Source organism: Hyperolius riggenbachi, chromosome 1, assembly GCF_040937935.1.
Source record: "Hyperolius riggenbachi isolate aHypRig1 chromosome 1, aHypRig1.pri, whole genome shotgun sequence".
NCBI classification, from domain to species: Eukaryota; Metazoa; Chordata; class Amphibia; order Anura; family Hyperoliidae; genus Hyperolius; species Hyperolius riggenbachi.
In genome coordinates, this window is record NC_090646.1 from 674,006,880 (window position 1) to 674,078,968 (window position 72,089).

The 72,089-nt window shown below is 43.2% G+C and overlaps 2 protein-coding genes across 2 annotated transcripts; both read left to right on the forward strand.

The window, feature by feature from the left end:
- The first annotated feature begins 18,974 nt into the window (after window positions 1–18,974).
- LOC137544355 (serine/threonine-protein kinase SBK1-like) lies at window positions 18,975–34,365 on the forward strand. Its single transcript, XM_068265427.1, has 5 exons — window positions 18,975–19,146; window positions 19,674–19,876; window positions 20,755–21,264; window positions 33,582–33,638; window positions 34,294–34,365. Exons 1-5 carry the CDS (start codon window positions 18,975–18,977, stop codon window positions 34,363–34,365), a joined length of 1,014 nt encoding a protein of 337 aa, XP_068121528.1.
- A 13-nt stretch (window positions 34,366–34,378) lies between these two features.
- LOC137544366 (serine/threonine-protein kinase SBK1-like) lies at window positions 34,379–36,640 on the forward strand. The gene is made up of 3 exons (XM_068265434.1): window positions 34,379–34,466; window positions 35,011–35,213; window positions 36,101–36,640. Exons 1-3 carry the CDS (start codon window positions 34,379–34,381, stop codon window positions 36,638–36,640), a joined length of 831 nt encoding a protein of 276 aa, XP_068121535.1.
- Window positions 36,641–72,089: the final 35,449 nt, after the last annotated feature.

Genomic DNA, 72,089 nt, shown 5'->3' on the forward strand with positions numbered 1-72,089 from the left:
ACTATGGACATATAATTCGCAGATATGGCATGTTCACTAAAAGTAACTGACATAAGTGGAGAACTTTTGTGGTATATGGACTCAAAATATGAGTACAGATATGGCTTGCTTGTAATATGGCAGTATAAAAGAAGCTGGCTTACAGTGCGATATGTATATATCAGGCCGCACCGCACACACCTGACATAGTGAGAAGGAATGGTGAGCATGACAACGGAGATGCGGTGGGCGGAGCCTGAAACCACTACATAGGAGGTGACATTCGCTAGCTAAACCACACCCTGATGAAACGTCCAATTGGGACGTGAAACGCGTCGGTGGGCGGAGCTGACGCGGCTGCGTGCACCGCAGCATCATCCACACACGTGAAGTACGGAAGTCCGAGCTGGCGTCCTCCGTGCAGGGGAACTGCGGCATGGTGGAGCTAACAGTCTCATGCTCCCAGGCCAATCAATAGAACCCTGTTACAAAAAGGACTAGTGGGCCAGCGGAAAACTCCGGGATGAAATACCTACAACCGACATGGGTGAGATCTACCCCTATTTACATTGATCAAATGGCTGCATTCAAGTTCTGGGAAACATCATGATGAACTGAACTATTGGGAAGAATTCATGTTGATACAAAGGGGGGCCCCCATGTCTATTATCTAGGCACATGTATGTGTGGTGAATGAATGCGCGGACGTGATTGAGTACAGCGGGATTAATGTCTTTTGGCCAGACATGTTTTGCTCTTATGCTCAATACAGTATACTATCAATATTGGAACGCAGCTAGCGTCATATTTGTTATCCGCAGTATTTGTTTTTATGGGGATTGTTTTGGGGAATATAGTGACCTATGGCTATGATGTCTGAGGATTGGTGTCTTTTTAACATATTGTTATAATAAACGTGACTTGGTAAACTTTATGAGGCTGTGCAACCATTTCAATTGCTTTATATATGTCCATGATTCAGGTTGGCCTCATCTCCATATCAGGAGTAATAAGTCCCAAGCAATTAATGACACTGCTTTTGCTCTAATATATTAGAAGGTCTCCTTTCCAGAGTCCTGCAGCATGCAAACCTAAACAATGGTCAAAAGGCTGCCTGCCTGCGCAGGCAGCTAAGCGGATTCTCACACCAAGCCTATAGGAGCATCAGAGGTGCTGCACAGAAGAATGGGCAAAATTTGACAACGATAGGTCTGCCAAGCTTGTGGCATCATATGCAAAAAGACTTAAGGCTGTAATTGCAGCCAAAGGTACATCAACAAAGTTTTGAGCAAAGGCTGATAATACATAAGTACAAGTTATGTCTTATTTTTTTTTCAAAGTAATTTTTTTTAATAACTTTTTAAAAAGCTCAAGTAAACTTTATCAATATTGTCCTTATGGCGCGTTGTGTGTAGAATTCAGAGGGAAAAAAATAGTCATTTTGGAAATACGTGCGTAACAAGATGCACTGTATTATATACACACACTTCTATTATAATAATCACAGCCAATGGCATTTTGCATAGGATCAATAGATACAGTGCATAACACCCAAAATAGACCTACATATAGTAATACTATGATGACTTACATTGCATTTCAGCGATTACTCTCGCCACAAAATCGTGGTCCCTCCTCTTGAGGTCGGACCACAGAATCTGGACCTTCTGGGCGCTAAGGACACGGTTATATTGTGTCCGCATGATTTGCTGCACACTCTGAATCAGAGCGTGCTTTGCCTGCCTGGTGCAGAGATCGTAATGACCTCTGTGGAAGGTCTGTAAAAGAAATATAACAGTATTAATACCAACTATATGTATTATACAATAGTTCATTAATATTTTTCTTACTCACAACTTAATGAACCACACATGTAAAATATATTATTGCTAATTACAGGGTTTACAAATTGTGTCCAATTGGAACTACATTCAATTCGATTTGCCATAGTTTTGCAATGGCAAATTGAATTGAATTGAATCCCAATCGGACATGTCGGATTAAATCGGATCTTAAATAGAACCGTAATCGAATTTCACAAAGAATCGTATCATGTAGATTGGGGTTAGGGGACTGAGCCCACTAACGCAGTTGTGCGCAGTTTTGTCCACTTTTCAGAAACACATCAATGTTACAGATGCTGAAAAGCGGACACAACTGTGTACAACTGCGTTAGTGGGCTCAGGCCCTAAGTAAGCAGCCTGTCCCCCCTTCCTTTCCCGTCCACCTCTCCTTTACTATCTGGAGTCAGGCAGCCCCTCCTCCACCACCACTGTCCCCTGATAGCTGATTGCCCTGATCGCAGTTAAAGGGACCATGAGCAGTTTCCTTCACCCCCTATAGCCTGCGAGGTCCCCCTGCACCCTCCTGGTACCTTCTGTGGTCCTGTTCCCGGCAACTTCAGCTGAAGTCTCCCGCGTGTTTCATCATACTGTGCAGCGTAAGAGTCCCACACATGCATGCTTCAGTCTTACAGAACCGCGCATGCGCAACATAGAGAACTGCACTTGCATGGGCGAACTTGCCAGGGACAGGACCACGGAAGGGACCAAGGAGGATACTGGGGAACCTTGCAGGCTATGGGGGGTGGGGGGGGGGGGAAGCAGGAGGAAACACCAAGTTAGTCCAAATTTCATTTTCATGCAAAGCTCATAGTCAATAATGACAAAATCTATGGAAATTACTTACAATTTTTTTTTTTTATATTGTACGCATGCTGATGGACAGTTTGCAGGGCTGCAACTTGCAAGTGGTCTACAAAAATGCTTACAATATAAAGAAACACTTGAAGAAATATTGTAAGGGGGTCGGGGGGAAATGAGTTGAACTTACCCGGGGCTTCCAGCCACTCACCGATGCTCCGGCCCCACCTCCGGTTCACTTCTGCAATTTCAGACTGAAAACCACTGCGCCTGCGTTGCCATGTCCTCGCTCCAGCTGATGTCACCAGGAGCGTACTGCACAGGACCTGTATGGTCTGTGCCTGCGCAGTACGCTCCTGGTGACATCAGCGGGAGAGAGGACACGGCAACGCAGGCGCAGTGGTTTTCAGTCTAAAATTACGGAGCATCGGTGAGTGGTTGTGCTGGCACAGGATGTCTGCGTGGGACCATTAGAAGACCCGGGTAAGTTCAACTCATTTTCCCCCGACCCCCTGAAGTATTCCGTTAGAAGGAAAAAAAAAACTTTTGGTGAAAAAAAAAAAAAAGTGGCACAATATTAAATGCCAGGGAGGTTAACAATACTGTATATCAATCAAGGTAACCAGTGGCGTAGCTAAGCCTAATGCTACGTACACACATGCGACTACGATCGTTCGTTGTTAACGACGAACGATCTTTTAATTGACGAAAGAACGACCGGAGTAAAGTTAGTTCTAAAAAGTGTGTAACGATCACATCGTTAGAACGAACGTTACACCACGTAAAAGCACTTAATGCGCCTACGCATAAAATTGTAAAGTTCCCTGGAGAAAAAGTGAAATGCGCATGTCCAGCCTGGTACAAACGATCGTTTCCAACGATGTACTACTTTTGCAAACGATCGTCGTTGGTTAAAATCCGCCGAGACAGAACTTTTTTTTGTAGCGATTTGGCTCGTTCGTCGTTAGACTTAATAGTCGGTTCGTTTTTTGTAACGATCGTCGTTGGTAAAGATCGGGGAACGATCGTTACAAACGACTATAGTCGCATGTGTGTACGCACCTTAAGGAGCTATGGGCTCCGGGGCAAATTTTATATGCCCCCCCCCCCCAAGCACTATATACATAACAATTGATGTGGCGCACCATAACATGCCAAAGATAACCGCAGTGTCAAAGGAGCAAGTAGGGGATGGTTTGTTAATAATTACTACTATAAAGCATCTATAGAAGTGATTATTAACAGCACAGGACTAAAAGAGAGCTAATATTGTGCTTGATGGAGGGCCGCTTGGGCCTCATCTGGACCAAGGACCGCGATGCGGTCGGCCAGTTGCAACCTCTGCCCCCCTATTGCTACGCCACTGAGGCCGGGTGCACACATGGCAAAAACGCTTGCAGGAAAAAACGCATGTAAACGCATATGCGTTTTCAATGCGTATTTACAGTGAGCATTCTGCAAAGTGCAGTGTTGCCTAATATGGTACAGCATATGCGTTGCGCTTTTCATGCTTTTTATGCAGCATTTTCAAATAATTAAAGATCTCTGATGTGTTTCCGCTTTCTGCTGTCTTCCAAACGATTTGCATAAAGGAAAAAAAAACGCAAACACATACGCGAACCGCAAACGAATACAAGCACATGCAGTAAGCATGAAAAACGCACCTGCGTATAAAAAAAAACGCTAAACCAAAAACACACCAAAAACACATTAAAAACGCATTACTCTAACGCAAACGCACCTGCGGAAAACCCCAAAAGAAAACGCTATGTTGAAGCTAGCCTGAAGGTAACAATGCTACAACAAATACAACCCTCTGCAAAACCTGTTAGATGGTAAAGACATTCACAAAAACAGTTAAAAAATGATATACAATGTGATTGCTTACCTCAATCAGCATCCGCTTCATTGCTGGAGGGATCCTGGGAGGCATCTCTGTCAGTTGTCTGTGTCACTCACCACACCAGCCTAACTGTCTTCAATGCTGCTGGGCCACGTGGAGCCTCTTCCCTTTGAGATTGCTCAACTTCCTGTTGTTCGCATTAGCCAATCAGAAGCTAGATTCGCGTTAGGCAGACGAACGCTAACGATTTTTCGCATACGAACGGTTTTTGCGATAATGTAAGAAACTAAGCATGCGCAGTTTAATGGTGTATTAACAAGAATATTTCTACGCATAGAGCAAGCTCTTTCGCAATAATTAAACTTCAGGGGCAACTATCGCGATATTACGTACGTGACTACGCGTACAAACGTTTGCGTGCAAGGCGAACGTAAATTCGCGATCCTCCTCGTAATGCGAAAATTAACGCTAAAATATTCGCCGAACTTTTCGCTTCACGAAGTCTCAAAAAACAACTCGGCATTCCGTAATGCGAAAAACGACGCGAAAATTAACGCTTACAGTAATATGAACCATCGCGAAATTACGTTATGTAACTACGCTTACAAACGGTTGCATGCAAGGCAAACGTAATTTCGCGATACCCACTGTAATGCAAAAATTACGCGATAATTACGCTTACGCGGAATTTCGCGAAATCCTTCTTCATTACGATTATGTACTTACGGCCATAATTGTAATTACACTAATTACGCAAAATTTCGCGAAATCGTAATTAAGTCATTACGCTCACCTCTAGCTGTTGGTTATATATCAGCAGCTGGCAGTTACAACTGAATGTGCAAGGTAATGTCCATGTTTCCCTTTCTCTTTAACCCTCCTGGCGGTATGAAAAATTCCGCCAGGAGGCAGCGCGGCAGTTTTTTTTTTTTTTTTTGTTAAATCATGTAGCGAGCCCAGGGCTCGGTAGCCGCTGCTCAGCGGCATGCCCCCGCCCGCTTCGATCGCCTTCGGCGATCTCCGATCAGGAAATCCCATTCAAAGAACGGGATTTCCTGGAGGGCTTCCCCCGTCGCCATGGCGATGGGGCGGGATGACGTCAGCGACGTCATTGGGAGTCCCGATCCACCCCTCGGCGCTGCCTGGCACTGATTGGCCAGGCAGCGATCGGGGTCTGGGGGGGAGCTGCGCGCCACAACGGATGGTGGCGATCGGTGTGCTGGCGCAGCTAGCAAAGTGCTAGCTGCGTCCAGCAAAAAAAAAATTATGAAAATCCGCCGAGCAGGGCCGGAGAAAACCTCCTGCGCGGCTTACCCCGAACGTTACCGCCAGGAAGGTTAAGGCACTAGACAATAGCAGCACATGTCTCTGGTATAATCATACCCAGTGCCAGGAGAAATATTCCTACAGAGAATTTACGGTCCTGCAATGCTCTCCCAGTAGCTAAGTATCGAAATGTTGCCACAAGACGCTGCTCCGCTGTTATAGCTTTCCGCATGCACAAATCTTGTTTTTGGATAAAGGGTGTTACCAAACCCAGGAGACACTGGAAAGAGGTGTCAGACATTCTTAAATAGTTCCGATAATCCTCAGGCGCAGAGATGCATAACTCCCATAAAAAGACCATCATGAGAAATGGAATGTCGGCCTTGAAGCCAGTCTTTGACCCAGAGGTGGCGTTTAGCTGGTAGCTGATCTGCAGACTTTAGGTTTGTCCACCTTCTTTGTTAAAGGCTTCATCTCGTCATCCAGTAATAGGAGACAGGAAGCTGCTTGATCACATGAAACTATTTTCAAGAGTACACACAGAAACAAAACCACGTTGAACTACATGCAAGAAAAAGCTAGAAACAGTCAGGACAATACCTTTTATATATGCCTAAGCATGCATATGTCTTTAATACGTCAACACGCATAAATACGCCCTGGATATAAATCAGCACGCAGGTTGTACACTATGCAGTTACGAACTACAAAAGTCTTTTGGTTGTTCCATATGTACAGAAATCATAAGAACAATACAGAACAAAAATCAAGCCTGATGAAGCACCACAGCACTTTGGCGTGAAACAGCTGTTGACAACCCTCCCCACGACTTGTCTCTCTCATAACGGTACTTTAGCCTGTATGTTTTACTACTAAGATGATAAATCGAATTGCATTGGATGTGCATGTCCAGCTTTTTCATGAATGTACAGAACAGAAATCATGAGCCAACATACGGATCATTCCACTGCTGACTGACTATTAAAATTAGCAATCATTCGTTTCAATGTTCCGTGTAGATGTTTGCACGTCAAGAAGTCATTTTAGAGTTTTGTTTTTTTTTCTCCCCGTCAAATCATTAGTCTTTTTCTAGTTGCTTGTACAAAAAGGCTTCTGTTGAGCACGTGTATGCACCTTTAGAATGGCCAGCAATTCAGTGTCTCTGTGGTATCCATGCTTCAGGCAATTCACAAATCCTTTCCTGCAGGAAGTAAAGGCAACACATGCAAATTCACCAAATAGTCACCTTACAGGTAGCCACTAAAAGGAAAATTGGAATTTGGCTTTTTACTGACTGTAGATGATGATTTTGTTCAAATTACCATATTGCCATTACCAAATTGCCAATTCCTAAAAGTAAATTGGGATTCTCTTCATACATTATCACATAAATAAGACTAAACCTATAGCTGAGATCTCGGTCTCAAAAGAAACTGAAAACCATTATTAACCTCTTGCAAAATCCCTGTGTGAGAATCCTCATTTTTCTACATTCCAGTATCTCCTGCTTTTAATTTTGTAAGGACCCAGTCCCTATCCTGGCTCATTTGCCTATTCCCTAACCTGGGGAAATAAACCTTGGTGTCACTCTACTTAAAGGGAAGGTCCAGGATGATTAAAAAATAAAAATCTACTTACCTGGGGCTTCCTCCAACCCGGCAGTCATCCTGTGCCCTCAATGCAGCTCCGGTGGCTCCCAGTCCCCTCCGGTGCAGGTTTCGACCTCAGCAGGTTGGCATCTTCTTGCGCTTCAGCATGCAGCTCATGGATATACAGATAAGGTGAGATCTTTATTCTTACTCATCTGTATATGGGCTCAACAAACATGAACTGTATACTTTAGTAAAGTAGAGACCAAGAAATTAAACTTGAGCCACAATTTAACTTCAATTTAACTGCTTCAGATATGATTGAAGTTGAATTGTTTTTTGAGTTTTATAGATCAATAGGAAAATGTTTTATTAACTTAAAGGATGCCCGAAGTGACATGACATGTATATGTACAGTGCCTAGCACACAAATAACTATGCTGTGTTCCTTTTTTTTCTTTCTCTGTCTGAAAGAGTTAAATATCAGGTGTGTAAGTGGCTGACTCAGTCCTGACTCAGATAGGAAGTGACTTGTAACGATTGGTGTCAGCGAGAACAGACTTCTCTGATTATTGGTGATCTGCAGTATCGCCAATAATACAGATGCTATACCTGATTATGTGTGATCTGCAGAATCACCAATAATGCTGGTATAGCCAGAAACAGGACAACCAATGTAAGGGTAGGTGTTTGGTGCAACAGTAACGTTAGAGATACTTGCTGTCCCAGAGGAGCTGGGAGAGAGGAATATCTCTATATAACACAGGAGTACCAACTCCAGCAAGCTGGAGATGCAGATAATAGTGAGTTCACCCGAGGAGTGGGTAGTAATATGTTTAAACAAGTGTACTGATCACCTGTGGAGCGGGTGATTCAGACTGTAGTGTATCCACTATCACCTGAGGAGCAGGTAGAGAGGATAGTACTGTAGTGACTATTCACCTAAGGAGCAGGTGACAAAGACTGTACTGCAGCTACTGACCACCTGAGGAGCAGGTGATTCAGACTGTACTGCAGCTACTGGCCACCTGAGGAGCAGGTGATTCAGATAGTACTGCAGCTAGTAATCACCCGTGAAGCAGGCGATGCTAGCAGAGGATCCCTCACCAGTGACTAGGCTCACTGGTGAGGACAGGAGAGTCAGACAAGCAGATTTGGCAACGAGCAGACAGATACGGTACAGAGACAGAAGGCTAGATCAGAGTAGAGTTTCAGGCAGAGTCAGCAACTATATCAGATAGGCAAAGGTACAGGATCAGTAAACAGAAGAGTAGTCAAGCTAGCAGAAGGTCATAACAAATAATACAATTCAATTAGTACTTTAAGCTATCAACAGATTCTGGCTAAGTGTGGATCCCCAGCTCCTGCTGGTTCTAGCACACTTTGGGATCTGACTAAGGTCTGAGTGCTAACACGTAGCATTTGCAACAGCAGACGCGGAGCAACTGAACAACCTGTCCTATATATACTGCAAGCACTCCACAGCGCCGCCCCAGTCACTCAGCCAATCCGGAGCATAGCTGGAGTCAGCTGACCGACTGATCAGCTGACTCCCCTTCTAGTTGCATAAAGGTCCTGTCGCCTGGCGTGCGTGCGTGTAGCCCTTAGTCTATGAGCAATCGAAGGACCAGGCAATGCACCAGCATGTAACTGTGTGGCGGGGACCGCCGGCTTAGACGCGGAGATAGCCGCCATGCCGCTTGCTGTTGCGGCAGTATCTCCGCTATCCATTACATGACTACAGTGTGACCCTCACTGATATGAAAATTCCAACTACAAAACACTTTCCTAGCAGAAAATGGCTTCTGAGAGCAAGAAAGAGATGAAAAGGGAATTTCTCATCAGTGAGGGTCACACTGTAGTCACTTCCTGTCTGAGTCAGGACTGAGTCAGCCACTTACATACCTGATATTTAACTTTCAGAGAGAGAAAAAAGAACACAGCATAGTTATTTGTTAGGCACTGTACATATACATGTCTATCTCATCATGTCACATGTCACTTCGGGTATCCTTTAATAAAATCAAAAAGATTGTTCTCTAAAAATTTAACCATTACTGGGCACTGTTAGTCACATGGACCGATCATGCCAAACCTTTATGGGCAGAATTTAATTTAACTACTGTTAGTTGTGATACTGATTAACACGTATCAGTAAATGCAATGTATGTAATGCTCTCAATTAATAAGACGGCTTTTAAAGACACTTTTATGACATGAAAAGAGAGAGAAGGAAAACCGAGGAATGCACCCTGTGTGTTTATAAAGAACAGCCTGTCTAATTATCCCTTAGCTCTTATTACACTGGCTAATAAATTGCAGATGTCAGCTCTCTGCCGATTCTGCCCAGTTATAAGCTGATATGGAAACGCAGGAGGTTAACCCTTTCTGTACCAGGGAGTAACACTATAGCACCTCTTTAGAAGCTGTATAAGATGTAATAAGGCTTTTGTTTTTTTTAAGGTTTTTTTTAAGTTCTTAAGGTCTGTTTATTTATTTATTTTTAGGTTCACAGTGGGATGTTAAGGTCCCACATCATAAAATCCTATAACGCTATTTAACGCACTGCAATGTTAAGGAAGCTATGCAATGTTGGCGTTTGTAAATGTTGCGTTATGACAATGCAGTGTGTTCCCTCTAAATGCAGATATTAACAGATAAGGGGAAGCATACGTTTTTCTATTGCCTGTATGCTTACCTGTACCTACTGAATGTAGCATTAACACAGCGTTAATGTGCGTTTTGACTTTTTTGTTGCGTTGTCATTTTGCATTGCAACTTTAATGTCATTTAACGCAACGTTCCACTGTGAACTTGGCTTCAAGGGTATTATGCTGCTGTTTGTCTTTTACAGCAGGGACAAAGTTCTGAGTTTAAGGTCCACTTTAAGAAGACAAGCTATTCCTATCCCAGTTTATAAAAACAAACAAAAAAAACAGGTTTATCGATAGCTGTCCTTAATTGACACTTTTTTGCCAATACCTATTTTGCTTTTTAGTGTTACTACAGTTTAGTGGAGAGCAACATTTTTTTTTCTGCATTACTGCAGGTCTCCCCATAGCTTGTATCAAATTCCCACCTAAATTTGAAAGTGTCTGGATCATAGTATTAAAATGTTTCTTTTCAGTGTTAAATTTGGGGTACAAATGGGGTAGTGATGTGTAATATATGATGCTGCATCCAGCCGGTGTCACTTAACCTCTCCTACCCAATTCCGACTCTCACCTCCAAGTGGTGTACCCCGGTAACCTGACTAACCTTGTGACCCCCAGAGGGAAACTGGGTCAGGGCTGACGAGAGCGGGAGAAATAGACCTCCAAAACGGGAGTTTGAACCAGGCCCAACAATCCAGCTTCTATAAAAGAACTGTTATACCTACACCCACTACTTATGGATCAACCAACAGAAGAGAACTTAAGCAATGGAATGTCATGAAGTGAAGTGTTTTGTTTTACAGTAACGCTGTGGATGAAGAGCTACACATTATAGGAGGGATCAAACTACTATACAAGAGGTAAATTGGAAGGGTCAAAGTGCTATCTTGAAAAATAATTTTAACCTTTTATTTTTTATTCCTCAGAGGAAGAGTGAGAAGCCTTAAGACTACAGTCGTGGGAAAAAGAGTTGAACTTACCTGGGGCTTCTAATGGTATCCCGCAGATGTTCTGTGCCCACGCAGCTGCTCACTGATGCTCTGGACCCGCCTCTGGTTCACGTCTGGAATTTCCGACTAAAGTTGGAAAACCACTGCATCTGCACGGCTGTGCCCTCCCTCCCGCTGACATCACCAGGAGCATACTGCGCAGGTGCAGACCGTACTGAGCCTGCACTTCTGGTGACATCAGTGGTAGTGAGGGCGCGGCTGCACAGGTGCAGTGGTTTTCCGACTGTAAAGTCGGAAATTCCTGAAGGTAACCAGAGGCGATGACCGGAGCATCGGAATGGCTGCGCGGGCACAAGACGTCTGCTGGGGGACATTAGAATCCCCCAGTAAGTTCAACTCTTTCTCCCTACCCCCCCTACCTTTAAATGTTACAATGCCTTTAGTTTCCCAAGATACTTGAGGACAATGGTAATATAAAAAAAAAAATAGCAAAAAGTGTTAACAATTAAACAGGTTTATCAAATAGAAGCTAAGAAAGTCTTAAAAAAATAGACAACATGATAGAAGATGTAAAAAAAATCTCTTTAAATAGAAAATTTCAAAAACCATTATACAAGTAGTCCCAGACTGACGCCCGACTTACTTACAACCTGAAAATGGGAAATTTGATTGTGGGAACAAGTTGATTTTATTTTTCACAAAAGACTTTGGAGAAAATCGATTTAAAAAAAAAAGTCAAAGAATGTTTTTTTTAAACTTGGTAAAATTTATTTTGCTGCAGTACACTATACTACATAGCGAGTTCTGAGTTCTGCAAAATTAGCAGTTTACAAACATCACTGGGAAAGGAGGGCAGATGTGGTACAGAGAGGACACTGAACAGGACGACCGAGGTGGCCCAGAGGATGGCACTGAATGCACAGGGACAGGGAAAGCAACTCAGAGGGGGATACTAGAGACACAGGGAAGCACATGAAAGGTACATTGGACAGAGATGGCAAAGTGATCAGAGTTCAGCATGGATTCAGTGTTAAGAATGAACCTACAGTCCAGTGGCATAACAATAGGCCCTGCAGTCCATGCTACCGTGGCGGAGCCTGGGCCCCCCCTGGGGCCCGCCCGGGTCCATTTTGTGGGGGCTGGAGGGGTGGCAGCATGAGGGGAAAGCCTTGGCCACAGTCGGCGGGGAGAGGGGAAGTCCCCCCCCTCTCCCTCACCTCAGGGCTCTCCCCTCTGCGCTCCCCTCCAGCTAGATACAGAGTGGGCAGCGGCGGGCAGATACATACCTTCTTCTGTGCGATCCACCGCAGACTCCTCGCTCTAGCGGCTGACGTCACTTCTGGAAGTGACGTCACTTCCGGAAGTGACGTCAGCCGCTAGAGTGAGGAGTCTGCGGTGGAACGCACGGAAGAAGGTATGTATCTGCCCGCTGCTCACACTGTAACTAGCAGGAGGGGAGCGCAGAGGGGAGAGCCCCGAGGTGAGGGAGAGGGGGGAAACTTCCCCTCTCCCCGCCGACTGTGGCCAAGGCTTTACCCTCATGCTGCCACCCCTCCAGCCCCCACAAAACGGCCACGAGCGGGCCCCAGGGAGGGGGGGGCGCTCTGAAATTCTGCAGGGGGGCCCAGTTAGGCCCCTGCTACAGTCCCTATCTTGTACATTAACCAGGTATTAACCAAGCATGAATGGCATGTAAAGATACCACCAGAAAGTTTTCCTACTTGAAGTTACAAAAGGCTTGCAAAAATGTTCTGCACAAATTAGGAAATATCAGTGTATATAGACCAAATCATTCCACAGCGGAACATGTTCATTGTTTTAGAAACACCCATAACAATGTTCTGCGGGCCAATGACCGGGGCATTTCATCCCTGCAATACTAGGAATTGTATTAATATTATTATTATTATTATTATTACTATTATATTTGTATAGCTCTTTTCACCTGTCAGACTCAGTGCTTGAGCTTCAGCCACTCAGGAGGCCACCCTGCAGTGTTAGAGAGTCTTGCCTTGAACTCCTTACTGAACAGGTACTGACCCTAGCCAGGATTCAAACCCTGGTCTCCCATTTCAAAGGCGGTGCCCTTAACCAGTACACTATCCAGTGAAAGGACAGTGGCAGACAGTGAATGCTGTGAAAAGAAAGGGATTAGACTGACAAAACACTAACTGTCATATTTACCCCCTAACCACCGCACCGCAGCTTAACTATTTAAAGAGACACTGAAGCGAGAAAAATATGATGTAATGATTTGTATGTGTAGTACAGCTAAGAAATAAAACATTAGAAGCAGAGACATAAGTCTGTTTCCAGTACAGGAAGAGTTAAGAGAAACTCCAGTTATCTGTGCAAAACAGCCATTGAGCTCCACGACTTTCAAATTCGCAGAGAGCTCTGTCTTCTGAAGCCTGTCATCTCAACTGTTAGTCAATCTATTTTCTTTTTCTCTGCCAGAGGACAGGTCAAAAGTTCACTGGGCTGCTATGTAAAAACATTTAGAGTAGTGTATAAACTGCAAATATTAGAGAATTATGCCATGTTATAAAAAAACACCATATAGCTGAAAATAAAAATAAGATTATTTTCTTTGCTTCTAATATTCTAGTAATCCGTACTACACAACCAATTAAATCATAATTTTTTTTCACTTCAGTGTCTCTTTAAAATGATTTGAAACAGTCTGGGAGTGTTTGTATTAGAGAACCTTAATATAGCTATGAAGGGTCAATTAAGTGACAGAGCTGGATCTGTTAGAAAATAACTTCCTAAGTTTTTTTGTATAATATCAATAATCTTTACTACTGCAAAAAGAGCTGCAAGTAAACACAATCATAAAAGTTTGATGGATCACCATTAATCGGCATAATGCTGATCTGCCCACTTGCAGTAGCATTCATAGATTCCCGGTGGTTAGTAAATCACTAACAATTTCTAAATCATGACGTACTGCATTTCTTCCTGCAATTCTGGAAATGTTTCCCTTATTAGATTGAGTGCAATTACTCCTGCTCAAAAGCAAAAATGCTGCAGGCCTAAGATTTTTCCTAGGAGATTTTTTATCTTTAGTTTAAAATAACTTTTTAGGACTCACGAAATAACGTAAGACAACCTAGGTGAAGCGGTATGGTCAATGTTGTTCTGAGTGTTTTCTTGTTTGCTGATGCCTTTCATGGCATTTTATTGATAAAATATCACCTAGGAGGAACTTAGGACAAAAAGTGAATTGAATAAGAGTGTTGTCTTTTAAGATTGCTAATGTAATTGAAAGGAAGATTTTGCTGATGAACGAAGTATTGCTAATTTTTTTGCCTTCTTAGAACTGGTGTTTGCTTAAAGAGGATCTGTAACATCAAAACATCCCCTGGGGGGGTACTCACCTCGAGTGGGGGAAGCCTCCGGATCCTAATGAGGCTTCCCACGCTGTCCTCCGTCCCTCAGGGGTCTCGCTGCAGCCCTCCGTGAAAGATGACGTCAATATTTACCTTCCCGGCTCCTGCGCAGGCGCTCTGACGGCTGTCGGCTCCGAAGTAGGAGGAAATACCCGATCGCCGTTGGGTCTGCTCTACTGCGCAGGCGCAAGTTTCTGGCGCCTGCGCAGTAGAGCGGACCCGACTGAGATCGGGTATTTCCGTGTAGTTCGGAGCCAAAAGCAGCCACAGCGCCCCCGCTGGAGCCAGCAAAGGTAAATATTGAACTGACAGTCGGGTCTGTCTCCGGCTGTTCGGAGGGCTGCAGCGAGACCCCTGTGGGACAGAGGACGGCGTGGGAAGCCTCATTAGGATCCAGAGGCTTCCCCCACCCGAGGTGAGTACCCCCCAGGGGATGTTTTTGATGTTAGAGTCTCTTTAAGTATTTTCATTAAAATGTTGCTTAGGGATGTCTGCTGGTATTTGTTCAGGACATCAGCCTTGCTGACCATCATCTGTACAATACTATTTACATGCTATTGTCATGCACAGTCTGTAATAGAACTTCCTAGGACAAGTATGGCCAGACTGCCCCTGCCCCCCTGCTGGGCAGTTCCATTGAGAAAGTTACTGACTCCGCCCTCCTACTGGGCAGCTCTATGGAGAGGGCTCAGCCTATTTATATGGTAATGGGGTGATACCAGAGTAACTGCACAACCCCCACTATCACCGCTTCCTGCCTATTGTCTGTAAACACCTTATTGTAGGACTGTGAATAGAAGAGTAAGAAATCCCATCCTTTATACTTCAGATAACCTTTATTCTTAGTTTTCTCCTAGGTGATACTTTATACACAATAAATTGCAATTAAAGCCACCAGCAAGCAAGAAAATACTTAGATTGTTTTTGACAGTACTTTATCACCTACTTTTTTTTTTCCCAGTAGCAGATTGCTGAAAAGTTGAATGAAAAAGATGAAAAATTATCTCCTAGGAGAGAGAATTTAATAAGGGTCAGCATCTCCTACACATACTCTGCATTGTAAACAATGCATTATCCGGTAAACCATGACAGTATTGCCCAATATTCTATACTAGAAGAGAACAATCCAATTGAACATGGCAGAACCCAGCATGGTTGCCCTGCCATGTTGCACATCTAATTATTTTGTATACAACATGTACCATGCCAGTGACTATTGTTTTGTAGGTGAGAGCATTTGGAAAAAAAATCAGCTCAAGCGAGGAAAAGGGGTACAAACATTTTGCCGTCACTTTCTTGAAAATCGCCCTCTTGGAAATTGATAAAAGGGTTTTTGAGGAAGTTCTCAATTAGCAAAAATGTATCCCTTTTGAACAATCATTATATAATTTTAGTAGATTTGATCAAGGAGAAAATAATTTTTTTTACATGAAATTTACATTTGCAAAACTTCTCCCAGCAAAGGCAACCACACACCAGAACATGAGTCGGACAGGTACTTTTTGAGATAAAAATGTTTGATTTTAATTACCATTTTGTAACTTTTATAGTACTTACCGGTAACTCTTAATACAAGGTATCATTTTTATGCAAAACATTAGAAATAATTTTATCATAAAATTTGTTTTAGATTCCTTATGAATGAGATAGTAAAGGCAAAAGACAAATCTGCATAAAGTATTATATAAAATCATCTCTAGGAATAAAAACAAACTAGATTTCTATACATTGTGACCCAGAACCGCTAGGATTTTGTAAGAGACTAAAACCTTAAAGACCCCCTCCTAAAAAGCTATGCTATAAATAAAAGTTACCATCTTAAATCAGGAGGTATTTGCAGTTTTATGTGAGCAAAAAGGAACTCCATGGATGTTCACATAAGCTGTGCGGCGGGTTCCACTGCTGTGCGGTTACAGTGGCAGAAAGGCATACGTTCATGGTACATGGTCACATTGTGCCTCTAATGTGATGCAACTTTTTGGAACCACTGCATTGCGAAGGAATCAGTGTGCATAGGGTGCTTTCAATCTACTACTAAGAATAAACCCATTACTAGAAAGCCTCTCTTGCTGCATATGCAATCTCAGACTTGACCTCCCTGGTGGTACGCAGTTTCAGAGGCTGCGTCCGCGGGAGGATTTTTTTAATAAAATGTAATTTAAATGCTCTAGCTAGCAGTTCACTTAGCTAACTATGTCTCTCAAGCCCTGCCGCACCTCTCTGATCCCCTTGATCACTGCCGGCAATATTTACCTCTCCGTGATCCTGCGAGAGCAGCAGCTTCACCAATCAGCTTCACTCGTCACTATGGAGACGATCGGACATGACATCATGCGCAGTCCCGATCTTCCCCATAGCAAAGCCTGGTGCTGATTGGGAGGCTGCGCCATCGCGGGATTCCTGGGGGGGTACGTATAATGGGGGGATCGGGGGAGAGCGGAGGGACTTGGAGGGCATGGTTAGCTAGCGAAGTGCTAGCTTAACCATATTTTATTTTAAAAAAATCCTCCGGGGGCCATGTGATCCATTCCGAAGGCTAGCCCGAACATAGGTCGGGCTTACCACCAGGGAGGTTAAAAACTAATAACCCAGAAATTCCTTGTAGACACAGGATAGTCATTAGCTAAACCTGAAGAGGCTATAGCTAATGCCAGACAGCCCCAGCTATAGAAGTATACTTTACCAAGTCATAATAAAACCTCAACTTATAATATTCAGCACTACAAGCACTCCTCAGCCTTCTCTGGGTTTCCCTTCATATTTTCTCTCCTAAGTTCAAATCTCAGAAAAATCAAAATGAGGATCGCACACCACCATGGAGGTGCTGGACCATTGTGAACTGCAAGGAAAAAATTGTGAAGGTCCGCACACTCAATCGATCCAAGAACAAGATTTATTCAACCAATCGTGACATATGTCCACTCCATAAACCCATGGAGTTTATGGAGTGGACATGTGTCACGATTGGTTGAATAAACCTTGATCTTGGATCGATTGAGTGTGCGGACCTTCACGATTTTTTTCCTTAAGTTCAAATCTCGGCATGACCAATTTCTTTTAATAGACATGTGTCCTCCGTAAACAGGAGATGACTGGGAAATGCTGTGTTCATTTCATTCATAATGTGGAGAATACCGTATATGTATCTCTAAATACAGAGTGCTTACAATGACAGGCTAGTAGAGAATATATAATCTATATATCTGTATATAGATATACTGTATATAGACAGAGACATAGACCTATAGACATATAAAGGTGTGGGTGTGTGTATAGAGATATAGATAAGATAGAGGTAGAGGATGGATTGAGATAAGGGAACAAGATAGCTAAATAGAGATATCTATAAAGTGACAGAGGCCCATATGCAATTCACTTTTTCTCCTAACTTTTCTCCTAGGAGATAAATTTTCTCCAATTTATAACAACTTTTTAGCACTTTGAAATGGGAAAAGTACTAAAAAGTAGGTGAAAAAGTACGATCGACAACATTTTGAGTATTTGTTTGCTGGTGGTTTAAATGGCATTTTACTGACAAGTTTGAAAATGTCACCTAGGAGAAAACTCAGATGAAAAAGTTAATTGCATAAGGGCCATAGATATAGAGATGGAGAAGGGAATCTATCTATCTCTATCTATCTCTATCTATCTATAATTTTTTTAAAAATTTTTTTTGAGAGGGTGAGAATTGAGGTTTCAGGTTATGCTCTCCACCATAAGCAGAGGTAGACTGTAAACAACCCCTATTTATATGTAACTACTGCCAACACCCTTTCTGGTGTCATTGTCCAAACTCCAATTTGCACCTCTAGTCATATGCAAATTTGGAGCTCCTATGTACCAGCCAATCAGGATCCTCTATAAATGAACAAAAGCTACTTCTCCCCTACATAAACCTTCCGCCTAGACATTTAATTGCCTACATTTCTTTCCACTGGTAGAGAGGTGAGGACTTCTACAGGATTATCTACAGACCATCCCTGAACTTGATATCTAAGGTAAGTAATCTATAACCATGCTCTAGATTGGGCCTTCTTTCTGCTTTTCCTATTAGGAAATATAGATGTAAAACCAAAAGATGATTTCATATACAACTTCAATAACTTGTTCATAAAGACCTTCACTTTTCCAAAAGTTATTTTGGAATTGTTTTCTTAGTTTGTCAACACTCTGCATATTACAATAAATGTTAGAAGATTTTGTAAACTGTTACTTCTGTCTCAATTTGTCTGGGATCTACACTTTGCATTACTTAAGCAATCTGTATCTTGGTATTTTTTTTATTCATTATTTGATCATATACTGTATATGCTGCTGTTTGAATTTATCTGTAGCCCTGTTTAATGGTTGCCTATCTGCTTTTATTTCTTTATTTGGTTTTGTCTGCCACTCTTGATTTGGTTTTGGATGTGCAAGTTTTTTTTCTGAGACTTCACTCCTGCTTGCTAACTCCTCGTTGGTTTATCACTAAATTCTGCAACAAGGATAAATCTTGCACCACTTAATTTATCATAAAAATAAGCCTTCTCATTGGATAGCTATACTTCCTGCAGACCCCATATGAGGCGGCAGTTCCGCGAGGTAGAGGTTTTTTGGTGTAAGTTAAAGAACCCTTTGCCAATACCATCTTTCCAATCTCTAGTGTGTTGTCTTTGCAGCATGGCTGGCATCCAGGAGGTCAAAAAGAGCACAGCATCACACCTCCTTCAACTCATCTCTCAGGTATCTGAGAAACTGCCGACAATGGAGATGGCAGAGTGCTTTGACCCCATCAAAGAACTTGGAACCGGGTCCTATGGGAAGGTTCTCTTGGCCAAGCACCGCCATTCAGGTAAATAGGATTTTCTACTTTAATTAAACTTGATGGCTGCCTGTTTAGTAAAGTTTATTTCTGAATACTCCATACTCCAGGAACACATATGCAAATCATACTTTTATTTTACACATTACTCTCCATATTAGTATCCATGTTGCCAATGTATCCCTATAATTAGACACTGAGTTATACGGGTCTTGAGGCTAGGCAGATGCAATTTTTATTTACCGATTATGTGTAAGTAGCCCCAGAGTCTGTATTTAACGGGATGATATGGAAACTCTTATTAGTATGCATTAATTTATTTAAAGTCTTAGAGCTAAAATATTACAAGCAGTAAAGTAGGAATTTTGGTAAATTTGGTCAGGCCTCCATACTTGTCTTACAGCAGATTAACTTTAGATAATAGCCAGGCAGTGGTTTAAAATGGTTAACTTCTTAGACGTGGTAAAGAAATTTGAAATACTGTAAATACTTTGCATCTTAAACCCATTTCTCTAAGTTTATAAAATTATACATTCATCTATTCTTCCATTTAAAAGGTGAAATGGCTGCTGTAAAATTTCTGAGAAAGGAGAAGACTCTAAGGGACAACTTCCTGGTGGAGTACGGCATCTCCCTCAGCCTAAGCCACCATCCACACATTATCACAACATACGACGTAGCGTTTCAAACCAGCAATGAGTATGTGTTTGCCCAGGAAGTGGCACAAGCTGGGACTATGCTGTCCATGGTAAAGCCCAAGGTGAGTGTGCATACAATTTTGAATAGGTCCTCCAAAAATGTATATTTATAGTGTTAAAACCTTTACCGTTAAATCAATTAACTTTTCTTCTAAGTTTTTTTCTCTCTGGCAAAGTTTTAAATTCTACTTATACAATTACTTTCGTAGCACCAAACAATTGAAAAAGTAATCTCTGACAACTCTAAGTACTTTTGCTGATAAACTGAAAAGAAAAGGAACCTACATCGGGGACAAGTTCTGACCAGCCTTTCTGTGACTCAGAACTTGATTAAATATAGTAGTTGTGCCGTGGAACCTGAATTATCTCCCTATTCCCAGAGTGGGCTTGTCTATAGGATGCTTAATATCATTACTGCAATATCACTATAAATTGTCAATATAATAACACTGAACTTCTGTCATTATAGTAAATTGCTTTGTGGAGCAGAACCTAAAGGTTCAAGTACACTTAATTATAGGTCTGCTTTAATTTAAAAGAATGCATGAGGTGAACTCTGCATATAAAGCTTTACTTACCTGAGGCTTCTTCCAGCCCCTAGTGTCCCTCGCCACAGTTCTGCTGTGGTTCACTCTTCTGATGTTCCCTCTGTAATGACTGCTGACCCGGTGGATTCTGTGAATGCACGGAAGAGCATAGGTGCTGTTGCGAATGCATAAATGATCATTACAGAGAGGGCAGCAGAAGACTGAAGCACAGCAGGTCTGCTTTAAGGGGCCCACACATCTAGGGGCTGGAAGACGACTCAGGTAAGGAAAGCTTTAGGTGCGGATTTCACATCATATGCCCTATTTAAAAATTACGGAAAGGTTAATAAACTGATAAAATGTTTAATTTCGTTATGAGCTCTTATTGATCATTCTCTCATAATTTCCCACAGGTTGGTATGAATGAAGAACTGCTGAAGCGATGTGTACCTCAGATATGCACCGCTTTGGATTACATGCATAGCCATGGGCTGATCCACCACGATGTCAAGTTGGACAACATTTTACTGATGGATCCAGAGTGTCATCTGGTTAAATTATCAGATTTTGGTCTCACAAGGCTGCAAGGAACATTCACCCCTGCGATGTCCTGGTACATCCCCTACATGGCTCCAGAGCTATGTAGTCTGGGTAAGGGAGAAAACCTTCTGCTGCACTACAGTCTGGATGTGTGGGCATTTGGTGTCCTGCTGTACATTGCCCTCATAGGTTCCTTCCCTTGGCAATCCGCTCTGCATGAAGATGACAAGTACAGGGACTTTGCTAGTTGGCAAGGGAATAAAGACCTCACTGCAGCACCAGGAAACTGGGAGAACATCTCACTTACAGCCAGAGAGATGTTCTGGAGCATGTTGGCCCTCGATGCCAATGAGAGGTGCTCAGCCATGGACTGTGTGCAATATGTATGTTTGCCATGGAAAGGAGGCACATAAGTTCCTACAAGTGTATGGACTGGATGTGACGTTAAAGCCTAATGACCTGTTCTGTGAATATGTAAGTGAAATCCTTTGTACAATTTTCTTAATTTGGCTAAACATTTTTTTTAGCGCTGTATTTCAGTGGCCACCATTTAAAAAAATGTATTTAGATACCCCATTATGTAGAGTAAATTAAGTGCACTTATAGTAGACGATAAGGTCACTCATGGCTGCACAGGAGCTGAGATCGCACACTGTGGTTAGCACACGCTGTTGATCAGGGAGCGAGGAGGAGATAGAGGACTGGGAGCGTGCCAGCTGGATCAGGTGAGGGCTTCTGCTGCTGTTAGTGTAGTGTAGCTGGTGGACTGGGAGCGTGCCAGCTGGATCAGGTGAGAGCTTCTGCTTCTGTTAGTGTAGTGTAGCTGGTGGACTGGGAGTGTGCCAGCTGGACCAGGTGAGAACCTCTGCTTCTGTTAGTGTAGTGTAGCTGGTGGAATGGGAGCGTGCCAGCTGGATCAGGTGAGAGCTTCTGCTTCTGTTAGTGTAGTGTAGCTGGTGGATTGGGAGCATGCCAGCTGGATCAGGTGAGAGCTTCTGCTTCTGTTAGTGAAGTGTAGCTGATGGACTGGGAGTGTGCCAGCTGGATCAGGTGAGAGTTTCTGCTGCTGTTAGTGTAGTGTAGCTGGTGGTGGGGCAGCAGGGGGCCAGTATAGATGGGCAGTGTAGCTTAGAAACAGCTTGTGGGGAGAAGGTCCACAAAACACACCGACACCATGGACACATTAGGTTTAGTATATTTAGTATGTTTTTTTTTTCCTGATTCTTGTCCTCTAAACCAGTGTTCCCCAACCCTGTCCTCAAGGCCCACCAACAGTGCATGTTTTGTGGAAATCCACAGAAGTAGTTGATCAGCTCTGCTGAGATGCTAATTACACCACCTGTGAATGTTTGTGGTTTTCTGGAAAACATGTTCTGCTGGAGGGCCTTGAGGACAGGGTTGGGGAACTGTGCTCTAAACCTTTGTGCATCTTACGGGTAGGAGTGTTTTATAGTCTAAAACTACTGTAATTCATCTACCTTTTTACCACATATTAACCCATTTTATTCAATTGCATTTTTTAATATATACGAAGTGTTATTTTATTAGGTAAATTATTTTTCAAATAAAGTAGAAATAGGTGCACACTGTTTATTTGGGCTAAATTACTGCATCATGTAGTTCAGCCACAAGAGCCTGTCACATGACCACTGTGTTGCAGGATGATGGAAGGCAATATGAAAGCTTCACCTCTAGATAAGCTCCGATTGGCTGTTTGCTAAAGTTCTGAAACTCACTTTTAATATCCTCCAGGCACAAGGACCTGCCTGGTAGCCCATTATTCTATAAAATGGCCATCTTAACTGTATTACACAAAGGAGGGAGAGAAGGTATATCTTTTTGTATAAAATATGTTGAGCTAGAGCTTGTGAAATGAACACATTCTAAACCTCTTATTTTATAGGATTGATCAATGAGCCATGTGTTTTATTTGGAATGTCATCAGATATGTACTGCCCATAGTATGGTAATCATTATGACCCTAACATTTTTCCTTATCTTTGAATTTCTAGCCATGCCTGCCTGGATCGAATACATAATGAGCAAGGCCCCACCCTGTGCATAAGGTTGTAACTTGTGGAGTTATCGGCAGTTACTCCTCCAATGCATAGGGTGGTGCTCTTGTAAGTCAACGGTGTGTTTCTTGAAGTCTCCAACTATTAGATGGCCCTGAGAACATCCTCTGTAACAGGTAACTGTACTAAATGGTGACTGTACACTAAAACAGTTTTTCACCCTAAAATGCCAGGGCAGTATAGGAACCCCACAAGTGACCCCATTTTAGAAAGAAGACACCCCAAGGTATTCCGTTAGGGGTATGGTGAGTTCATAGAAGATTTTATTTTTTGTCACAAGTTAGTGAAAAATGACACTTTGTAAAAAAAAAAAAACAATAAAAATCCAATTTCCGCTAACTTTTGACAAAAAATAAAATCTTCTATGAACTCATCATACACCTAACAGAATACCTTGGGGTGTCTTCTTTCTAAAATGGGGTCAGTTGTGGGGTTCCTATACTGCCCTGGCATTTTACGGGCCCAAAACTGTGAGTGGTCTGGAAACCAAATTTCTCAAAATGACTGTTCAGGGGTATAAGCATCTGCAAATTTTGATGACAGGTGGTCTATGAGGGGGCAAATTTTGTGGAACCGGTCATAAACAGGGTGGCCTCTTAGATGACAGGATGTTTGGGGCCTGATCTGATGGATAGGAGTGCTAGGGGGGTGACAGGAGGTGATTGATGGGTGTCTCAGGGGGCGGTTAGAGGGGAAAATAGATGCAATCAATGCACTGGGGAGGTGATCGGAAGGGGGTCTGAGGGGGATCTGAGGGTTTGGCCGAGTGATCAGGAGCCCACACGGGGCAAATTAGGGCCTGATCTGATGGGTAGGTGTGCTAGGGGGTGACAGGAGGTGATTGATGGGTGTCTCAAGGTGTGATTAGAGGGGGGAAATAGATGCAAGCAATGCACTAGCGAGGTGATCAGGGCTGGGGTCTGAGGGCGTTGTGAGGTGTGGGCGGGTGATTGAGTGCCCGCAAGGGGCAGATTAGGGTCTAATCTGATGAGTAACAGTGACAGGTGGTGATAGGGGGTGATTGATGGGTAATTAGTGGGTGTTTAGAGGAGAGAAGAGATGTAAACACTGCACTTGGGAGGTGATCTGATGTCGGATCTGCGGGCGATCTATTGGTGTGGGTGGGTGATCAGATTGCCCGCAAGGGGCAGGTTAGGGGCTGATTGATGGGTGGCAGTGACAGGGGGTGATTGATGGGTGGCAGTGACAGGGGGGTGATTGATAGGTGATTGACAGGTGATCAGTGGGTTATTACAGGGAATAACAGATGTAAATATTGCACTGGCGAATTGATAAGGGGGGGTCTGAGGGCAATCTGAGCGTGTGGGCGGGTGATTGGGTGCCCGCAAGGGGCAGATTAGGGTCTAATCTGATGGGTAACAGTGACAGGTGGTGATAGGGGGTGATTGATGGGTAATTAGTGGGTGTTTAGAGGAGAGAAGAGATGTAAACACTGCACTTGGGAGGTGATCGGATGTCGGATCTGCGGGCGATCTATTGGTGTGGGTGATCAGATTGCCCGCAAGGGGCAGGTTGGGGGCTGATTGATGGGTAGCAGTGACAGGGGGTGATTGACGGGTGATCAGGGGGGATAGATGCATACAGTACACAGGGGGGGGGGGGGGGTCTGGGGAGAATCTGAGGGGTGGGGGGGGTGATCAGGAGGGAGTAGGGGGCAGATTAGGGACTAAAAAAAAAATAGCGTTGACAGATAGTGACAGGGAGTGATTGGGTGATTAGGGGGGTGACTGGGTGCAAACAGTGGTCTGGGGGGTGGGCAGGGGGGGGGGGGGTCTGAGGGGTGCTGTGGGCGATCAGGGGGCAGGGGGGGGGAAATCAGTGTGCTTGGGTGCAGACTAGGGTGGCTGCAGCCTGCCCTGGTGGTCCCTCGGACACTGGGACCACCAGGGCAGGAGGCAGCCAGTATAATAGGCTTTGTATACAATACAAAGCCTATTATACATACGTGCAGCGGCGATCCGGGTGCTAGTAACCCGCCGGCGCTTCCGAACGGCCGGCGGGTTACAGCGAACGGTGGGCGGAGCCAGTCCCCAGCGGCTGATCGCGTCACGAATGACGTGATCGCCGCATAGCCACTCCCGCAGCCGCCCCCGCCGATGGGCGTATTGCGGTCGTTTGGGCCTGGACTTTGCCGCCGCCCATCGGCTGGGGGCGGTCCTTAAGTGGTTAAACTTGGTAAATTTATTTTGCTGCAGTACACTACACTACATAGCGAGTTCTGTAAAATTAGCAGTTTACAAACCTCACTGGGAAAGTAGGGCAGATGTGACACAGGGAAGCACATAATAGGTACAGGGGACAAGGATGGCAAAGTGATCAGAGTTAAAGAGACACTGAAGCGAAAAAAAATTATGATATTATGATTTGTATGTGTAGTACAGCTAAAAAATAAAACATTAAGATCAGATACATCAGTCTAATTGTTTCCAGTACAGGAAGAGTTAAGAAACTCCAGTTGTTATCTCTATGCAAAAAAGCAATTAAGCTCTGCGACTTTCAAAGTCGTGGAGAGGGCTGTTATCTGACTTTTATTATCTCAAGTGTTATTGAACTATTTACTTTTTCTCTGCCAGAGGAGAGGTCATTAGTTCACAGACTGCTCTGAAAGAATCATTTTGAATGCTGAGTGTTGTGTAATCTGCACATATTATGGAATGATGCAATGTTAGAAAAAAACACTATATACCTGAAAATAAAAATATGAGAATATTTTCTTTGCTGCTAAACTTCTAGTAATTATTCATAGTACACAACCAATTCATTATATCATATATTTTTTTTTCGCTTCAGTGTCTCTTTAAGCATGGATTCAGTGTTAAGAATGAACCTACAGTCCCGATCTTATGTATTAACCAAGCATGATAGCATGTAAAGATACCATCAGAAAGAAGCGCAAAATTAAATTTATAGGAATACTCTAATATAAAATACGGAGAAAATAGCAGATTGCAAGTCATTGGAAAGTTTGATCTTAAACTACCTGGAATGTAGTTACTGGCAATATATTATTGATCATGTTTCATATAAAAGTTTTGCTACTTTAAGTTACAAAAGACTTGCAAAAATGTTCTGCACAAATTAGCAAATATCAAAGTGGATATAGACCAAATCATTCCGCAGCGGAACATATTCATTGTTTTAGAAACACCCATAACAATGTTCTGCGGGCCAATGACTGGGGCGTCTCATCCTTGCAATACTAGGAATTGTAGTAATAATATTAATAGTATATTTGTATAGCTCTTTTTACCTGTCAGACTCAGTGCTCGAGCTGCAGCCACTCAGGCCACCCTGAACTCCTTACTGAACAGGTACTGACCCTAGCCAGAATTCAAACCCTCGTCTCCCATGTCAAAGGTGGTGCCCTTAACCAGTACACTATCCAGTGAAAGGACAGTGGCAGACAGTGAATGCTGTGAAAGGAAGGGGATTAGACTGACAAAACACCAACTGGCATATTTACCCCCTAACTGCCAGACCACAGCTTAACTATTTAAAGAGACACTGAAGCGAGAAAAAAAATTATGATCTGATTTGTATGCGTAGTACAGCTAAGAAATAAAACATTAGAAGTACTCTTCCTGTACTGGAAATATTAGACTTATGTCTCATTAAGTCTAATATTTCCAGTACAGGAAGAGTTAAGAGAAACTCCAGTTATCTGTGCAAAACAGCCATTGAGCTCCACGACTTTTAAAGTCGCAAAGAACTCGGTCTTCTGAAGCCTGTTATCTCAACTGTCAATCACACTATTTTCTTTTTCTCTGCCAGAGGACAGGTCAAAAATTCACTGGGCTGCTCTGTAAAAAAAATGTAGTATTCTGAGTAGTGTATAAACTGCAAATATTAGAGAATTATGCCATGTTATAAAAAAAACACCATATAGCTGAAAATAAAAATGAGAATATTTTATTTGCTTCTAATATTCTAGTAATCCGTACTACACAACCAAATTATCATAATTTGTTTTCACTTCAGTGTCTCTTTCAAATGATTTGAAACAGTCTGGGAGTGTTTGTATTAGAGAACCTTAAAGCTATGAAGGGTCAATTAAGTGACAGAGCTGAATTTGTTAGAAAATAACTTCCTAAGTTTTGTATATGATCAGTATTCTTTACTACTCCAATAAAGAGTTGCAAGTAAACACAATCATAAAAGTTTGATGGAGCGCCATTAATCGGCATAATGCTGATCTGCCCACTTGCAGCAGCATTCGTAGATTCCCGGTGGTTAGTAAATAACTAGCAATTTCTAAATCATGAAGTACTGCACTTCTTCCTGCAATTGTGGAGCGACTGAATTTTTTCCCTTATTAGATTAAGTGCAATTACTCCTGCTCAAAAGCAAAAATGCTGCAGGCCTAAGATTTTTCCTAGGAAATAATTTTTTTATCTTCAGTTTAAAATAACTTTTTAGGACTCATGGAATAACGTAAGACAACCTAGGTGAAGTGGTACGGTCAATGTTCTGAGTTTTCTTGCTTGCTGGTGCCTTTAATGGCATTTTATTGACAAGATGATAAAATATCACCTCGGAGGAACTTAGGACAAAAAGTGAATTGAATAAGAGTGTTGTCTTTTAGGATTGCTATTGTAATTGAAAGGAAGATTGTGCTGATAAACAAGTATAGCTAAATTTTGCCTTCTTAAAACTGGTGTTTGCGTAGCCACCCTGGCGTTCTATTTCCCCAGGATTTCCGTGCAAAAAGTGGCTCAAGTAATTTTCAATAATTTTCAACCTTTTTTTTTTTTTGCAATCATTTTTTTTAATATTGAATTCAATACAGGTTATTGTATGGAGTTCAACAAAAAAAAGTTTATTGCGAGATGTTGAGACGCTGTGTGACCCTGGTGTCAACACCGATCGCCGGGGGACATGTCATCGCTGAGGGAGAAGCAAAATCCGCACAGGGACATGGAAGAAGGCACTGGGGAAGCTATCAGAGGTACGCGACGAAGGATCAGCAGGCCAATGGTGAGTATAATACCCAGATGTGTAGCCAGGTGTATAGGGAGCCACATGTAGCCAGATGTCAGGGTAGCCAGGTGTGTAGGCAGATGTATAGGTAGCCAGGTGTGTAGCCAGGTATAGGGTGCCAGGTGTAGTGTAGCCAGTTATGGGGTGCCAGGTGTAGCCAGTTATGGGGTGCCAGGTGTAGTGTAGCCACCTTCCCCCAGGCTGTGGGTGGCCGGTGGGGGTCCCTGACTGTTTGCAGGCTGTGGGTGGCTGGTGGGGACCCTCCTTCTGGGCGGGGGGTGTCCCCGTCCTTTGCGGGCAGTGGGTGGGCTTTCCCTCCCCCTCCCATCCCCCGTGCAAGCCCCCCCTTCCCTCGGTGTGAGTCCTGTTCTACTCACCCAGGCTGTCTCCAGCGGCGCGGCAGAATCCCTTCTTCCTCCATCCCAGAAGTCTCATGCTCTGTGTAATTACCGCTACGAGGCTTGATGACGTCACCGAGCCTCATAGCGGTAACGTCACAGGCCTGGACTTCGGCATTAGAGGAAGAAGGGATTCTGCTGGCGCCGCTGGAGACAGCCTGGGTGAGTAGAACAGGACTCACACCGAGGGAAGGGGTTCAGGGGGAAGGGGAGGGCTTGCACGGGGGATGGGAGGGGGGAGGGAAAGGCCACCCACAGCTCGCAAAGGACGGGGACACCCCCCCACCCAGAAGGGGGGTCCCCGCTGGCCACTGCCAGCATAGAACGGGGACACCCCCCTTCCTGCACAGAGGCAATCCCTGCCGGCCACTACCAGCCCGCATAAGGAATCCCCCCTGCACAGAACGGACACCCGACCGCACACAAAGGGGGAATCCCTGCACGCAGCACATTCTCTGCCCCACCAGCTGCACAGGAATTCCCCAGGGTGGCTGGATGCTTGTTCTGTATGCTGTGGGTTGCACAGATCACTATCCACAGTGTGCAGTCAGGCATCCAGCCATCCTGGGGAATCCCTCTGATGAGGGAAAATTGCAGCGGTCGGTGCAGAGAAACAGGAAATCTCCCTGGCGGGATTGACGAGCTCAGCTCGTCCAAAACACTTTCAGCAAGTTTTTGATGGACGAGCTGAGCTCGTCCAGAACGTTAGGGAGGTTAAAGGGAAGATCTGCGCTGAACATAAAAAAAAAAACTGCACTTACCTTGGGCTTCTTCCAGCTCCTGGCAGTCAATCTGTGCCCTCGCCGCTACTCCTCTCCCGGCATCCAGCGGTGAAGAAGCCAACCTCACCAGGTGGGCTTCCAAGTCGGCTTCTGTGTGCTCCACGGAGGGACCCCCTCCGTGGAGCGCACAGAAGCTAACCTGGTGAGGTCGGCTTCTTCAGCGCAGGACACCGGGAGTGAGAGGAGCTGCGGTGAGGGCACAGATAGACTGCAAGGAGCTGGAAGAAGCCCCAGGTAAGTGCAGTTTTTTTTTTTTTTTTTAGGTTCAGCGCAGACCTTCCCTTTAAGTATTTTCATTAAAATATTTATTAGGGATGTCTGCTGGTATGTGTTCAGGATATCAGCCTTGCTGACCATCATCTGTACAATACTATTTACAGGCTATTGTCATGCACAGTCTGCAGTAGGACTCCCTAGCACAGGTGTGGCCAGACTGACTCCGCCCTCCTGCTGGGCAGTTCCATTGAGATGGCTCAGCATATTCATATGGTAATGTGGGGTGATACCAGAGTAACTGCACAACTCCCATTATGACCACTTCCTGTGTATTGACTGTAAACACCTTATTGTATGAGTGTGAATAGAAAAGTAAGAAATCCCATCCTTTATACTTCAGATAACCTTTACTTAGTTTTCTCCTAGGTGATATTTTATACACAACAAATTGTAATTAAAGCCACCAGCAAGCAAGAAAACACTTATTGTTTTTGACAGTACCTTGTCACCTACTTTTTGGTATTTTTTCCAGTAGCAAAGTGCTGAAAAATTGAATGAAACAGAAGATAAAAACTGATCTCCTAAGAGAAGTGAATAAGGGTCAGCATCTCCTACACATACTCTGCATTGTAAACAATGCATTATCCAGTAAACCATGACAGTATTGCCCAATATTCTATACTAGAAGAGAACAATCCAATTGAACATGTCAGAGCCCAGCATGGTTGCCCTGCCATGTTGCACATCTAATTATTCTGTATACAACATGTACCATGCCAGTGACTATTGTTTTGTAGGTGCAGGGCAGCCATTAGGGGGGGGGGGGGACAATTGACAATGCAGTGGGGGGCCCGCCTACCCCCCCCCCCCCCCCCGAAGTGCTGGAAGGGCCACATGTGCTAGCTTGCAGGCCTGTGGCTCACTAACCAGCACACCATTTTCCAGCACTGAGAGAAGAGTGACATCAGCGCTTGAACATGGGGAGCAGATGAGTGAGCCCACTACAGCGGACTTTCAATAGTCGGTTACCACCTATATCTGGCTACAGGCTACCTATACTGGGCCACCACCTATATCTGGCTACAGGCTACCTATACTGGGCCGCTACCTATACTGGGGCTGGAACCATCACTACCTGGCTACCTATACTGGGCCACCACCTATACCTGGCTACCTATACTGGGGCACCACCTATACCTGGCTACCTATACTGGGGCACCCACAACATGCCATGGCCACACACAGTTTTTGCCGCATCACACGGTGCATGCCGTTTTCTTCAGTGTCGGAGCCATGCACATTTTTCGCCGCAGTGCACTTCGCACACGGACGCGGGGTTGGGGTGGCTAGTGGGCGGGCACAGCAACCAGTGGGTGGGCCCAGGTATGGGGTGGCCCAGGCTTGATGTGTGAGGGGCCCCAAAATTTCTGATGGCGGCTCTGTGTAGGTAAGAACATTTGGAAAAGAATCAGCTCAAGCGAGGAAAAGGGGTGCAAACATTTTTCCGTAACTTTCATGAAAATCACCCTCTTGGAAATTGATAAAGAAAAGGGTTTTTGAGGAAGTTCTCAATTAGCAAAAATGTATCGCTTTTGAACACTCATTACATAATTTTAGTAGATTTGATGGAGGAGAATTTTTTTTTTTTTTTTACTTGAAATTTACTTTTGCAAAACTTCTCCCAGCAGAGGCAACCACACACCAGAAAATGAGTCGGACAGGTATTTTTGAGATAAAAATGTTTGTTTTGAATTACCATTTTGTAATTTTTATAGTACTCACTGGTAATACAACTTAATACAAGGTATCATTTTATGCAAAACATTAGAAATAATTTTATCAAAAAAATTTGTTTTAGATTCCTTATGAATGAGATAGTAAAGGCAAAAGAAAAATCTGTGCCTAAAGTATAATATAAAATCATCTCTAGGAATAAAAACAAAGTAGATTTCTATACATTGTGACCCAGAACCGCTAGGATTTTGTAAGATTAAAACCTTAAAGACCCCTTCCTAAAAAGCTACGCTATAAATAAAAGTTGCCATCTTAAATCAGGAGGTATTTGCAGTTATTCAGCTTTATGTGAGCAAAAGAACTCCATGGCCTCGATTCACAAAGCGGTGATAACCCAGTTATCACGCCTAAAAGACTTTAGGCGTGATGACCTTTTCACCACTGAGTTATCACCGATTTTTCCTGCTCTTCGCGCGAAAAGTCCCATAGGGCTTAATGGGAGCTTCGCGCGAAGCGTCGGGTGTTGCGCGCGCACTTACGCGCGTACGCGCGGCAACTTCGCGCGAGTTTCTTCTTATCATGCCTAAAGTGACTTTAGGCGTGATAAGGGCCTTTTCACCACGGTGCTAACACTTTGCACCGCTTGGTGAATCGAGCCCCATGGATGTTAACATAAGCTGTGCGGCGGGTTCCACTGCTGTGTGGTTACAGTGGCAGTAAGGCATATATTCATGGTACATGGTCACATTGCGCCTCTAATGTGATGCAACTTTTTGGAACCACTACATTGCGAAGAAATCAGTGTGCATAGGGTGGAAAGACCCTGCTTTCAATCTACTACTAAGAATAAACCCATTACTAGAAAGTCTCTTGTTGCATATGCAATCTCAGACTTGACCTCCCTGGTGGTACGCAGTTTCAGAGGCTGCGTCCGCAGGAGGATTTTTTAAATAAAATTTAATTTAAATGCTCTAGCTAGCAGTTCGCTAGCTAACTATGCTTCCCAAGCCCTGCCGCACTTCTCTGCTACCCCCCCCCCCCCGATCGCTGCCGGCAATATTTACCCCTCCGCGATCCCGCGAGAGCCGCAGCTTCACTCGTCACTATGGCGACGATCGGACATGACGTCATGCGCAGTCCCGATCCTCCCCATAGCGAAGCCTGGAGCTGATTGGGAGGCTGAACCATCGCGGAATTCCTGGGGGGTACGTATAACGGGGGCATCGGGGGAGAGCGGAGGGACTTGGAGGGCATGGTTAGATAGCGAAGTGCTAGCTTAACCATATAATACACATTTTATTAAAAAAATAAATCCTCCAGGGGTCATGTGATCCTCTCCGGCGGCTAGCCCGAACATAGGTCGGGCTTACCACCAGGGATGTTAAAAAACCCAGAAATTTCCTGAAGACACAGGATAGTCATTAGCCAAACCTGAAGAGGTTATAGATGATGCCAGACAGCCCCTGCTATAGAAGTATACTTTAACAAGTCATAATAAAACCTCAACTTAAAACATTAATATTCAGCACTACAAGCACTCCTCAGCCTTCTCTGGGTTTCCACTTATATTTTCTGTCCTAAGTTCAAATCTCGACATTACAAATTTCTATTAATACAAACTTGTGTCCTCCGTAAACAGGAGATGACTGGGAAATGCTGTGTTTATTTCATTAACAATGTGGAGAATACTGTATATTTATCTTTAAATACTGAGTGCGTACAATGACAGGCTAGTAGATTGTGTGTTTGTGTATGTATAGATATACTGTATATAGACAGACATAGACCTATAGATATATAAAGGTGTGTGTGTGTGTGTGTGTGTGTGTGTGTGTGTGTGTGTGTGTGTGTGTGTGTGTGTGTGTGTGTGTGTGTGTGTGTGTGTGTGTGTGTGTGTAGAGAGAGAAAGAAATAGATGGATAGAGATAAGGGATCAAGATAGCTAGAGATATAAAGCGATAGAGGCCCATATGCAATTCACTTTTTCTCCTGACTTTTCTCCTGACTTTTCTCCTAGGAGATAATTTTCCTCCAATTTATAATAACTTTTTGCCACTTTGAAATGGGAAAAGTACCAAAAAGTAGGTGAAAAAGTACTATCGACAACATTTTGAGTATTTGTTTGCTAGTGGTTTTAATGGCATTTTACTGACAAGTTTGAAAATGTCACCTAGGAGAAAACTCACATGAAAAAGTTAATTGCATATGAGAGAGAGAGAGAGAGAGAGAGAGAGAGAGAGAGAATTTTCAGGTTATGCTCTCCACCATAAGCAGAGGTAGACTGTAAACAACCCCTATTCATATGTAACTACTGCCTACACCCTTCCTGGAGTCATTGTCCAAACTCCAGTTTGTACCTCTAGTCATATGCAAATTAAGAGCTCCTATGTACCAGCCAATCAGGATCCTCTATGAATGAACAAAAGCTACCTTTCCTGTATATAAACTTCCCATCTAGCCTAGACTTTTAATTGCCTACATTTCTTTCCCCTGTTAGAGACGTGAGGACTTCTACAGGATTACCTACAGACCTTCCCTGAACTTGATATCTAAGGTAAGTAATCTATAACCATGCCCTAGATTGGGCCTTCTTTCTGCTATTCCTATTAGGAAATATATATGTAAAACCAAAAGATGATTTTATATACAACTTTAATAACTTGTTCATAAAGATCTTCACTTTTCCAAAAGTTATTTTGGAATTGTTTTCTTAGTTTAACACTCTGCATATTACAATAAATGTTAGATTTTGTAAACTGTTACTTCTGTCTCAATTTGTCTGGGATCTACACTTTGCATTACTTAAGCAATCTGTATCTTGGTATTTTTTTCATTAATTATTTGATCATATGCTGTATATTCTGCTGTTTGAATTGATCTGTAGCCCTGTTTAATGGTTGCCTATCTGCTTTTATTTCTTTATTTGGTTTTGTCTGCCATTCTTGATTTTGGTTTTGAATGTACAAGTTTTTTTCTGAGACTTCACTCCTGCATGCTAACTCCTCGTTAGTTTCTCACTAAATTCTGCAACAAGGATAAATCTTCACCACTTAATTTATCATAGAAATAAGCCTCCTCATTAGATATCTATACTTCTTGCAGACCCCATATGAGGCAGTTGTTCCGTGAGGTAGAGGTTATTTGGTGTATCAGTTAAAGAACCCTTTGCCAATACTATCTTTCCAATCCCTACTGTATTGTCTTTGCAGCATGGCTGCCATCCAGGAGGTCAGAAAGAGCACAGCATCACACCTCCTTCAACTAATATCTCTGGTATCTGAGAAGCTGCCGACAATGGAGATGGCAGAGTGCTTTGACCCCATCAAAGAACTTGGAACCGGGTCCTATGGGAAGGTTCTCTTGGCCAAGCACCGCCATTCAGGTAAATAGGATTTTCTACTTTAATTAAACTTGATGGCTGCCTGTTTAGTAAAGTTTATTTCTGAATACTCCATACTCCAGGAACACATATGCAAATCATACTTTTATTTTACACATGACTCTACATATTAGTATCCATGTTGCCAACATATCCCTATAATTAGACACTGAGTTATACGGGTCTTGAGGCTAGACAGATGCAGTTTTTATTTACCGATTATGTGTAAGTAGCCCCAGAATGTGCATAAAACATTGTCTGTATTTAACAGGATGATATGGAAACTCTTATTAGTATGCATTAATTCATTCAAAGTCCTAGAGCTAACATATTACAAGCAGTAAAGTAGGAATTTCAGTAAGTTTGGTCAGGCCTCCATACTTGTCTTACAACAGATTAACTAGATAATAGGCAGGCAGTGGTTTAAAATGGTTAACCTCTTAGACGTGGTAAAGAAATTTGAAATACTGTAATTAAATACTTTGTATCTTAAACATATTTCTCTAAGTTAATAAGGAATAATTTTAATCTTTATTCCATTTAACAGGAGAAATGGCTGCAGTAAAATTCCTGAGAAAGGAGAAGACTCTAAGGGACAACTTCCTGGTGGAGTACGGCATCTCCCTCAGCCTAAGCCACCATCCACACATTATCACAACATACGACGTAGCGTTTCAAACCAGCAATGAGTATGTGTTTGCCCAGGAAGTGGCAGCAGCTGGGACTATGCTGTCCATGGTAAAGCCCAAGGTGAGTGTGCATGTAATTATTATGAATAGGTCTTCAAAAAATGTATATTTATAATGTTAAAACCTTTACCGTTAAATCAATTAACTTTTCTTCTAAGTTTTCTCTCTGGCAAAGTTTTAAATTCTACTTATACAATTACTTTCTCAGCACCAAACAATTGAAAAAGTAATTTGACAACTATAAGTATTTTTGCTGATAAACTTAAAAGAAAAGGAACCTACGTCAAGGACAAGGTCTGACCAGCCTTTCTGTGACTTAGAACTTGGTTAAATATAGTATAGCTGTGCTGGTGAACCTTAATTATCTCCCTATTCCCAGAGTGGCCTTGTCTGCAATATCACTATAAATTGTTAATGTAATAACACTGAACGTCTGTATTTATAGTAAATTGCTTTTTAAAGCAGAACCTAAAGGTTCAAGTACACTTTATTATAGGCATGCTTTAATTTAAAAGAATGCATGAGGAGAACTCTGCATATAAAGCTTTATTTACCCAAGGTTTTTTCCAGCCCCTAGATGTGTCCCTCGCTGCAGTTCTGCTGTGGTTCACTCTTCTGCTGTTCCCTCTAACGATTGCTGACCCGGTGGATTCTGTGAATGTGTGGAAGAGCATAGGTGCTGTTGCGAATGCATAAATGATCATTATAGAGGGGGCAGCAGAAGACTGAAGCACAGCAGGTCTGCTTTGAGGGACACACACATCCTAGGGGCTGGAAGACTCAGGTAAGAAACTTTAGATGCAGATTTCCCATTGTGTCCTTTCTAAAACATTACAGAAAGGTTTGGTAACAGTTAACAAGGGCTGCATTTCTATTAATAGTATAAACTAATGTATGTTTAATTTCACTGTGAACTCTTACTGATCATTTGCTCATAATTTTCCACAGGTTGGTATGAACGAAGAACTGCTGAAGCGATGTGTACCTCAGATATGCACCGCTTTGGATTACATGCATAGCCACGGGCTGATCCACCATGATGTCAAGTTGGACAACATTTTACTGATGGATCCGGAGTGTCATCGGGTTAAATTATCTGATTTTGGTCTAACAAGGCTGCAAGGAACATTCACCCCTGCGATGTCCTGGTACATCCCCTACATGGCTCCTGAGCTATGTAGTCTGGGTAAGGGAGAAAGCCTTCTGCTGCACTACAGTCTGGATGTGTGGGCATTTGGTGTCCTGCTATACATTGCCCTCATAGGTTCCTTCCCTTGGCAATCAGCTCTGCATGAAGATGGCAAGTACAGGGACTTTGCTAGTTGGCAAGAGAAGAAAGACCTCACTGCAGCACCAGGAAACTGGGAGAACATCTCACTTACAGCCAGAGAGATGTTCTGGAGCATGTTGGCCCTCGATGCCAATGAGAGATGCTCAGCCATGGACAGTGTGCAATATGTTCATTTGCCATGGAAAGGAGGCATATAAGTTCCTACAAGAAGTGTATGGACTGGATGTGACGTTAATGCCTAATGACCTGCTCTGCGAATATGTAAGTGAAATCCTTTGTACAATTTTCTTAATTTGGCTAAACATTTTTTTTAGCGCTGTATTTAAGTGGCACCATTTAAAAAAATAAATGTATTTAGATACCCCATTATGTAGGGTAAATTAAGTGCACTTATAGTAGACGATAAGGTCACTCATGGCAGTGCACAGGAGCTGAGATTGCACACTGTGGTTAGCACACGCTGTTGATCAGGGAGCGAGGAGGAGATGGAGGACTGGGAGCGTGCCAGCTCGATCAGGTGAGGGCTTCTGCTGCTGTTAGTGTAGTGTAGCTGGTGGACTGGGAGCGTGCCAGCTGGATCAAGTGAGAGCTTCTGCTGCTGTTAGTGTAGTGTAGCTGGTGGACTGGGAGCGTGCCAGCTGGATCAAGTGAGAGCTTCTGCTGCTGCTGTTAGTGTAGTGTAGCTGGTGGACTGGGAGCATGCCAGCTGGACCAGGTGAGGGCTTCGGCTTCTGTTAGTGTAGTGTAGCTGGTGGACTGGGAGCGTGCCAGCTGGATCAGGTGAGAGCTTCTGCTTCTGTTAGTGTAGTGTAGCTGGTGGACTGGGAGTGTGCCAGCTGGACCAGGTGAGAGCTTCTGCTGCTGTTAGTGTAGTGTAGCTGGTGGTGGCAGGGGGCCAGTATAGCTGGGCAGTGTAGCTTAGAAACAGCTTGTGGGGAGAAGGTCCACAAAACGCACCGGCACCATGGACACACTAGGTTTAGTATATTTAGTATGGTTTTTTTTTTCCTGATTCTTGTCCTGTAAACCAGTGTTCCCCAACCCCGTCCTCAAGGCCCACCAACAGTGCATGTTTTGTGGAAATCCACAGAAGTAGTTGATCAGCTCTGCAGAATGTTTGTGGTTTTCTGCAAAACCTGTACTGCTGGTGGGCCTTGAGGACAGGGTTGGGGAACTGTGCTCTAAACCTTTGTGCATCTTACGGCTAGGAGTGTTTTATAGTCTAACACTACTGTAATTCATCTACCTTTTTACCACATATTAACCCATTTTATTCAGTTGTATTTTTTAATATATGCTATTAAGTGTTATTTTATTAGGTACATTATTTTTCAAATAAAGTAGAATTAGGTGCACACTGTTTATTTGGGCTAAATTACTGCATCATGTAGTCCAGCCACATGAGCCTGTCACATGACTAGTGTTGGGCGAACAGTGTTCGCCACTGTTCGGGTTCTGCAGAACATCACCCTGTTCGGGTGATGTTCGAGTTCGGCCGAACACCTGACGGTGCTCGGCCAAACCGTTCGGCCACATGGCCGAACTAAGAGCGCATGGCCGAACGTTCCCCGAACGTTCGGCTAGCGCTGTGATTGGCCGAACGGGTCACGTGGTTCGGGCCCGAACGCGCTCTGATTGGCCGAACGGTCACGTGGTTCGGGTAAATAAATACCCGAACCACGTCATATCTCCGCCATTTGTCTGTGGGTTTAGCTTTGGGTAGGCAGGCAGGGTAGTTCGCTCTCCAGCCATGCTAGCCAGGGTCCCCCCCAGTCATTGTGTGTCGCTGCTGGGAACAGTAGTACACCGCTCGCTCAGCCACACTATATATAGCATTGTTTACTGCCACTGTGTACCTCGCTCAGCCACGCTATATATATAACATTGTGTTTTCTGACACTCTGTGTACACGGCTTAGGCTAGCCTGACTAATATAGCATTGTGTGTACTGCCACTGTGCACCTCGCTCAGCCACGCTATATATAGCATTGTGTGTACTGCCACTGTGCACCTCGCTCAGCCACGCTATATATAGCATTGTGTGTACTGCCACTGTGCACCTCGCTCAGCCACGCTATATATAGCATTGTGTGTACTGCCACTGTGCACCTCGCTCAGTCACGCTATATATATAGCATTGTGTTTTCTGACACTCTGTGTACACGGCTTAGGCTAGCCTGACTAATATAGCATTGTGTGTACTGCCACTGTGCACCTCGCTCAGCCACGCTATATATAGCATTGTGTGTACTGCCACTGTGCACCTCGCTCAGCCACGCTATATATAGCATTGTGTGTACTGCCACTGTGCACCTCGCTCAGCCACGCTATATATAGCATTGTGTTTTCTGACACTCTGTGTACACGGCTTAGCCTGGCTATATAGCATTGTGTGTACTGCCACTGTGCACCTCGCTCAGCCACGCTATATATAGCATTGTGTTTTCTGACACTCTGTGTACACGGCTTAGCCTGACTATATAGCATTGTGTGTACTGCCACTGTGCACCTCGCTCAGCCACGCTATATATAGCATTGTGTTTTCTGACACTCTGTGTACACTGCTTAGCCTGACTATATAGCATTGTGTGTACTGCCACTGTGCACCTCGCTCAGCCACGCTATATATAGCATTGTGTTTACTGCCACTCTGTGTACACCGCTCAGCCAGACTATATACCATTGTTTACTGACACTCTGTGTACACCGCTCAGCCAGACTATATACCATTGTTTACTGACACTCTGTGTACACGGCTCAGCCTGACTATATAGCATTGTGTGTACTGCCACTGTGCACCTCGCTCAGCCACGCTATATATAGCATTGTGTTTTCTGACACTCTGTGTACACGGCTTAGCCTGACTATATAGCATTGTGTGTACTGCCACTGTGCACCTCGCTCAGCCACGCTATATATAGCATTGTGTTTTCTGACACTCTGTGTACACGGCTTAGCCTGACTATATAGCATTGTGTGTACTGCCACTCTGTGTACACGGCTCAGCCAGACTATATATCATTGTGTGTACTGCCACTCTGTGTACACCGCTCAGCCAGACTATATAGCATTGTGTGTACTGCCACTCTGTGTACACGGCTCAGCCAGACTATATATCATTGTGTGTACTGCCACTCTGTGTACACCGCTCAGCCAGACTATATAGCATTGTGTGTACTGCCACTCTGTGTACACCGCTCAGCCAGACTATATAGCCCGAAGCTTGAAGAATGCCGTTGCCTGCAAGGTTCACCTCACCACTGACACTTGGACGAGTGCGTTCGGACAGGGTCGATACATCTCCCTTACCGCGCACTGGGTGAACCTTGTGGAGCCTGGCAGCGATTCCTCACCTGCTACGGCGCGGGTGTTGCCCACGCCGCAAACAGCTGCACCGCCGTCCCTCCCACTGGATAACAACAGCAGCACCTACCTCTCTGACTCCTTCTCCTCCAACGCATCTCAAAGCTGTACCTCATCCGGAAACGCTAACCCAGCAGCAGTAGGATCGTGGAAGCAGTGCAGCACAGCTGTTGGCATGCGTCAGCAAGCGTTGCTGAAGCTGATCTGCCTTGGGGATAAGCAGCACACAGGGGAGGAAATTTGGAAGGGAATAAAGGAACAGACGGATTTGTGGCTGGCACCGCTGGACCTGAAACCGGGCATGGTTGTGTGTGATAATGGGAGTAATCTCATTCGCGCTTTAAGGTTGGCTAAGCTGACACACATCCCTTGCCTGGCGCACGTGATGAACCTAGTAGTTCAGCGGTTCCTGAGGACATACCCAGGCGTGGCCGATCTTCTGTTGAAGGTGCGTCGAGTGGCCAAACATTGTAGAAATTCCAGTACTGCTTCGGGGGCACTCGCCAAGATGCAGGAGCGCTTCAATCTCCCCCACCATCGCTTGCTGTGTGATGTCCCTACGCGCTGGAATTCTACGCTGCACATGCTAGCACGCTTTTGTGAGCAGAAGAGTGCAGTGGTCCAGTACATGACGGCGCAGTACCGAGGCGCATCCGGACAGCTGCCAAGCTTCTGTGGATCCGATTGGGCCAACATGTTGGACCTCTGCCAAGTCCTCCAAAATTTTGAGCAATCCACGTTGCTTGTGAGCAGTGACAACTCTTCAGTCAGCATTACCATACCACTGCTGTGTTTACTGAAGAGGTCAATGTTGAAAATCAAGGAAACAGCTGTCATGATGCAACTGGGGGAATCTGAAGGATAAAACGATCAGCGTGATGGTACCAACATCAGGCCATCCGCCTCAGGGAACGCTGGCCCCAGCAGCTATGACGAAGAAGAGGAGGAGGAACAGCTGGAGTTGGAGCAGGAATTTCATGCCACCACTGACGAGGGCCAGAGCGGTGCACGTTGGACTTCCACAATTCAGCGCGAATGGTGAGCAGAAGCAGACCAGGAGGAAGGTGACGACTATGATGCATCACAACAACTATCACAACGCTCACAAGAGGATGATGAGGATTCTGGTAGGACTCTGGCACACATGGCTCAATTCATGCTAGACTGCATTGAACGCGACCCATGCATTGTGCGCATTCTGGACAACACCAATTACTGGGTTTATACCCTTCTGGATCCACGGTACAAACACAATGTTCCAAAACTGCTTGAAGAAAGAGTCAGACAGGTCAAAATGGAAGAATACCAGCAGGCCCTTGTGGAGACTTTAGAGAGGAGATTGACATCCTCCCCCTCCTCTAGCCAGTTGTACGCCGACAGACTGACTTCCGCAAACCCAGGACGACCAGGAGGGCAGCAAACAACGCAAGCCGCAGCTAGTGCCCAAAAGGGAATGGTATCGGCAGTGTCCTTGGAGTGGGAAAATTTTCTGACACCCATGCAGCAGCAGCCCACTGAACAGCAAGCGTGCAGATCCACCTCCAACACCGATCGCCTGGAGAAGATGGTCAAGGACTACATGTCAGATGACGTAGCTGTGTCGAACAAGCCATCTGCACCCTTCAACTATTGGGTATCGAAGCTAGACACCTGGCACGAACTGGCAATGTACGCAATAGAGGTGCTGGCTTGCCCGGCAGCCAGCGTTATGTCGGAACGCTGTTTCAGTGCTGCCGGAGGCATCGTCACAGATCGGCGTATCCGCCTCTCCACAGAAAATGCAGACCGTCTGACTTAAATTAAAATGAATCAATCCTGGATTGGAAATGACTACGCAACACTCCAGGACCCCAACCAAGTAACATGACCAATGAACATCTGGGATGGTGTAGCGTTTCCGGTCCCTGTTTATTGAACCTCTCATCTGTATTACATTTATGACTGCATGGCGGCAAAAAGCATTGCTGCTATATCCGCACGCTTTTTGTCCTCATGCAAGGCCTGGGTTGTTGTGTCTCAAAAAGCATGGCCTTCTCCTCCTGCGCCTGCTCCTGTTCCATCACGTGTGCTGCTGCTGCTGCTGGGTTAGCGTTGCCGGTCCCTGTTTATGGAACCTCTTATCTTTATTACATTTATGACTGCATGGCGGTACAAAGCATGCTATCCGCACGCTTCGTCCTCATGCAAGGCCTGGGTTGTTGTGTCTCACAAAGCGTGGCCTTCTCCTCCTGCTCCATCACGTCTGCTGCTGCTGGGTTAGCGTTGCCGCGTGGTCCCTGTTTATTGAACCACTTATCTTTATTACATTTATGACTGCATGGCGGTACCTCATGCAAGGCCTGGGTTGTTGTGTCTCACAAAGCGTGGCCTTCTCCTCCTGCGCCTCCTCCTGTTCCATCACGTCTGCTGCTGCTGGGTTAGCGTTGCCGCGTGGTCCCTGTTTATTGAACCACTTATCTTTATTACATTTATGACTGCATGGCGGTACCTCATGCAAGGCCTGGGTTGTTGTGTCTCACAAAGCGTGGCCTTCTCCTCCTGCGCCTCCTCCTGTTCCATCACGTCTGCTGCTGCTGGGTTAGCGTTGCCGCGTGGTCCCTGTTTATTGAACCACTTATCTTTATTACATTTATGACTGCATGGCGGTACCTCATGCAAGGCCTGGGTTGTTGTGTCTTACAAAGCGTGGCCTTCTCCTCCTGCGCCTCCTCCTGTTCCATCACGTCTGCTGCTGCTGGGTTAGCGTTGCCGCGTGGTCCCTGTTTATTGAACCACTTATCTTTATTACATTTATGACTGCATGGCGGTACAAAGCATGCTATCCGCTCGCTTCTTGTCCTCATGCAAGGCCTGGGTTGTTGTGTCTCACAAAGCGTGGCCTTCTCCTCCTGCGCCTCCTCCTGTTCCATCACGTCTGCTGCTGCTGGGTTAGCGTTGCCGCGTGGTCCCTGTTTATTGAAGCACTTATCTTTATTACATTTATGACTGCATGGCGGTACAAAGCATGCTATCCGCACGCTTCTTGTCCTCATGCAAGGCCTGGGTTGTTGTGTCTCACAAAGCGTGGCCTTCTCCTCCTGCGCCACCCTCCTCCTGTTCCATCACGTGTGCTGCTGCTGGGTTAGCGTTACCGGTCCCTTTTCCTGGAACCTCTTATATGTATTACATTTATGACTGCATGCCGACAAAAAGCATGTTACCTGTGCAAAGAAAACAGACATTTCCCGCATTTAAAAGACAGTTTTCCCTTTGAAACTTTAAAATCGATTTTCTCAAAAACTATAAGCTCTTTTTGCTAAAAAAATTTTTCCTCTTGTACCCACTCCCAAGGTGCACATACCCTGTAAATTTGGGGTATGTAGCATGTAAGGAGGCTTTACAAAGCACAAAAGTTCGGGTCCCCATTGACTTCCATTATGTTCGGAGTTCGGCTCGAACACCCGAACATCGCGGCCATGTTCGGCCTGTTCGGCCTGAATCCGAACATCTAGATGTTCGCCCAACACTACACATGACCACTCTGTTGCAGGATGATGGAAGGCAATATGAAAGCTCCACCTCTAGATAAGCTCTGATTGGCTGTTGGCTAAAGTTCTGAAACTGACTGTCTATACAACTTTAAGTTGTTAGTTTTTAAAGGGAAGGTTCAGGGACTATCTGAAAAAAATAAAAATCCCCATCCACTTACCTGGGGCTTCCTCCAGCCCGTGGCAGGCAGGAGGTGCCCTCGGCGCCGCTCCGCAGGCTCCCGGTGGTCTCCGGTGGCGCGCCGGCAGAACTACTGCGCCTGCGCAGTACAGCCCGGAGGACGTCCGATGACGTCAGAGCGCCGGTGTGGGACGCAGAAGTGCCGGGCCTTGGAGCGCAGAAGAGCCCGACCTGGCCGCCGGCCTGGCCAGGTCGGGCGCGCCACCGGAGACCACTGGGAGCCTGCGGAGCGGCGCCGAGGGCACCTCCTGCCTGCCACGGGCTGGAGGAAGCCCCAGGTAAGTGGATGGGGATTTTTATTTTTTTCAGATAGTCCCTGAACCTTCCCTTTAATATCCTCCAGGCACAAGGACCTGCCTGGTAGCCCATTCATCTATAAAATGGCATAAAATGTGTTGAGCTAGAGCTTGTGAAATTAATACATTCTAAACCTCTTATTTTATAGGATTGATTAATGAGCCATGTGTTTTATTTGGAATGTAATCAGATATGTACTGCCCATAGTATGGTAATCATTATGACCCTAACATTTTCCCTTATTTTTGAATTTCTAGCCATGCCTGCCTGGATCGAATACATGAGCAAGGCCCCACCCTGTGCATAAGGTTGTAACTTGTGGAGTTATTGTCAGTTACTCCTCCAATGCATAGGGTGGTGCTCTTGTAAGTCAACGGTGTGTTTCTTGAAGTCTCCAACTATTAGATGGCCCTGAGAACCTCCTCTATAACAGGTAATTGTACTAAATGGTGACTGTACACTAAAACCACTTTTCACACCTAAATGAGCTATAGATTTTTTACCACACATTTGACTTTTGTTGGTGATATTTGTATTGAATAATTGTTTATGCATTTTAAAGCTGGTTTAAGATTTGTGCACTTGCTGTGTGGTGCCCTGGTGCATCACAAAGCACAAAACCATAAACCTATGGCCCTTTGGCAGAATGCACCGACAGTCATATGCATAGCGTCATTTACAAAGTAAGTGTAAAAGGGGCCTGAAGGGAAAAATTAAATAAAAATACACGTTCTCAAATTCCATGCACTATAGGTTTGTTTGTTTTTGTTTTTTAGATAAAACCCGCACATTGCATTTGCCCTGGCTATCAAAACATTTAAAATATGTTCCTAGTACAATGTGCAGTGACACTATATTTGGAAATGAAGGTTTATTTTATTTTGAGGTTTTTTTCAGCCCTTATTTGAAAAACAGTAATGACCTATTTAAAAAGCAGGGATCTGAGATATTCTGTAGTCAATTATGTCACTAACACTTTTTTTATTGTTTTTGATTTAGTTTATTACTGAAAAATTCACAAGACCAGGGTTGAGACCCTAAAATGCCAAAATCTTATTTTACAATTAAGGGCTTGTTTCCACTATTGCGGTGCGGAATCGCCTGGATTCCACCGCTGATGAAAATCGCATGCGGATGCGATTTCCCATGCGTTTTTGCCGCGAATTCGCATGCGAATTCGCGTAGGTGAAGGTATATGCGATTTTAACCATGTCACTGCCTGTGTGAATTTACATTGGTACCTATGCGAATTCGCATGAAAATTCGCATACCATAGCCGCATGCGAATTTCCTATTAAATACATTAGCGGCGATTCGCATGCATTCCACTCGCAGGCGAATTCGTTGGCTCTTTTGTGCGTTTTTTTACCGCTGAAAAAAACGCACCTCAACAACGCTACAGTGGAAACAGGCCCATCCACTTGCATTACATGTGCGAATCCGCATGCATTGGACGCATGCGGATTCGCGATAGTGGGAACGAGCCCTAAAATATCACACGTCTCAGTTGATCGCAAGGAATTTACCAGGTCATTATCACCGACGTGTGCAAGGATGGATTGAGTATTTATATGACATGGGTTGACGCAATGACATGCCAAGTTCTATTCAACAGATAGTCACAGTTAAAATGACACCACATGCTGCAGAACACACTGGTGGTGCAGCAATCCATTATACTCAAGGTACAGAAAAGGCTTTTTGCATTCCATTTTTTACACTATTTGTTACAGCGCCAGTCTTTATTTGCATAGCATCGTAAAAGTCTGGACACAATTCTACAATTCTGATTAAAATGAGGTCACATTACATACCTCCATTGATAACAAATTAGATGTTACATAGTTACATAGTTATTTGGGTTGAAAAAAGACATACATCCATCGAGTTCAACCAGAGAACAAAGTACAACTCCAGCCTGCTCCCTCACATATCCATGTTGATCCAGAGGAAGGCGAAAAACCCTTACAAGGCATGGTCCAATTAGCCCCAAAAGGGAAAAAAATCCTTCCCGCCTCCAGATGGCAATCAGATAGAATCAGATAAAATCCCTGGATCAACATCATTAGGCACTACCTAGTAATTTTAGCCATGGATGTCTTTCAACGTAAGGAAAGCATCTAAGCCCCCTTTAAATGCAGGTATAGAGTTTGCCATAACGACTACCTGTGGCAATGCATTCCACATCTTAATCACTCTTTAAAGAACCCTTTCCTAAATAAATGGCTAAAATGTTTTTCCTCCATGCCCAGATCATGTCCTCTAGTCCTTTGAGAAGGCCTAGGGACAAAAAGCTCATCCGCCAAGCTATTATATTGCCCTCTGATGTATTTATACATGTTAATTAGATCTCCTCTTTTCTCTAGACTAAATAAACCCAGTTTATCTAACCTTTCTTGGTAAGTGAGACCTTCCATCCCACGTATCAATTGTGTTGCTCGTCTCTGCACCTGATGTGCGGTATTCAATTATCCTCAAGGTGGGGCTATGGGGTTTTTTTTGCACTAATTGTTACCGCACCATTTTTTGGATAGCCATCCAGTGCTGGGACCCACTGAATATATTCAACAAGGGCTTATCAGATATCAGCTATGGCTGTACTGGGGAGATGCAGGTATGGCCCTGTGCAATAATACCTGTGCACCAGCACAAAGCAGCGTGTGCATGGCTTTTTTGCTACCTTTCAGCGCATATAACATGGTCGCAGCATGGTCTGGATGGGAGCACACGCCAGGAAAGCAGAAGCCCATAGAACACAGCCACAAGGGGAGGAATGGACATACTGCTGAGTTGTGGGCATGAATAGTGCATTTAGCGAAACAATGGAGAGGTCCAGCCATAGGCGTCTACAAGGGTAAGTAAACTCCTCCCCCCTCCGCAGCCAGCAAGTTGTGGTCGGAAATCTGAATCTGAATGGCTGAGCTCTGCGGAGCAGAAACTGTGCTGAGGGCTCTCCATTATTTTTACTTTAACTCAAAAACAAAATAGTAGAAATTAATGTTGTATTACTAAGCTATACAAAGTTTCCAATTTGTGTATAATGAAATACGAGTTATTTGTAACTTTCGGATTGAGTGGTTAGCATCCTTATTACTTGTTTACCAAATAAAATAGGGTTTTTTATGCCTGTCATGCTTTAAAGTGACACTGAAGTAAAAAAAAACCTCAATGAATTGTATGTGTAGGACGGATAACGAATAGAACATTTATGGCAAAGAAAATACTCATATTCTTATTTTCAGTTATGTAGCTTTTTTTAATAACCTTGTCACAATCTCTAAAATAAGCAGTTTACAAACTACACCCTGTATTTAAACTATGAAACAATTCAGAGCTAATGTCCCTTTGTACTTCCCTGCAATAAAACTTTATCTGAAGTTGTCTTTCACTGTTAGATGTATAATTGCTTCAGATAACAAGGTAAGTTTCTTACCTTTTCCTGGGGGCATGGCTTTGTGCTTGAGTAAGATGGCCACACTTCACTAGAGCTCCTGCCCAAGTCCCTAGGTTTCAGCTACTAACAGTGCCTTTCTTGCACTATGAGGAAAGCTACACAGTCTCAGATACAGACTCGCTCCTCGGGTGACGCTCAGACCTAGCTGAGGAAAAAATTCACAAACACCTAAGCCTTCGGCCATGCAGGACTCTGGCTCTATAAGCTACAAGGAAGTTTTTCTCTAAAGGTTTTTATGCTACTGTTTTTTGTCTTTTAGACAAAGTTTAGGGGAAGTTTAGGTCCCCTTTAAGTAAACTTAGTCAACTTATTCCTATCCCAATTGCCCTTTTAATAATTTGTATTTTTTAGCCAATATCTAATTTGCTTCTCTAGTATTAGTGCAGTGGAGAGTAAAACTAATTCTTACAAGAACTAATTACTGCAGGTCTCCCCATAGCATGTCTCGGATTTTCACCTAAATCTGAAGGTGTCTGGATCATAGTAATGAAACGTTTGTTTTCTTTGACATGCTGTCCTTCTGTCGATTTTTTTTTTTTTTAAACTAGCACTTGTTCTCTATTGTGCTTTATAATACCATACAATTTTTGCTACAGTGTTAAATTATTTGGGGTACAAATGGGGTAGTGATGTGTAATTAGTGATGAGCTCCGAATGGATTACAAATTGATTTTGACTCAAAATCATTCGGAATCCAAGTGCTAATTGGTGCACCTGAGCGGGCTGGTGTTGGAGGAGTTAACTTACCCAGGGTTCTTTCTTTAATCCATGTCTAATTGCGTGTTGAAGCACGTTCCAAGTCGCGTCACTTGACTAACACACTTTCTCCTTCCGGATTGAACGAGGAAGCGTGTTAGTCACGTTATACGACTTGGAACTCGACATGACATGCAATTAGACATGGATAAAAGAAGGAACGCTGGGTAAATTAACTCCACACCTGCCCGCTCAGATGCACTAATTAGCACTTGGATTCCGATTGATTTAGAGTCAAAATCAATTCGGTATCCATTCAGAGCTCATCACTTTGTGTAATATATGATGCTGCATCCAGGTGGCGTCACTTAACCTCTCCTACCCAATTCCGACTCTCACCTCCAAGTGGTGTACCCCGGTAACCTGACTAACTCCGTAACCCCCAGAGGGAAACTGGGTCAGGGCTGACGAGAGCGGGAGAAATGGTCTTCCATAAAGGCAGTTTTAGCCAGACCCAACAACCTTGTTTATATAAAAGTATTAGCTAAATACGCTATGTCTGGACCAACCAACAGAAATTTATGTTGAAAACCAGCACACAGTAATAAGTGTGTGCATGGGCCTAGAAAACAATGTATGGAAAAGTTGCCGCTTTAAATGGCCCATAAATTGCACTACCCTGAAATTGAAAGGTATAACAATGTATTAATTCATCAATAAATAACCACTAAATATTATGTTAAAAACCCTTAAAACATTCCGCTCCAAAATGCCAAAGTAACATCACATCCTATATCATGAATGAGTATCTAAGCCTGTAAATGTATCAACAATATATCTAATAATTATAGAGCAATCACCTGTGATGGTCAGTCAAGGCCATCAACAGATGAATAACCTGGGTTCAGAAAGTATACGGCTATAGTGCATAGTGAAAAATTCAAGAGGTCATAAGGACCAATATAAATAACATACAGTGAATAAACAATACATGAAAAGCAATGTAATTCAAAACAACAAGATTGAACAGTGATAATGCTGGAGGCAACTATAATAACAGGCACCAAGGTGAACCATAAAGAAGAGGTGATACTGTTACCGAGACCTGGGCGAGGAGAGGAGGAGGGAGCCCCCGACATATGACTCTTCACCAGTATCGTGGTGTCCAAGCCGCTTTATCAAGAAGTGCAGCAGGGGCACGAAGCTCCTGTTTGGAATGGTGTATAACGCCGAACTAAGTAACGGAGGAGGTCACGTGAGCGGAACATCATGTCCGCCCATGTGATGCAACCAGGAAGTGGGCGGAAGCCAATCAGAGGTGCTTCCTATTCACTCGGGACCACGCTGGGGCACAGGGAAGTGAGTATCTACACAGGTATATGGGGAAATAGCGCAGCTACCCACACATAAACAATAGTGTAGGAAAGCCGCACCACTAAAGTGGCAATAATTAATCCACTGCAATTTGCACATTACTGAACACTATCAATCTTGTTGTTGCACAATATATATTAGATGTAGTTTTAAAGGACAATATATATCATACACAGATATACCCAGTACATATATTTTTAAATACACAAATCGGCATGTTTTCAGCATTTAAAGGGGACACAGCCCCTACACATCAAAAGTCCCATAACACAGACCCAATTGTAGTCCAGATTAATAGTTCCAGACTATTAAGGCAATTCAAGTAAAATACGAAGCAAACTGCGCATGGAGGTCCCAATAGAGTCTGTGCAGTATCTGATCGCAAGGCAAACCGTAGTATCATTAGATGTCCATAAAGTCCAACCAACAGAAGAGAACTTAGGCGATGGAATTGGATGAAGAGAAGTGTTTTATAGTTTGGTACAGAGAAAGGACTCTACTACAGGCAGGAACATAACACAATGTGGCTGAAGAAATACACAAATATAGGATGAATGTAACCACTATGCAAGAGGAAGGTAAAGGGTCAAAGTGCTATCTTAAAAAAATAATTCTACAATTTTTCTTATAGTGGAAAAATTTAAAGGATACCATAAATACAGCTTTCCAAGATATTTTAGGGCAATGTTGAAAAAAATTGTATTCAGTTAAATATTAAAAATATAATCTAGGAAAAAAGTGTTTATAAATAAATCTATGAGCACTTTAAAAATGATCAAAAACAAGGCCAGAAAGCCAAAGTAAAAACTTGAAAAAATAGAAAAATTATTTTGAATAAAAATATGTATAAAATAGAACATTTCAAAAAGTATTATACAGGTAGTCCCAGACTTACAAACGCCCGACTTACGTCTAACACGGAAATGGGAAATTTGGTTCTGTGGAAACAAGTCAAAGATTTTGTTTGGACAAAATCGGTTTTAAAAATTCAAAGAAAAAATGTGTTTTTTTTAAACTTTGTAAAATATAACAAGTTCTGCAAAATTAGCACATTAGGATCTATTCTCAAAATGTCAAACTATTTGCAAAGTATTGCAGTAACATATTTTGCTATACACGTTTATTCCCTTTGTGTGTATTGGAACAAAACAAAAAAGGGAGGCAAAAAGCAAATTGGACAGAATGTCGCTCAAAACTCCAAAAATAGGCTGGAAAAAATTATTGGCACCCTTAACTTAATATTTGGTTGCACACCCTTTGGGAAAAAAAGCTGAAATCAGTCGCTTCCTACAACAATCAACAAGCTTCTTATATCACTCACCTAGAATTTTGGACCACTCTTCCTTTGCAAACTGCTCCAGGTCTCTCTTATTGGAAGGGCCACTTTTTCCAACAGCAATTTCAAGATCTATCCACAGTTGTTCAATGGGATTTAGATCTGGACTCTTTGCTGGCCAATTCAGAACTCTCCAGCGCTTTGTTGCCATCCATTTCTAGGTGTTTTTTTACATATGTTTGGGGTCATTGTCCTGCTGAAAGACACAAGATCTCGGACACAAACCAAGCTTTTTGCCATTGGGCTCTCGAATACAGAAGAGGGAGCATGCAGTCGAGGGTATCTGAAAGAGAGAGATGGTACCCTTTGAAATCGTTTCACAATGTTTACCTCTGAATATAGAAGGGATGCAAATTCCCCCTCTTTTATTGCAGCCAGTGGCATTATGGTTGATACAGGGAATATTGCCCCTATACAATGTTTTCACATTTTTGTTCCCATTGATTTATTACAAAATAATTTATTACAAAATATTGTGGAACAGACATCCAATTGGCCGCAATAAATTGTGCAGCATATAGGTTTGTCAGTTTATAGCACAAAATGGACACTGAATAATGTGCCTGATCTCAGAATTTTTCTGGGCCTAACTTTTTTTTTTTTTTTTTTTAACATGGGTCTAACATGGAAACCACAGCTCACTATGTATTGGAGCAAAAATCCAATCCATCAGTCTCTTCTCTATTCAGCAACCATGACCATTCTACAGGTATAAATAAATATTGAAGTGGTTTACTTTAACCACTTTACCCCCGCCCATACGCATCTCTCCAACCCTTTTTCCATCCTTTAACCCCCAGGGATAGAGAAATGCGTACTTTCCGCGCTCCCGCTCGCACTAGCGCGCACTCCCACTAGTAAACACGCCGCCGGCCGCTCGCCCGGAGGTCAATGAACGGGAAGATCCATTCCCGTTCGTTGATCTAAGCGCCGCAATGATCCGCTGCTTATCCGATAAGCAGCGCGATCATTGTGAGAAAAAAACACTCCCAGCCTCCTAGTACTTCCTGCGAGCGTCCGGAAGGACGCTTGCAGGTCGCAATAAATAAAAAGTTACTGCTGCCATCTTGTGGCCAAATAGTAAAACTACACCCTAAAGGATTTTTCACATACAATTACATTAGTTTTACCCAAAAAATTAACTCCTTACCTCCCACACTCCCCAATTATTTTTTTGTAATAAAAAAAAAATTACAATTAAAAAAAACATAAATAGTTACCTTAGGGACTGAACTTTTTAAATATTTATGTCAAGAGTGTATAACACTGTTACTTTATAAACTATGGGCTTGTAATTAGGGATGGACGCAAAACTGAAAAAAATGCACCTTTATTTCCAAATAAAATATTGGCGCCAAACATTGTGATAGGGACATAATTTAAACGGTTTTATAACTAGGACAAATGGGCAAATACATTTCATGGGTTTTAATTACAGTAGCATGAAAACTATATTTGAAAACTATAAAGGCCAAAAACTGAAAAATAATAAAAAAAAATTTCCCCACATTTTTTCCTATTTTCCCATTAAAACACATTTAGAATAAAATAATTCTTGGCATAATGTCCCACCTAAAGAAAGCCTAATTGGTAGCGAAAAAAACAAGATATAGTTCATTTCATTGTGATAAGTAATGATAAAGTTATAGACTAATGAATGGAAGGAGCGCTGAAAGGTGAAAATTGCTCTGGTGGTCAAGGGGTAAAACCCCTCAGTTGTGAAGTGGTTAATAACAATTTGAAAGACCTCAGTCTGAAGATCCATCTTGAGGCCAACTTTTTTATTTTTTTTAAATAAGGCCACTTCTGGACCATCTGAATGGAAAATTCAGAGAAATGTATATAACTGAGCGGGAGATTGTAATCAATTCCTCAATGCCCTTTCAAGGGAGGCTGAGTATAAAACAATACACCCCCATGCAAATAAGCTTGGTACGGAGTGAAACTGAACAAGCTCTGCAAAAGCGGTACAGGGTACAACTATTCATTCCAGATACATGAGGGATAGGACAGACTACTACAGCCACAGGGGTGCCCAGCATATATAGGCATACATGGAAATATTGTTGTGGACCTTATTGATTGATAACAAAAAACTAAAATCAAAGGGGTACCCTTTATATTTAGATACATTTTATACAAGCGTCCCACTTTTCATATTTTGTTTGATGCCCAAACTGTAACACCAAGTTGGCAAACAGGGAGAGATTACCAGAACGGGTCTTGCATAAAAATAAAAAAGGGAAGATGTGCAGTTTGAAAAGCAGCGCGCTCCTTGTTTTAAAATATAAAGACGAGCGTGACATCGGAGTCATTGACGAGGTCTCAGACGAGATTGAGAAACCATACAGAAATATAAAAAAGCATATGGGGCAAGTAGACTTTTTGGAACAGATGAATTACCTGGTGTAAAAAAAAATGTAAGAGAATCGACAAAAAAAATGGAGATTTTCTCTTTTGCAGGTGGCATTTTATAATTCATGTCATTTGAAAAAAAAAAATCAGGCAACACAAACTCCTTCCTGAAATACCAGGAGCAAGTTATATTATCCCTGATATTCTGGTTCTGGCAGCCTGAGTGACAATGTTGATCAAACAACCTGTGAGGATATTGTAAGACTTTGGGACAAACCTTTTCCTGCTTCTCTCCCCCCGCTCCAAGAAAACCATTTCCTCAAAAAAATGTGAGTAGCAAATACGATATCCAAAGACACAAACTACTGCCCCTCCTATCCTTCCAATTCAGGCCTTTTGTTTTGATGGATATTTTCAAATCTATCACAGTCTATGAATGTTGTTTCTTTTTCCTTTTTTACCCCATTACAAGGCATTGTTACATGCTTTACTTTTTCTGACTTTTTGCCCAAATTGTGTGCCCCACTACATTTTTTTAAACTTTTTTTCTGCAATAATCCAAGCTCGCATTCCAGGCGTAATGCCTTATTGCATGCCCAATTAGTTGTAAAAAATATGGCATATGTGCCCTCATTTTCAACATCGGACCATGGAAAGGTTTCTATTCAATTATCCGATCGATTGCGATCTTCTCGATCACAATAGAATCAAACAGGTTGGATATTATCTGATTTTATCAAATAATTGAACAGCTTGTATGCTATTACTTATATCCGATACGATTAATCTATTGCAAATAAGGTCCAGTCGCTGGACAGCCCACAACCTGTTGTCATCAACATTTGGGAAGTGCTCATAAAGGAAGTGGGAAGGCTTGAGCACACGAAGCTAGTATTGAGCCTTTTTTTTATTTTGCTGATGTAGGAATTTTTTTTAATGTATTGTTTTACTTTGCACAGCGCTGGTATAGGGGGACAGTCTCCACAAAGGCAAAGTGCTCTACAGGTGGACGTATTACCATTCTTCCTGCATTGCATCTCCATAGCAGCATGGTGTTACATGGTGTGACGTCAAGACATATTGGGGCTTCCACTGCCTGCTATCACAGCCTTTTTGAGGACAAGGCTTCAACTGGGACGTTTGTGGTTGTCCCTTTGCTTTTGTTTTTTTTGTATTTCTTTGTGGAAATGGGTTGGGGTACTATATCCCCCTATACTCATAGCTAATAGCTACATAACCAAGAGCACAGCGATTTGTGGCAGCTGTTTCGCTAGCAGCAAGGACACAGGTGCCAAGAGCCGCCCTGCAGCCCTGGTGCGCTGAAAGGGTTTTGCACCTGTGTCCTTTAACCACTGAATGACAAGCTGACTTATAAAAATGTCCTGCTAGAGCCTCTTAATGGCTCCAAGACTTTTTTTTATAAGTCAGACAGTGCTGCTGTGCGTGCGTGTGAACGTGCATCCCCGTGCATGTGCACCTGAAAATAGTGGGGAAAAAAAACCCAAAGAATAAATACACCTTTATTTCCAAATACTATATTGTCACCATACTTTGTACTAGGGACATAATTCAAATCTTGTGATCACCAGGACAAATAGGTGGATAAAATGTGTGGGTTTTATGTACAGTAGCAGTATTTATATTAAAACTATAGGGAATGGAATTGGAGAAATAATGTATTTTTTTCCATTTTTCCTTGTTTTTACCTTTAAAGAGACACAGAAGCGAAAAAAAAAGATATAATGAATTGGTTGTGAACTATGAATAATTACTAGAAGATTAGCAGCAAAGAAAATATTCTCATATTTTTATTTTCAGGTATATAGTGTTTTTTCTAACATGGCATCATTCTATAATATGTGCAGATTACATAACACTCTGCATTCAAAATGATTCTTTCAGAGCAGTCTGTGAACTAATGGCCTCTCCTCTGTCAGAGAAAAAGGAATTTGTTTAGTAACAGTTGAGATAATAAAAGTCAGATAACAGCCCACTCCACGACTTTGAAAGTTGCAGAGATTAATGGCTTTTTTCCATAGAGATAACTGGAGTTTCTTAACTCTTCCTGCACTGGAAACAATTAGACTGATGTATCTGATCTTAATGTTTTATTTCTTAGCTTTACTACACATACAAATCATAATGGGCAGCATGGTGGCGTAGTGGTTAGCTCTCTCGCCTTGCAGCGCTGGGTCCCTGGTTCGAATCCCAGCCAGGGCACTATCTGCAAAGAGTTTGTATGTTCTCTCCGTGTCTGCGTGGGTTTCCTCCGGGCACTCCGGTTTCCTCCCACATTCCAAAAACATACGGATAAGTTAATTGGCTCCCTCTAAAATTGGCCCTAGACTACAGTACTTACACTACATAATATAGACATATGGCAATGGTAGGGATTAGATTGTGAGCTCCTTTGAGGGACAGTTAGTGACAATATATATATATATATATACACTGTACAGCGCTGCGTAATATGTCGGCGCTATATAAATACTAAATAATAATATCATAATTTTTTTTCGCTTCAGTGTCTCTTTAAAATGCATAGAAAATAAAGTAATTACTAAAAACAATTATCAAGCCCAATTGGTGGTGAAAAAAAACAAGATATAGATCATTTCATTGTGTTTAGTAGAGATTAAGCTATTGGCAAATGAAAGGGATGAGCACTGAAAGGTGAAAATCGCTTTTGTCCGTTAGGGTGAAAAACCCCTTTGGGGTGAAGTGGTTAAGATTATAGACCAACAGACCTTGCACAGCTATAATGTAATTGCTGTAGAGGGCCAGCAAAATACTGCTTCCCCCCTCCAACTATACGTGCTAAACACTAACACCAATTGCAACTTAAATGGTGGTGGTAATGGTGATGCCCATCTAAACAATATTACCATTTGTACCTTGACCAAGCCATTACTTTTCAGACATATTGCCATATAAAAAACACATGTTTGTACCTTGACCGAACCATGACATATCTGACATATTGGCTTATAAGTACCACATGCTTGCCACGTGTAAAGAAACCATTTTATTACATTAAAATTTGTGAACAAACTAAAAAAATTAAAATCTATTGGAAATGGTACAAATAAACAAAGATTGGGAAAAAAACATTTAAACCAGTAGTAAACAATAACAAACAATTGTCCCTTTCCAAAGGATACTATAAATTGTTGGATGTGAAATTATTGTCCTGCACCATATGCTGATGTGAAGCTGGTGGTGGCTGGTAATGTTGCATCCTTGAACATCAAGGGCAATTTGAGCTAATTTCACTTGGCGCAATGTACACCCTCAATGTACAACCCTTTGTACACAGTCACTGACAATCATTTCCAATGTGTGATGCTGGTCCGTAGACATATGCCTCATTTGCCTCCCTAGGTTTGCAGTATAACAGTCTGTCGTCTTGTTTGGTGTTCAGGAGGCTAGAGGCAATTGTCATTAATCGTGCACGATTAGCCTCCGAAGAAGCAAGGCTCACCCCAACGTGAAACGGCTGTAAGGCCGTGCACCCTCTGGCGCCCACAGTTGCCTTCCCACCCTCAGCAGAAGCACGATAAGTACCAGTACCATCAGCATCACTTGAACCTTGTACTTTGCATATGTTCACTGCCACTTCATTGTACACTTGCTGTGTTGAATTAAAGCTACAGTGCCAGACGCTTTCCACTCTCTTCCTTGTGCAATTGTCATTAATGTGGAGTCAGCGTCTTCAGTTGACGTGTGTTTATGCTTGTTTTCTGGAGTTAGTATGCTTCAATGCTCTAGGTATCACATAGTTGGTTGTCGGGTGAATCGCACACAAGAGCTTGCGGAAAATCTTCCTGCGAGGCCTGGTAAACAGTGCATTATTTACATATTCAATTCTATTTTGTTTCTTGGTCAATGTAACCGCATACGTATTTTCAAGAGACTGCCTACAAACAACAAAGCTGTACATCAGCCACTCCAAACGGCACACGAGCCTGGACAATGGGGGTTCACTCGAGAGACTAGCTGCACGCGTCACACTTCTTTGTGGGTTGGTGAACGGTTTGGCTTGAAAGATGTAGTGGCTTATGAAATCGGAAGGAAAATCATTTTATTGTTTGATTATATAACTTAAATCACATAAGAGAATGCGGTATGGGCCACATATCTTTCAGTTGCTGTGAGTCATGTAACAAAACACAGCTCTGTCTTCTGATTACATAAGGCACTTTCTCTACCAAGGCAAGATGTTTATGTAAACTCTACCAGACAGGAGAATCTCGCTATGGTATGCGACTCGTGAAATTATTTTTTTAGTGGTAATGTCTACACAAGCCCTGTAGACTCAAAGCAACTGGCAGAACCTCAAAGTTGCTCAAAGCCTCACCGTAATGATCCTGGCACACCCACAGATGAATCGGCAGAAGAATGGACCTCATGCAAATGGGCCGATGTGATGCTTATGGAGCAGGTGGTGGTAATGGTAAAAAGTTTTGTTTAAGAAGACTATTACTGCCAATATACCCGCATTACCCATCGAAATACACACAAACCTGTAATAATCATGAAAGTTCAACGAGAGCTGTATGCAAAGTTCAACGCACACAAACCAAAGGATGCTTTGCAGAAGTGCTGATATGATCTTAAGAGAGATGAAGAGCGATGGAAGCAGGTCCGCAAGGAAATAAATAAGATACATTGGGTTGCGGAGTTAAGAAATCCGTACCGCTTTTTTCTGCTGGCATGCTTTCTCACTGGTTTTTTTTGTCCCCCCCCCCCCCCCCGCCCCCAGGGAAACGACAAACTGAAACACATGTTGGGGTCTAATCCACCCAGTAAGAATCACTGTGTACAACTAGGTGCATGTGCAGTTTTCTGTGTTCTATGTTGTAACATTCTATGCTGTAACATGTCACTGCCTGATGGTGCATTCCAGGTGAACATGCGTTAATGTGTTTATCAGCCCCAATCCCACATGCCGACACATCCCACTCCCAACGCCATCACACTCGGACGCTGGTGGAGCAGCAGCTGTGACATAACAGAAGTCTGTGGTGAAGAGTAGTGATGATTGGCTCATGATCACAGGTTCAGTACGATCAACGCCGATCTGCTCTGGCCCTCATCCATCTCCGCTGTTTTGCTAACCTCCCGATCCCAGCTTGATGATGCCTCTTGCCACCTTGGGCCTGTTCCATCCCTGCCGCTGCCCTCTTCTGCATAAATCCTCCACTGCCCGGTACAGTGGGCCAGGCTGGTGCTTAACCACCTAAGCGGTATGGACGAGCTCAGCTCGTCCATTACCGCCGGAGGCTGCCGCTCAGGCCCTGCTGGGCCGATTTTGATTAAAAAAAAAGCAGCACACGCAGCCGGCACTTTGCCAGTCGCGTGTGCTACCTGATCGCCGCCGCAGCGTGGCGATCCGCAGCGTGGCGATCCGCTGCGTGGAGCGGCGAAAAAGGGCCGCCCGAGCCCTGCGCAGCCGGAACAAATAGTTCCGGCCAGCGCTAAGGGCTGGATCGGAGGCAGCTGACGTCAGGACGTCGGCTGACGTCCATGACGTCACTGCTCGTCGCCATGGTGACGAGGAAAGCCGGAGGCGATCAGAAGAATGGATTCGGAGCGCCCTCTAGTGGGCTTTCATGCAGCCAACTTTCAGTTGGCTGCATGAAATAGTTTTTTTTTAATTTAAAAAAAAACCTCCCGCAGCCGCCCTGGCGATCTCAATAGAACGCCAGGGTGGTTAATGCAAATGCATGGAAATTCAGTCCTCACTATGCTGTGTCGCTTGCATGTTTGGGTAGCGCTGTGTGCCTGGGTAGAGCATGTGCAGGGTTATCAATTAATACTGCTTTTGTTTATTTACAAACAGTAATCGTCTCACAAACATGAAAGGATCCGTGCGTCGAATAGTGTTTCTGAAGGCGAATTAGAGGAGTCCAGTGACATAGTAGTAATTGAAGGTAAGAATAACCCCTATCTTGCTATGTCCTCATGCAAACTGTACACATTAGCCAGAAACAAAATGTTGTAGTCAAGGGCCAGTTTACACTAAAAACATTTCCATGCAGCAGCAACATTCTGTGCACCACTTCCACATGGTAAGTCATTGCTATAGTATGTTGTAACACTCCTAGCAGAACGGTCGTAGCATTTCGGTAGAAAATACGTTAAAATGGGAATTGGTCCCAATTCCCTCCTCCCCCCTTAACCTCCCTGGTGTTCTGGACGAGCGAGGCCCAGCTAGGCCGATTTGAATATTTTTTTTCTAAACACGCAGCAAGCACATTGCTTGCTGCGTGTCCTACCTGATCACCGCTGCACGCCACCGATACCCGCCGCAATACAGCCCCCCCGCCAAACCCCGTGCGCTGCCTGGCCAATCAGTGCCAGGAAGCGCTGAGGGGTGGATCGGGACTCCCTGTGGTTTCACGACGTTCGTCGCCATGGCGACGGGGGAAGCCCTCAAGGAAATCCCATTCAGACCGGGATTTCCGGACGGGTCTTTGCGCCGGCGGCAATTGGAGGGGTGGGAGGGATGCCGCAGGGAGGGGGGATATCATGTAGCTAGTGCTAGGCTAGCTACATGATAAAAAAATGTGCAAAAAATGTTCCCGCGGCTGCAGGGCCGTGTGAATCAGAACGCCAGGCAGGTTAAACATCACCCCAACCATTTGTCATTTTTGGGGTGTAATGGGATACCATTTGATATCCTCATGTAATGTTTGTCATGCAGGTACCTTCCGAGACCACTGTGAGGTGATGTAGAACAACTTCAAACCAATGTGCATCACATAACCTTAGTGTTTAACTCACTGCCGACCTGGAAGAATTACTTACTCTAGCTCTCTTTAACCCCTTGTTAATGTTTAGGTTTTTGTGTTGGTTAATAATTTTAATTTTAATTTTTTGTTCCAACTGAGGTCACGCGTTCTGCCAATGCAGCTTAGGAAGGCAATCACGAGTCCATGTCACTACTTCCTGTTGACTGGAGACAAAGATGCACGTTTCAATCTGACACGGGGACCTAAGCACCGTCTAGCAGCCCACCAACTGCTAAGGCAATTTGTACTACCATCCACCCATTCTCGACCGATGTGTTTGGTGAGGAGGTTTCATTTTGAAAATAGTTGTATATTTTGCTCTTAATGTATATTAGAAGAAGCTGTGCTCGCGTATGGCAAGGCATTTAAAGCAGAACGGTCATAGCATTTCGGTAGAAAATACGTTAAAATGGGAATTGGTCCCGATTCCCTCCTCCCCCCTTTAAAGAGGAACTCCAGTGAAAATAATGTAATAAAAAAAGTGCTTCATTTTTACAATAATTATGTATAAATGATTTAGTCAGTGTTTGCTCATTGTAAAATCTTTCCTCTCCCCGATTTACATTCTGACATGTATTACATGGTGACATTGTTACTGTGGGCAGGTTATGTAGCTGTTTCTAGCTGTTCTGGCCGTTACAGACAGCTGTAAACAGCCATTTCCTGTCTGTGAACATTGTTATATTGTGGCAGTTTGCCCAGAGTATCGCGGTACTCAGAGCTTCTTGTGGGAGGGGTTTCAGCACAAAATCAGTCATACAGCGCCCCCTGATGGTCTGTTTGTGAAAATCATTATATTTCTCATGTAAAAGGGGGTATCAGCTACTGATTGGGATAAAGTTCAATTCTTGGTTGGAGTTTCTCTTTAAACATTACCCCAACCATTTTATTTTTGGGATGTAATGGGATACCATTTGATATCCTCATGTAATTTTTGTCATGCAGGTGACATCAGAGATAAATTCAGACTCAAAGACCTCGCCGGGAGGTGATGGACCGCATAGAACTTCAAACCAATGTGTGTTGCATAACCTTAGTGGTTAACTCACTGCCGACCTGGAATAATTACTTACTCTAGCTCTCTTTAACCCCTTGTTAATGTTAAGGTTTTGTTTTGGTTAATAGTTTAAATTTTAATTTTGTTTTGTTCCAACTGAGGTCACGCGTTCTGCCAATGCAGCCTAGGAAGGCAATCACGAGCCAATGTCACTACTTCCTGTTGACTGGAGACAGAGATGCCCTTTTTAATCCGGCACGGGGACCTAAGCACCGTCTAGCAGCCCACCTACTGCTAAGGCAATTTGTACTGCCATCCATCCATTCTCAAACAATGTGCTTGGTAAGGAGGTTTCATTTGAAAATGGTTGCATATTTTGTTCTTAAAGCGGTTTAAAACCCAGACATAATAAACAAAAACATGTTTTCCTACTTTTTATATGCCATACGGTTATCATATTTGCATTTGTGCATAAGTATTATTATTCATTTATAAGTTATAGCTTTCCAAAAGTACAGTTTTTTGCTTTGTGAGCTGACTTTCCATTTTATTAATAACTGCTTTTATTCATTCATTCATTCGAGTAGACATGGTTTGACTCTGTGTCCAGGAGCTTCTCCACAGTGAGAGAATGTGTCACATACCTTACTTGATACATTTAAGTAAACACAAGATAACATTGTTTAACATTCGGATGCGGCAGCTCTGCTGGCAGGGAAGCTTCTAAAGCCTGTGTTTAACCGTTTGAATGATGTTCTAGTAAAAAAAAATGCCGGTTGTATATAATATGCTGTGAATAATCTATTAGAGCAAAGAAGAAATTCTGGGTTATATTCCACTTTAAAATATATTTGAAGAAGCTGTGCTCACGTATGGCAAGACATTTAAAAGAAATTTTTTTTTGGGCCCTAAATGCATGCCAAAATTGTATAATTCAAATGAGAACAGAAAGCATGCAGCAACAGGTCTGGAGGCTGACTTAACAAAGTTTGGCAAACTTTAGAAAGTTTTTAAAACCATGTTTTTGGAACGATACAGCAGAAGTGGAGTTTCTATTAAAAAAAAAAAAAAAGAATCCCCTACCTGGACCTTCTGCCAGTCCCCTGCAACACTAGCAATGCATACTAGTGTTAGCCATATGTCAGTACTGTTTTGGATGCCCATGTTTACATGCCCAGCCGCCAAAACAAGATTACTTGGAGACAATGTGGTTCCCACTTTGCAAATCTCCTTAAAGGAATACTATCGATGTATGCATTTATTTTGAAATGCTGTATGTTGTAGCACACATTAGGACAAGTACTAGGAGCAATTTGATTCCTCACACAGCTGTTCCTCTCAGCTGTACAATTCTCCGTCAGTTTTGGCGTCAGTGTTGGATACAAAATGTATCTAAATACTGACTGCTCCCAGAGGGCTAGACCATGTCTCTACACAGGGGAGCTGCTATCAACTCCTCAGTTTATAGTTTAATTATCACCTTGCTGAAAGAATCTTGTTGATATGATGGTAAGGGGTTAAAGATTCTAGCAATGTCTGTTTATTATCTTTGCTTCTCTTTACTGATAAAGATCCTAATAATGCTAATTGTAAACAGTGGTCTGCCCCTCTCAGCAACTTGTAAAGTGGATGCAGCCTGGAGTGAATCACCTCAAGCAGGCAGCCAGTCTGAGTGTAAACACAGACTAGTGTTATAGCTAGTTATATTCCAGCTAATTTAGTTACCTGTTACCACCTCAGATCAGCCTATTTCTCCTCATGTCTCCTGCATGCTGTGAGTGACACAGTGACATATATTTGTGAGCTGTGTGACAGAGTAACCAAGCAGCTCAGGGTGACCCAAACTATTTTTAAGCAGGGATAGTGAGAGAGAGACCTGGGTGAATAAAGTGCCCCTAGCACTAGTGGTAATGTGTACACTAATATAGAGTATTAAAAAAAAAGTCGTTTCAATCGATAGTATTCCTTTAGGCAGACCAATGCAATTATGTTGAAGCATTGATTTTCTGTGTTCTTGGCTCACAGGCTGACAATACTTCTTTGTGGGAGTGTGTTTTGTTTATATGATTACTCTGTGAACAATATGGTTCCCAGGTTGCTAATCTTGTTTGCGTTAATGAAGCAGACCAAGTAAATTATTATGGAAGTTTGGTTTTCTTTGTTCCTGACAAAGGCTGTCAGCTTTGTAGAACTGTTTGGTATACACAATTATTCTGCAAACAATGGGAATCCCAGTTTAGAAATCTTTTTCCTTTAAGCTAAGAATAATGCGCTACTCCTGAAGAAGTGACTTATACAACTGTCTTATTCACAAAACTTGTTGAGACATCGGTTATAACTCAGCCATTGCATATCGCTATTTGAGTTATCTTTATCTCTAAATACATTGAGAAGCTGGTTGTCCCTGAAAGCCTTATTTGCGCATATCAAGATTAGCATCTGAGGGCTAAAAGGGACATACCTATATGTAACTTTATTGGATAATATTATTTTCAGGACCTTTGGGCGATCTATATTTAGGACATTTGAATCACATCAGTTTGTGAATCTTGTTTGCGTATACTAAGTAGATAAATACAGATAAAAACATTTTTAATTGAACTTTGTTTCTTGTGTTCATGAGATGCGTTGAAACCTTGATCTTCTGTGTGGAAGAGTTTTGTTTGCATCCACCTGAAATCGCAGACATAAGTAAACTGTTGAGTTTGTTGTTTCTTCCTTTGACAAGTTCTTATTAAAAAGTAAACTGTCTCCTGTGTCAGTTTCTTCTTCCCGTTTTACACAATTTACAATGGTCTACTTGTGCAAATACCCTCCCATGTGTGGGCTGGCCTATGTCACATTTGGGTGTGTCACTTATTTTCTCCCCCTTTTTAACCGAGGAACATGAGCTGTGGCTGTCTGCTATGATTAAGGGCTGTTTGGCCCGAAACATGTCAGCTTTGTACTTTATCTGCTGTGACGATACGTCCTAAATAAACGACAGTTTGTGGAGAGACTTTGTTGCGGACCACATCCTTCTTCTTTTGTGCAAATACAGCAGTTTTTTCCCAGATTTTCCAGCTTGCGGCAATAGTGCGGAAAGATTGCGGTAGTAGTGCAGTAATTTATTTGGTATTTTTTGGAAAAAATGTAAAAGCTTAACTCATTAAAAATGTGGGTGTAACTACACAGGTTTTTGCCACTCTGTTATCACCTATAAATACTTGGCGAGATTGCTATCTAAAGGACTGACTAAGGAGTGAAATGGAGCCATTTGAATCCAACCTGATGGACTTTCTTCAGATTCAGCGTAGGAAGAAGGAAGCGCAGAAGGGTTTTGTAATGTTAGAGGGAGTTTTTCATCCCCATACTGTTTTGGATACTCTTACAGATGGTGAAGTAATAGTTCACTTTAGTCTGTCACGTCAATTAATTGAAGGTCAGGTCAGTTACACAAGACAGACCAGACCAGTTTCTGGACTTAAGGGCGTGGTCAAGATGGCGCCGTCTGAGGACGTGTTTTCTGAGAGCTCCGCCATCCGGCCTCATTCACTCGCCATCCTGGTATCCACTGCGGGCATTTCTTGCTCTGGGCAGCACTCCTTCCTCCTCCCGCACCGCCGCTGACGCCTCTGAGCGACCTCCGGGCGCTCGGATCCGCCTAATAAGGCCTGTCTGCACGGAGGGATCCTCTGTGCTGTGGTGCGTCCCGCCGGTCATCTTGTACACGGAGAGGTTGCACGCTGGCCTCCGCAGCTGCAGTCGGACATCTCCCACCAGCAGGGGCACTCCTCCTACACTGCTGCTGAAGCCCCCGTGTGCACTCTGGGCTCCCTGGCACCCGGATCCGTCTAAGGCCCATCTATCTGGAGGGATCCTTTGCCTCGCGTTGCACTCCGCCCGCCATCTTGTAAGCAGAGAGGCTGCACGCCGGCCTCCACAGCTGCAGCCGGACTCCTTCCAGCCGTGAGGACACCCCTGGCATCCTGGAGGACTGGTGCTCCCCCCCCCCCTCACACATGGTGAGATAGACGGCGGCCGCCGTTAGCCATCACCAGGTCAGTGTGACAGCGGGCCCCCACAGCCACAGAGCCCTTCCCACAGATTTGCCCCATACAACATTACAGACATGGCAACCAGGTGCAGGCTTAAGGAAAAGGACAGGTCACCATCTCCTAAGATACCCCCCCAACTCCTGGCCCCTCCAAAACTAATAAACACAAAGGGGATAAAGCTCAGGCAGACAAGGTGCAAGCTCCTGACACTGCTCAGAGTGAAGAAGAGATATGCCAATTAAGCATTGCTGATATTATGGATGCCATTAAACAGTTCCAGTTGTCACTTACGGCTAAAGTGGACAATATAGACGCACATTTTGATATCATAACTGATGAGCTATCCAAGACAAGGGGAAGGGTTAAAGAGCTAGAGGACCGGCTCTCTGCAGTGGAAGATACCTCTCTACAGCATGCGGCCCTCCTTCCTACCATGCAGAAGCAAATGAAAGCATTATTAGGCCGTGCTGTTGATGCAGAAGACCGCAATCGGCGGTGCAATATCCGCATTCTGGGCCTCCATGAGGGGACTGAAACTAAAGATGTTCCAGATTATGTTGAATCTCTACTAAAGAATCTTTTCCCACCTGAAACCTTCTCTAACCACTTTGTGATTGAAAGGGCTCACCGCATGCCAGCTAAGCAAGGCCCTCCTGGGTCTCTTCCAAGGCCTATCATCTTTAAGGTGCTGAATTTCAGAGACAGAGATGCCATATTGGGTGCGGCCCGCAAGGCGGGAGAACTGTACTTTGAAAACTCACATCTCATGCTATTCCCCGATTTCACGGTTGAAACTCAGAAAGCTAGGAAATCCTTCATCAATGCGAAAGCTTAACTCAGAGAGAAAGGTATTCAATATTCAATGCTGTTCCCTGCCCGTCTACGTGTTCAAGACGGCGAAACTGTTCACATGTTTAACAAACCTGAGGCCGTATTTGAGTGGCTGGATACTCTTCCGAGGAATAACGATGGCTGACTTTACTATTTTGTCATTCCCTTTATCTAACATCTGACGCTGTGCTAAAAAATGTTTTTATTTATTATTATTTTTTTCTCACAAGGGATATCCTGAATAATCGCCCATTTATTACGTGCACTAGCCTATCCTAGTTAAAGCAGGACTGAATCTCACTGAAGTCACTAGCTGGAACTATTGCCACATTTTTCTGTACATCATATGCTTAGAGTTCATGTCTCTTTTTGCCTACAGGTTTTAACCTAGTGACTTTCTACATCAGGAGAAATTGTATGCTTTTTCTTTATAAATTTTGACTGCACTCTATAATCTTAAGAGATATCCAAGACAAGGTGTCCGAGATGGTTACTGTAAAGGGATGATGCTCATGGTTTTCTCTGTTATTTTGCAATATGTAATGTTATGCTTGGTTGTTTGACACAGGTGATACTTACACTGCTGTTCATATGATGTGTGGCTGGACGGCGGATGCAGGCGCTACCTTTCTTGCACCCCCCTCTTTCCTTCCTCCCCTCTCTCTCCTCATTGCGTGGGGAGAGTGAAGGAAAGAAACTTATTCTGCTTTGTTAAATAGGTTAGGCTGAGTAGGTCAGGTTGACTTAGGGGATACGGTTCTTTGTTTAGGGACAAGGCAGCTTCAGGTTGGGTGAAGATGCAGGGAGGGGTTGCTATTGGGATGGGTGGGGGGTGGACATCGGTCTTAGTCCTTCTCTATAACTTTTATTGGGCATTAAAGCTTAGGTTCTGGTCTCATGATTGTACAAGCTCTGAATACATCCAATCCAGCCATGTCATGTAATAGTAATCAAGTAACCTGTGTTGTCTGAAACACCAGAGGTCTAAATTCTCCTATCAAAAGATCGTTAGTCTTAAAAAAATACTCGCCTCATATACTCATCCTATTGGAAACACACCTTCAGAGTAGCAAAATTCTTGCACTCAAAAAACCATGGGTCGGGAGCTATTATAACTCCTCCTACTCCTCCTATTCTCGGGGAGTGAGTATTTTAATGAAAAAATCCCTTCCCTTTCAGCTTCTCGACCTTCGGATCGATGGATCAGGTAGATACGTTATAGTCCATGGCAAATTCCACGAAACTAAAATAATACTAGTGGGCTTATATAACCCTCCCCCGGGTAACACCGAACTTCTCCATGAATTATCAAAGATCCCTCTTAAATAGCCTACCCCATACTGCTTTTTTCTAGGGGACTTCAATATGGTCCCTTCATTGCACTTGGATCGTTTGAAATCTAATGCCTCGGGTAGTACAGCCCTCTCGGACTGGGCACAGGCATATTCACTAACTGATGTCTGGCGCTGGAAAAATCCCTTAGAACCGGGCTTTACCTGCCATTCCGCATCTTACCACACACTATCCCGGATAGATTTAATATATGCCTCTGCCTCGGCGCAGCCCCTAGTTCATGATATTACCTTACTTCCTAGAGGTATTTCAGATCATTGCCCTCTAAAATTGACCCTGGATCTTGGCAACACTACCTCTACCCGTATATGGAAATTGGCTCTACACTGGTTGACAGAACCAAGGGTCAAATACATGCAAGACAGGATGAGGGAATACCACTCACTGAAACATGATCCAGTTCCCCCCCCCCCCCCTTGGTCACCTGGGATGCTTATAAGGCGGTCATTCGTGGAGACTATATCGCTAGTATTGCAGAGGAAAGACGCCAGTCTGTTATTATATTAGCTAATCTAGAGCAAGATGCAAAACAAGCTGAGCATGAATATATAATGATTCCAACACCCCAGCTGTACCAAACTTGGCAAAACATGCTCCTCTCTCTATCTAGTAAGCAAATTAGTAACACTGAACAGGAACTTCAGACACGTAAAAAAACAGACTCTTTGAGCATGGGGATAAAACCGGGAAGCTGCTAGCTCGCTTGTCTAGACAAGAAAAAGGTATAACTCAAATTGCACAATTAACTGATGCTAATGGAGAATTACTGACACATCTGGGGGATATCAATGAGACTTTTAGAGAATACTACCAGACCCTGTACACCTCGACCGTGTCAAAGACCGACACTGAAATAGAATCCTACCTAAGTGCTATCACTCTCCCAACCCTTGGCGCTGAAGATGTCGATCTATTAGAGGCAGACATAACCCTGGTTGAGGTTAAACAAGCAATCACTTCTCTTAAAAAAGGGAAAGCTCCCGGCCTGGATGGACTGCCTGCAGAACTTTACTTACAAAGGCCAGTTTGCCTCCCAGCTTCTTTCCATTTATCAGGAGATATTAAAGGCTGGTGCAGTTTCTCTATCCATGACGGAGGCCCTAATTACTATAATTTATAAACCAGGTTGTGATCCCTCTTTATGTTCCTCATACCCCCCTATATCACTACTTAATGTTGATAGTAAAATTCTAGCTAAAATTCTGGCTACTGGGCTGAATAGCGTAATCACCTCTATTGTCCATAAAGATCAGTCGGGATTCATACCAGGAAAGGGATGTGATATTAACTTACGTAGACTTTTTACGCACCTCTCCATACAACACACTAATTCTGGGTCAACAGTGATAGCATCCTTGGATGCTGAAAAGGCCTTTGACACGGTCGAGTGGGCCTACCTATGGGCAGTTCTCAGGAAATTTAATATAGGTGATAAATTTATTACTTACGTTAAAGCATTATATAATTCACCTAAGGCCAGAGTACGCAATTGTTTCTTCTTTTTTCCCTCTGGGCCGGGGTACTCATCAGGGCTTCCCCCTGTCTCCAGCTCTTTTTGCTTTTGCCATGGAGCCCCTGTAGCAGGTGCTCCGGTCTAGGGAGGATATCATTGGCCTACAGATTAATAACGTAAATGAAAAAGTATCCCTATATGCTGATTATTTGCTATTATATCTGGCCGACCCGCAAGCGTCCCTATCCTCTGCACTGGAATCAATCAATACTTTTGGCACCTACTCAGGCCTAGTCATAAATTGGCATAAATCTTTACTTATGCCCATTGATACCCCCTGCGCTCCTCCCACGCCTAATAACTCCTTGCAAATAGTAGATCAGATAAAATACCTTGGTATTCAAATTACTCCAAAAATTAAATCCTTTTACGCCCTTAATATAGAGCCACTACTCATTAAAGTTAAAGATAAACTTAGAGCTTGGGCCACTTTACCATTATCCCTCATTGGACGAGCAAGCCTCATAAAAATGTGCATTCTCACAATTTGTCTACCTGTTCAGACAAACTCCTGTTAAGCTACCAGCCACTCTATTTACTTCCCTTGATGCAATTTTTTCCTCATTCATATGAAACAACTCCACGAGTTGCTCTCTCCAGCTTGCAGCTCCCAGGTGATCAGGGGGGTATTGCCTTCCCTAAGCTTAAATTCTATTATTGGGCAGCTGTCCTCTCCACAATATACTGGTGGTTTGAGCAATCTCCTTATAATCCAGCCTCTGTTCTAGAAGCAGCAATCATTGGCTCGCCATTGGCACTTGCCAGCCTACCATTTCGCGGCCATAAAGCTATTTCAGTCATTACTGGCATTATGACTACTATTGTCCAAGTATGGGATGAAGCTGGCAAGTATCTTTCCTGCAAGGAGCAGTGGTCCCCTTTTACACCCTTGTGGAATAATGCCAGACTTAAAGAATTTCTCACTATTCCTGATCCGTCGATCTGGGTTGAGAGAGGGATTTTGAAACTGAGGGACATAGTTGAGGGAAATGAGCTCATGCAGTTTGATGCTCTTAAGACTCAATTCTCGCTACCAAATTCAATGTACTTTCGCTACTTACAGGTGCGTCATGCCTTCCAGTCTCAATTTGCTTCTCGGGAGCTGGTTATTCTCTCCAACCCGATTGAAGAGACTTTGAGCCGCTCTGGTCAGACCGGCCTCATCTATGGTATTCTCATTAGTACAGATACCCCGATCAAACAAAAAACCTACTTGCTCTGGAAAAGAGATATAGCTGACCTTACTGAGGTGGAGTGGGCCGAGGCTATCCCATACTTAATCTCTACTCCAATAGCAGCTCGCCATAAGCTGATAGCACTTAAATATTTATATCAAGCCTATTGTACTCCATATAAGCTTTCTAAGATTCATTCTGATCACCAAGATAAATGTTGGAGATGTGGTAGCTCCGGTGCTGCCTTTCTTCATATCTTTTGGGGCTGTCCTGCTATTCAGCTGTACTGGGAAGCAGTATATACACTGATCACTGACCTTGTGGGACCTTCTGTCCCCCCCCCCCCCCCCACCTCCAAGAGCATGCTATTAGGTATTTTTAATATCAAAAATGTTTCTGAACGCAAATTATTTCTGGTTAGGTTATTATTATTCTACGCTAGAAGACAAATTACACTGAATTGGAAAAATGTTAATCCTCCTAAACTACATGATTTTGTATCCTCAGTTAATAACGACTTGCCAATATACAAAGGTGTTTATGAGAACAGGGGCTCCAAAAAGAAATTCTATAAAATATGGACCGGTTGGACCTCTAAATTTAAGATTGATCTGTAATTCTTCTGCATGGAATGATATATTTTGTACTGAGTTGTACTTTCATCGATTGACTGCTTTTAATATAATTGGCTATGATGCTCTTTGATGCTGTTCAAGAACTATGGGCTTTGGCCCGGGACTTAAGACTGATGGGTTGAGGGTGGGGAAGGGTACGGGATGTTGTATGTTCTGTATTGTTTTTCTCTGTTATAAAACAATAAAAATTGTTTACTCGAGTTTCTGGACTTAAGTTACTAACTGCACTGCATTTCTTGGGAAAGGGATCATTTCAGCAAGTATGCAGAGAAGTTGTTGGGATATCTCAAGCCACCTGCTGTCGAGTTTTGTCACAAGTAATAAAAGCAATATTTTCCCTAGCTCCACAATCCATATACATGCCGCGTAACTGGATGGAGTGGGATGGTGTGAAAATAAAGTTTTTTTATGGTATTGCTGGTATGCCTAATGTCTTGAGGGTTGTCGATTGCACACATGTGCCCCCTGTTCCTGCCAAAAGACCAGGAACATATTTATTGCAACAGGAAAAGTTATCACTCCACTAATATACAAGTAGTTGTGGATGCAGAAATGGTGATCCGTAATGTTGTGACAGGGTTCCCGGGCTTTTCACACGATGCACACATTTTTAGAAACTGTCACATGTTTGAGGCCTTTGAATCTGGTAAAATGCCTTCAGGATGGATGTTGGGTAAGTGTACATACAAAGGTGTTGTGATGTATGAGGTTAATGTCCTTTTTTAATACTTTTTTTTGCCATACAAGTGGATTACTTGAGTATTAGAAGACCTTTTGCATTATAATTGATATTTTTGAAATATATTTATTGTAAGAGGTTCAAAGTTCAGTCCTCTTTTAACATGTCAGTCCACCAAGGGCAAGGCTAGCGTAGGCCTCCCTTACCACACCAGAGTGTAGGCAGAGAGGCCGAGTTTGGCATGTTAACCTTATTTAGGTTCTTACCTTTTACAGGAGATTCCAGTTATCAGTGTTTGCTGTGGATCTTGACTCCAGTATTGAGAACAGCCTATGCAGCAGAAGTTGCATACAGCACTGTGCACAGCAAGATGAGGGTTGTGGTAGAGAGAACGTTTGGAGACTTAAAAGGCCGATTTTGAGCAGTATTGCATTCTGGAGGGTTTCTTCATTATTCACCATCTGAAGTGGCAAAAATCTTCTGGGCCTGTTGCATTCTACATAACATGGCTAGGAAAGCCGCATTACAAAACATGTTGGGAGACTTTGTGGAAGAGGAACCAATGCAAGCTGGACATGTAGAATCTGAGCAAAGAGGAAGACGTGATTGAGAATTTTTTTTTCGGACTTTTTTTTAGTACATTTTATTTAATTTTGAATTGCTTTTTAATAAAAACATAACTATTGCAATTATGTAACCATTTTTTAATTGAACTAGTGAAAACCTAATACCCTGCATCCATCTCAAAATGTATTTTTATACAATTTTTTTTTTTCACAGAATTCAGAATGGCATCACATTACAGGAAGTACTTTCAATGGTAGCAACAGTTTTACACCCTACTGATATAATTCCTGTTGATTAAAACATAACCTTGTTTTATGAAAATGTTCTCAATGTTTTAGTAACTATTCTATACCTGCAAATTTTTTTACTTGTAAACAATAACTGCTTATGGGATGATGAAGATTTTGGATGATTGTGTTTGAAATTACCTTTTCTTTAACAAACATACCTGGACTTGTCATTTTTTCATATATTTATTTTCA

Coding starts and splice junctions, on each gene's coding strand:
- LOC137544366 (XM_068265434.1), top strand. CDS start 34,379: ATGGAGATGGCAGAGTGCTTTGACCCCATCAAAGAACTTGGAACCGGG. Junction 34,467..35,010: donor GGCCAAGCACCGCCATTCAG/GTAAATAGGATT, acceptor TCCATTTAACAG/GAGAAATGGCTGCAGTAAAA. Junction 35,214..36,100: donor TGTCCATGGTAAAGCCCAAG/GTGAGTGTGCAT, acceptor AATTTTCCACAG/GTTGGTATGAACGAAGAACT.
- LOC137544355 (XM_068265427.1), top strand. CDS start 18,975: ATGGCTGGCATCCAGGAGGTCAAAAAGAGCACAGCATCACACCTCCTT. Junction 19,147..19,673: donor GGCCAAGCACCGCCATTCAG/GTAAATAGGATT, acceptor TCCATTTAAAAG/GTGAAATGGCTGCTGTAAAA. Junction 21,265..33,581: donor CCATGGACTGTGTGCAATAT/GTATGTTTGCCA, acceptor TTCCCCTGTTAG/AGACGTGAGGACTTCTACAG.